Source organism: Lissotriton vulgaris, chromosome 12 (assembly GCF_964263255.1).
Source record: "Lissotriton vulgaris chromosome 12, aLisVul1.2, whole genome shotgun sequence".
In the NCBI taxonomy this organism is placed as follows: domain Eukaryota; kingdom Metazoa; phylum Chordata; class Amphibia; order Caudata; family Salamandridae; genus Lissotriton; species Lissotriton vulgaris.
In genome coordinates, this window is record NC_141700.1 from 277,967,330 (window position 1) to 278,039,418 (window position 72,089).

General features: G+C 44.4%; 1 protein-coding gene across 1 annotated transcript; it reads right to left on the bottom strand.

The window, feature by feature from the left end:
• Positions 1 to 4,117: 4,117 nt before the first annotated feature.
• Positions 4,118 to 47,292, bottom strand: MPZ (myelin protein zero). The gene is made up of 6 exons (XM_086945042.1): positions 47,117 to 47,292; positions 33,018 to 33,184; positions 27,050 to 27,263; positions 26,303 to 26,438; positions 25,308 to 25,365; positions 4,118 to 11,296 (listed from the first exon to the last, which is right to left on the bottom strand). Exons 1-6 carry the CDS (start codon positions 47,181 to 47,183, stop codon positions 11,192 to 11,194), a joined length of 747 nt encoding a protein of 248 aa, XP_086801168.1. The 5' UTR covers positions 47,184 to 47,292; the 3' UTR covers positions 4,118 to 11,191.
• Between the last annotated feature and the right edge of the window lie 24,797 nt (positions 47,293 to 72,089).

Sequence of the window (72,089 nt, forward strand, 5' to 3'; positions counted from 1 at the left end):
GATGAAAGGACATGCTAACCAGGGCTGAGTGGTGAATGCATTAGAGGACCAATTTATGATTGCAGTACAAAGGACTGGCGTTGTGGAAGCTGTGACTTACCATTCACTCATCTTTTTATTTCTAGACCTCTTTGTGGCAACCAAAAGAGGGTTAAAGAATGAGCTTGTAAGGTGCAACTGGGTTAATGAGTCAATTTATTTGTAGGATCTAGCCAGATATGGATGCTGTCAAAGGATGTGTCTTGTCCATAAATTGCCAATTAAACATTTTTAGTAATAGAAACCCTTCCATGGGATTCTATGGCTATTTTTGTGATTTCTTATTGCCACAGCATCTATGCCCTTGGTATTTTAATGAACCACATGCAGAATTTCATTGTAAAACTAGAAGGCTAGAAGGGCAAATGTACGAAAATCTGGTTGTAGAATACTGATGCCAAAATCCAACCAGTATTTGTGTGATTAGTACAGTTTTTTTTTAAAAACAACCTATGAACAAATAGGTTGGTTGTTAAAAAACTGAATCGTAATGGGTTGGAATCTGACCTACCTTATAACTATTAATAAGGTAGGTGGCAAATTGCAACTCGCTGCACTTGGATGCTTTGATAGGGATGATTGCCTGCTTGGGTCATAAATACCACCATGTCTGTGATTGCATTTCATTGCAGCCTGTAATCCGTAAAGTAAAATGGGCTGTGTTTAAAAAGAAAAGTTCACTCTTTTTAGTTTGTTTGAGAGTTTGCAGTGGTCCAGTGGACTTCTGCCTACTCCTGAACAATCTTTTGTTTAATTCCATTTCACAAATGGCTTACCACCGCAACTTGGGACTCTGTACCTTTACAATGGTTTATGAAGGCTATTTTGGGCCTAAACCATGGATACATATCGATAGGAATAGCTATTTGGAAAAGAAAACAAGAACATGCCCCTACCAAATATCAATTCCTCATTAATTTCTGAGGCCATTTTAGGAGTTGGCAATTACAAGCGCCAAATTAGAGTGTTTGCAACTGAAAAGCGGCTTTGTATATCTGGCAGTAGGTTAATATTATACTTTATAAAGGCATAAGAGTAAATTTTGAAGGAGTGCCTTTAGTGATGGAGTAAAGTTAATTGAGCTTGCTATTAATTTTCCATCTATACCCCTTATCATTTTCACCCTAGATCCCTTTTGGGCACACTACACTACCCTAAAGTTACCTTTGCTATCTTATTTCCCACCTCCCTCTAACACTTCCACTCTTTAATGGTTACATAATTGTTTGCATGTCTATCAACAACTATAACTGTCACCATAGAATAGGCCCCAAAGAGGTAAATAAACCAAATGTCCCCCCAGTTTTCGCCAACTGGGGGATCTAATAACTGAATGCCCTGTTGCAATTCCTTGGACTGATCATTATTTGGTGCACTTTAGCGTTTTGATACGTAATACCCCGATGCCAAAGTCGCTGGGTGCTGTGAAGCGGCATTAGAAGTGGGCTAGGTTCTCAACACCAAACTTCAATCGTGCACTCCAACAGGGCGGCCCTCCGGGTGGTAAAGACATGGAGGCAGCCTGTAGCTTATTAGATGAGCAAATTACAGAGGCACTAGACAGAATGGTCCCTTGGTCCTCTAGAGCGCCTGGGAGACAGTTAAAATCAGCCCGATGGTTTAATGTAAAACTCAGAGCTGCTAAGACTTCTTGCAAGAGGTTACAACAAGTATGGAGGAAAGACTTCTCACACTACAGGAAGGCTGCAAACAAAACCAGTCTTAAGCACTATCACTCCCTCATTAGAAAAACTTGTGCCTCCTACTACAGTGATAGAACAAGCTGAGAACTCTTCTAGATAATTTTTCACAATTCTCAAAGACATCTCGTCACTAGCTAGAACTACGGCCTCCAAAGGCGAATGGTTGAGTCGTGCAATCTGGTGGCAGACTTCTTTGCAGAGAAGGTAGCAAGGATTTAAACTACCTTACCGGATGAGGCACGTAATGGGAGTTCTGATAGCGAGGGGAGGGCAATCGTAGATGAGGCAGATTACCTCTCCAGATTTGAGCTCCCCTCCTGTGACGACCTCAAAGGCATTGCCTTAAGTATAAAATCCGGCTCACCTAGGGACCCCACTACTCCTAAACTTCTAAGTGAGAGCCTGGATATCTTAGTACCTCATATTAGGCACCTCCTTTGAGTCAGGAGTGATCCCAAAAAGATGGAAAGAAGTGATTGTCCGCCCCATAAAAAAAAGCCAAATGTGAGTGAAAGCCAACTGGAGAACCTACGACCAGTCTCACACCTGCCATACTTTGCAAAAATAGCAGAAAAAGTGGTCAGTATACAACTGACGTACCACATTAACTGGCACAGCCTATTGTACCCTACGCAATCGGGGTTTCGAGCAACTTACTTGACTGAATCAGCATTGCTCCTGTCAACTGAAATGATTCACCGAGGGCCAGACGGTTGTGCTAGTCCTCTTGGACCTCAGTGCCGCATTATTATTATTATTATTATATTCTTATATAGCGCCAGAATCGACCCCCGAAGGGGTATCTCCGCGCTTGCCTTGGGAACCCGTCCTGGTTTTTCCCTGTGAGATAGCCCCTACAGGGCATCCCCAAGGTGAAAGCCAGGCATCCCGCCGCGGGGGGCCGTTGTGGAGATTAAGCAAGCTTAATGCCCAGAGTTGCAGAGTGTGAACCCATGATTAGGTCAGGCACCGAAGCGAGAATTATCGAGTCCGTGGACATTTGAGCTCAACACCCTGCCGCGTCGGGAATTGAACCCTGGTCCCGGGTCTGACCTCTGCTTCAAGGTCTGCCTGCTCTAACCAGTGAGCCACACTTCTCAACACTGTAGCCCATCCACTACTCCTCAAGCGTCTCAGGGTAGGTGGGCTGGATAAACTAACCCTTGAATGGCTGAGGTCCTTTTTACAGGATCGTAGTTTTCAGATGGCTTAGCGATCTCACTATTCCAAGAGCATGGCGCTTGCTCAAGGGGTCCCACAGGGCTCTATACTAAGCCCCATCCTTTTTAATCTCTATATCGCCACATTGGCGGAGATTATTTCTAAACATGATATCAGTGCCGTGTCATATGCGCATGACATGCAACTGATGGTCTCTTTGTTACAATCCCATGAAGAGGCAGCCAACACGTTCTCTTCTTGCCTACAAGAGCTGACTACCTGGTTGAGGAATAACTGCTTAAAATTAAATGGAAGCAAAACCGTTCTGGTGGTGGGAAAGGCTCCCTCAATTTGGTCCTCATCCTGGTGGCCACAGACTAGGGGCCTGACTCCTTCCCCCAGTAATCAGGTTAAGAACCTGGGAATGTGTCTGGACTCCAAGCTCTCCTTTGATAATCACACCAGAATTGTGGCTGGGAAGTGTTTTGGAGTTATGAAAGGACTCTGGAAAACTTTTGACATGCTGCCTGTGGCAGCGAGGAAAACCCTAGTCCACGCACTGGTAACTTCCCACCTAGACTACAGGAATGTTCTATACCTGGTAGCAAGTAGTAAGTGTCTGAGGAGACTTCAATTTATTCAGAACGCAGCAGCCCACCTTGTTCTAATGCTCCCCAGGAGAACTTCCTCCAAGAATACCCTTGTTGCCCTTCACTGGCTCCCAGTGAGGGAGAGAGTACTCTTTAAAACCCTGTGTGTTAGTCACCGTATTCTGCAGGGGAAAGGGCCAAGCTACCTACACAATCGTCTGTCTCCCTATACTCCATCTCGTCATTTAAGATCATCAGGGACTGGACAGGTCGCAGCCCCGGCTATTAAAAGAGCAAGAATGGGGGCCTCTTCTTTCGCTACCTAGCTGCGAAACATTGGAACAATCTACCTCTTGCACTTCGGAAGGAACCGTCTAAAATGATCTTTCGTAAAAAATTGAAGACATGGCTCTTCCGCCGTTAGGCTCTCCTTTAGCTATGTTACTTACCGCCCGGGATGAGGTCTGGCCGCAGCACAGGGACACACTAGCTAGTGTAACCATGCGCTTTACAAACTTGGGTATTAATATTATTTAAAGGGTGAGGCTTTTAGCAGTTTCAAAATATTACTACAGAAAACATTTCAGCCATAGAAAAGGACAATAAAAAACATCAAATCATTCGTCTCCTGAAATGTAAGTTTTTATTAAATATTATATTGCCATTTTTATTTATGAATTGAAAATATACAACACTCAGAAAAAAATGACTTACATTATAGCTTAGCTTTTAAGAGGCAGTTTATGAACAGGACCCTCATATGACTACTACCTGGCTATATATGAACACTAGAGCACCCATGTAAATATAGTAAACCTGAAGGTTGTGACTGACAGATGTCACGGGTACATAGCTTTTGATGTGTTAGACAATCAACCACGGCTGTTGAACTCTGAAGACAGGGGCCAAATCTCTTCCTCAAATTCCTCCTACTATGTGCATTCCGGTGAGTATTGCTCTGGGTACATTTGATCTCATTTACACAATCCAGTTTCGCTGACTGTATTCTTGTGGGATGGAGCCCAGTTGATAATGTAGGTAACGTGTTTACTGTAATTATTGTGTTATTTTTAGAAATACTTTTCCTATAAGGAAAACAACTGGATGCATCTTACATGGCATGATCATGGATTGTAATGCCATGCATTTTTGTTGAATCGTATCGATTTTCTATAGGTGTGATTTGATTGGTACTGTTGAAGCTTCAGAATTATAACAAGCCATATAGATGTTCCATAGAAGACATTTGTTCTTATAAGATTTGGAGAGGTGTGGTGCAGTGGCCAGGGCAGCTGACTTCGGAGCCCCGGATTCACGGTTTGATCCCTGGCTCTGGTGGCTGCTCAGCTCAGCACCATGTGACTCTGGGCAATAGCTCACTTAATTTCCACAACGGCCCCCAGCTCCTTGAGACCCGTATGGGTGAGTAGTTCACGCTTTACAAATACGGATTTAAATTTTTTTACATTTATAATTTGCTATGCTAAATTTGTGCACAGAAACACATTTTCCTGAGTTACACACACAGATGACATATGAAGGGATTGCGCTGTGAGAATGTAGGTAAAAAGTAGGATATCGAAGAGTATTCCCTGAAACCAAGAACAATAGACATAAATGTGGAAGAATGATGATATACCTGCGCATGGAGATTGGTAGGAGAGAACTCCAAAACAAAATGGCCGACTTTGAATTACTACTCATATGTGCTTAAATGGCTTGACTAGTTTCTTTTTAGATGTATTACGGTCTGGCCAGAGCAAGGACTATTTTCTCTTGTAATTAACAGTGGAAAAGCATGAGAAATAGCACAGATTATCCAATTTTCTGTTTGAAAAAGGTTTTAACAATAGCAATCAGTAACAGCTCCTGGTGTCGCTCGTGGAGAGGTATGGAAATAACTTGTAGATGTGAATGTAGTGGGTGATAAGATTTTATTGGTAGACGGCGTAGTCTGGGATTTCTCATGTTTTGAGAATTTAGCTTGATCCTTTACCCTTGATCAAAAATGTAGCTTGTTGACTAGGGACGTACTTATCTTACGGGCTTGCGGACATGTTAGGGATGCGACAATAGATTGTTAGTATCTTATTGGCCTTAAAACTAGATTAAGGATCTTTTATCGGTCGTGAATATAGTTTGATGAACTCTTATCTGTCATGAGAGCAGTTTAAAGATCTACCATTGGTTGACCATGTAATATGGTGAATTCCTATTGGTCATGAATGTAGTTTGATAATCCGTCCTTGGCAGTGAATGTAATTTTAGAACCAATGATTGGTAGCAGATTCATTTTTAATATTCCTAGTAAATATGGAAACAAACTAAGGCTCGTGCTTGAAGACGTGATCTATCAATGCCTGAAGGAGCAGTGTTCGTAAGTATATGATATGTTCCATTTATCTTACTCTTTGGTGTTGTGAGTGGAGTTGCACATTTTCAAGCTTTCTGAAGAAGTTAGTCCTCCTTAATGGAGAAACCAGGCCAACACATTCCAGAATGCACCACAGAAGAACAGAGTTTAAAGGGTTGTAATGTACACGATTTTTCCAAGCAACTTTATTTTAAATACATGAAAAGAACAACAAGGAAAAGAGACTTCTGATCTTTTTAGTCCTAACCACACAACGTCATTGGTCCTCAATCACACGGTCAAGGAGAAAAAGAAACAGAAGCCACCAAAGAAAACAAGACAAGGAGGTTTCGGGTAAAATGATTGTTACACACGTTTAGTTTGACATCAATGTAAAATCACCATGATTATACCTCTTAAGTAGTCTGCTTTTACAAGACAAGAAAGACATATGTACATTTAAAAGTTGATATAAAAGGTGCAACTGCGCTCTTGTCAAAACTGTTAGTTTTTGGTCGGAGCGAAATTAGGAAATCTTTCCGAAAGTCAGTGTTTCTGAATGAGTTCCCTAGATATATGGGTTTGTTTGAACAGCCTTTGGGGGGCACCGACTTGTCAGAAAAACTCCTGGCTTCCCTGCCGACCAGTATGTTTGTTAGGAGTATTTACATCTTTTCCAGGTTCTTAAGAATAATGAAGTAAAGCTGTCCAGAGGATTTTCAACCTAATGGCTTGTAGGTTTCCCTTTCTCGTGGTGCAGGAGACAATATTACCACCTTCCCTGATCCAAGCATACCACTTAACTAGATACTTTGTTTAGACATTTCAAAACTCCATGCTTCCCTTTCAGCTTCATGTAGCCTTCTCACAGAGATGCTGTCCAGAAAACTTCTGAAACCAGCCACCACCACTTACTATCCGATGCTGAAGAGTCAGTGTATACTCCCTCACACATGACTCCAGGTAGGGTGCACTGTATGTATTATGTCAATGGTCATCACACGCGAGCCACAAAACACGCTACAATCAGTGGTGCAGCAAGTCGTTCATTACAAACTTGGTTTAATTTCTCTAGGACCGTCAAAGGATCAAAGTTTTATTGCAAGAAAACAAGCTCCTGACTTGTAAGCTGGATTCTCATTGGTCAGCTGTTTGCCTCCAAAGATAGGTATTTTAAACAAAACCTTTTTATAGCTGGTAAATATTTGTTTAAAAATTTAGAATAGTAAATGGAAATTAGTAATACCCTCCCCAAAATGGTTTGTAGGTGCAATGGGGACTACTAAAGATATTGAACTTCTTTGTCAGTCTATACTGGACTGATAGAGAACACAGACAAGGGGCATAATAGATAGTCCCAGCGGTTCTCATCTGCCATAAATATGTATATCTTTGTTTTAAAATATTTAAATATAAGCAAAGAAAACATGAATGCAGTCTATTATATTTATTCTTTTCAGACTGGTGTGAGGTCGATCTGAGAAATGCAGACACATTTATTTTTGAGACGTCCTCCTCTAAAGAGATACCAGAAGCACAATCTACTGAGGCAGCAGACATATGAAACTAGCCTGGATTACACGCCTCTCTTTTTTGTACTTGAGGATTCCAAGACTTACACGTGACACTTGGTTTCTACACCACAATAGAAATAAAAAATATTTTAATGTGTTTTAGTGCATGTCCAGGTCAAAGGGAAAATAAAGTAAAACAATGTAAATTTTGTGCAATTTTATACTATAGCAAATCTTACTTTTTATTGCAATTGTAGTTTTTTAAATTTGTTTGTAGTTTTTTCAACTGTTCTATAAAACAAGTAAATTAACTTAGACTTAGAAAATTTGAGGAAAAATAGCAGAGAGCTCGATTAGAACGCATGTATTAACATCGCTGCAAGAGGCAAATGACAAGTCAGCCTGTGAATTTTCTATTAAATATATTTCATTGACTTATTTCTGCTCTGTATTCACTATGTCCTTTTTAACTCTCTCTGTTAAATTTCGTCAAGCACCTGTGACTGGAAATAATATGCACTCGAATATATGCATGCCAGGGCTTTCAGATAACTTTTGGGACAGAAAGTCATAAAGCTGCATGCTTAACATTTTGCAACGTATTCCACTGTTTAGGATGCCAACCTAAATACGTCAGTACCTAAGACTGGGAGTAAAAGTCTGCAAATACAGAAACTTAAATCCAATTGTTAGATGACTTGGATGGCAGATGAGCCAATGGGAATTGTAAGAGAGTCGATCTGAGCAAAGGGAAGGGATTGTGAGGCCCAAGAAAATATGGAAGAGAAAAGGCTAGGAAGCCAGAAACAATACTTAAAACAAAGTAATTCATACAAATTGCTGACTTCGGAGGGTTTGGCTTTTTGTCTGGAAATTAAAGCGTCCAAAAAAGTTTTTTCTGACCCAATTGTGTATGCCTTGCTAGAGGAGTGGTTGTATCTTGCTATCTGGCACATCTCAGTTTCATGGAAAGACAAAGCCTACCAAAGGAACCATACTGTCAACCTACTTATTAAAACCACACAAAATAGTTGTAGGAGGGTATGCCTCGTACTTTGAATGCTTTCTATACAAATATAGCAAAGGTGGGTTTACAAAAAATAACAAGACAGCTCGACTGTGGCATTAACCAAGATTGTGAGTAACTAGAAGAGTTTATCTGAGACAACATCAGGTGTGAAAGGCATACTGCAACCTTTTCCTGTTCACATATACTCTTGCCAATATATTCTGGTATGTACAGTTATGGCGAGGCAAACCAAAATTGTCTTGATGGATTACAACTTGAAGAGAAAGAGACTCTCTAGCATTTGAACTATTATTTGAATATTTCTTGCTTGTCCCCAATTGCCAATTTGAGATATGGCAGAGCGCACAAACTACTTGCCATCTGTTTGGTGGAGGCCGTAAGAAGTACTGTAAACTTGTGAAAAAGACCAGAATTACTTTGGTTGGTTCAGGCATTTCTTGTGAAAAGGTTTACTAATGACAATGCTTTAATCTGTCAGGGACTGATGGGGTGCATGCCAACCTTGATATGGAAAGGAATTATATTCTTACAGATGATGCAATGCAGAGGATCAAAGATGATGTTATGAAGGTGATTCTCCCTTTATAATAAGTTTTACAATTTACCAAATACATTATCCAAACATTAACAGATTATCATTATCTTTACCCAGCCCTGCTAACAGCAACACCAGGATGCATTGTAAGAGCACTGAGTTCTGCTGCCTGACCTGGGCGAATATCAACCTGGCTGTAATACACAAACAATGAAGGCACAGATAGTTACACAGTCACCATAATATTTGCCTATGTTGAATGCTACATGTCCCTGCAGAGGAAGGTACATAAGGGATTATGTATTGAGCCTTTTTGTGATAATGGGGTCGGGACAGGGCAGAATTCTAGACATGGTCCTGGTTCAAAATGAATAGGTTTAAAGGCAGGTCTCTGTGTTTACAAGTCGTACTTTGCTAAAATGGCATGCTTACGTGTTTTCGGATGATGAATTAAAAGGAAAACATCTGCAGTCCTAAAATGTGATTCATTCTATTTCCTTTGTGGGAAAACAAAAATACATATTAGAGGCTCCAAGAGATGTGCTAAGCAGCACATTTTCTCTTCTTTTGATGCTGAAGGGCTTTTTGAAACTATAGCAAATTACTGCAACTATCTAAAAAGGAAAGATGTACCCTGGAAAGAAATCTCATCTTTCAAAGTGGCATTGAAAAAATAGTGCATTGAGAATTCTACTCTTTAATTTGATCTGATGATGATATTTGACATGCATGTCTGCTTTTACCAACTGGGCACAGTCCCCATTACCCACATGGAAATTATATATAATGTGTAGCTTTAAACAGGCAAAGATGTGACTGAAGTGGTCACTAGATTTGCTCCGAAACTATTTTGAGATCGTTTGTGCGTTTGAAAGGTTTATGATGCCGCTTATGAAGTGCTCTTTTTACTAATTTGTGATCCATTTCAGGTTTTAATGGTGCAACTGTTAGAGTTTCCATAGGCCTTGATTAATCTTTGATCACTTCAAAAACCACTGACCATCTCAGATTGTTCATATATTTGAGAGATGCATAGCACTCATCATGGTAGCTAATCTTAAAGTGTCTTTGTCTACCTTGGAGTGACACAATATTTCCTAGAGAACTGTTGTGCATTCCAAACAGTAAAGATCGGTGAATATTAATGGTTGGTAGGTTTACCTGAGTCAATTTCTGTCTTAGAAATTCATGGTACTCCTATGAGAATCCCCATACATGTCAAATGTTTATTGTTAATCTGTGAGAATCCCCTTACATTTTAGAACATTGTGCTGTACCTTCAAGTATCTAAGCATCTGACAGTTTTGTGGTACACCTCTGAAGAGACCCCTGAATCTTATTGATCCGTGGTGTTTCTTAGCGAGCTACTTCTATCTTATGCATGGTGCATTTAAGAAAGATGGTGAGATTCACACTACATCTTGAAGATTAGTGATTAATGTTCTGGAAGAACCCTGGCATTTGGGATATTCATGGAGCTTTGCATCTTTGGGGTTCATTTTGGCTCTCCAAATGTCCCTGTGCATTGTTGGTAATCATGGCGCATATCGTAGTGACACTGCCCACCATAAAGATTGGCAATGTACCTTGAGTAGTATCCATTTTAGAGGCTCAGAGTGCACCATGGAGGATTACTGTGAATTATGAAAGGCCCAGTAGAAGCTCTAAAATGCATTTTGGCTAATACAATTTGTCCAGGAGGTTTGGACTTTCAGTGTCTTCACAGCATTGATTGAGTAAATCCTTGTAAATTTGACTTTAAGTAAGTGTTTTCCAATTCCTACAATAAACCATGCCTACATCAGACTATGCTATGGAAGGTTAAAAAGAAAATTATAGATAATATATCACTGTTTGTATTTCTTGGGGTTTAGAGGATATTAATACTTATAAACACACAGAACATCCATTCATCCTTTGAACACATTCAATATAGACATAGACCTTGGGTAAGACACAATATTTTCTATATCCAATGATATTACTTGGAAACAAGAGAGAAGAAACACCCTTTGCCCTCCCACATCACTTTCTTATTTCCAGAATAATTGTTCTATATTAATTCATGTCACTTTTCTGAGTCAATTTGCATTAGGTTCTTTAAGGCGTTTTTGAGGCTGTTCTTGCTGGGAGATTTTACTGCAGTTCTGAGGGGCTCTTCTGTGGGACTCTGCCGCTTCAGTTCCATTTCTATGGTCATAACAACTTTGGAACTGCGTGGAGAATCCTCGTCAGACCCCTTTGTACCTTCTCTGCCGGCTAACTGCTATTTCTTATCCCTTCTGGAGTCCCCGAGTCCTCCCTTGGCCTTTTTCTCACTGGCAGACTTTAAACTCTTGCTGTGGTCTAGCATGGCGTACAAGATGGGAGCCTGAAATGAAAAAAGGTAATAACATATAAAACAAAGCTATTTCAAAATAGTTTATTTAAATTATTTTGGCTGCTTGGCTAAAAAAGCACAAAAAGTACAGTTTACATAAAAATATTTAAACATAGAAAAATTAAAACATGAAAAAAGTTATTATGTAAACACAATTGCTAGAGCATGAGCAGCAAATCACAAAAATGAATGATAACTTTGACAAGGATTTGAGGATAGACTGAGGAAGTGTGAAATACCAATTATAAATATGTGACATTCCATTCATGTCCGTCAAGAACAAAATTTAGAGGCTGTCTGACAATGAGTACTAGCATAAGGTATGGGGATTTGGGGTGAATGAGCCCTCCTCTATTCCCTGGTCCAGTCCGGTAGTACTGGCACCCAAGGCTACCCCACCAGGTTCCACCTCAGAACACAGTTTCTGTGTAGATTAGATGGGCCTCAATTAAGTCAACAAAACAGATGTTCGCCCTATAACATAACAGGTGTATTTGTAAAGCGCACGATTACCCAAAGGTGTCCTGGCGCTGAATAACATATGTTTATTGTTACCCAACTCAATGGTACTCATTTTATCGACCTCAATTGGATGAAAGGCTGAGTGGACCTGCCAGGATTTGAACCTGTGACCATGAGGCCGAACACAAGGCCCCTGCAGTGGCTGCTTTAGTCCACTGAGCCACCAGACCTTATCCACATAGCTGAGGAACTCTTCACTCAGTAGGAGGCTGCCAAATTCCTCAGTACCTTTGACTTGACGTATGGGTATTGACAGATCGCCCTGACTGCAGGGCAGGGGAGAGTCAGCATTATCCACCCCAAAGAGTGACTTTCAGTTTAAAGTGATGCCCTTTGGACTAAAGAATGGCAGTTAGAATTGGGCTTGTAGTTGTCAGAGTAAACACCCGGTATAAGTAAGATCCACCACTCTAGTCAGGGTAAGCTAGATGCACACTAAAAGATAACCTGTACTCACCCTCTTGTAGCTTAGCACAGAGCAATCAGGCTGATCTAAAGAGGCAAAGTTAAAGTATTTGTGCAACACACACAGTAACCCAATGAAAACACCATAAAAATACTCCACACAGGCTTAGAACAATAAATTATATTTTTATGAGTAAAACAGTATCAAAACAACAGAAATCCAATAAGTAGAATAGGAGTTATGAATTTTTAAAGATTAAATCAAAATGTAGTGCTTAGACGCTCAGCTTAGAGGTTGCGCTTGACTGTGGTAAATCTAAAGTTCAGGCCAACCGCGATGGAGGGTAGGCTGGCTACGGGACTCACGCAGGTCCCACTGGAAAAAGTACCTCAGATGGAGGAAGCATATATGTCGAAGACTCAATGTATTCGTTCCCATCCGCGGAGGCTATGAAGTCTTCGTCAGCGAACCCCTTTATGATGCAGGCGATGCGTCGTCGTTGAACCACGCAGTTTGTCTAAGTGATGTCAGCGATTGGCTCCTGCGTCGGCGTCAAAGGGCAAAGCATTGGTTCCATTCGGCGCAGAGTCGTTACTGCAATGTTGATGGTTTTGCACAGCAAAAGCTAAGGTCCAAGGACTGGATTGGCACCACTTGCAGGGCAGGACTCACAGATGGCAGACTCAAGGTGATGTTGCAGGGTTAAAGGAAGTCTTTGATGACCCTGAGACTTCAGAACAGGGGGCCAGACAGCAATCCTTTGGCGTCACTCTGGGTTCAAGTGAGATGGGCCCAGTCCATGTCCTCAGCAGGGCAGAGATCAGCAGGCAGCAGGGCAGCAGAGCAAAGCAGAAAAGCAGTTCTTCCAGAGTAGCAGTCAAGCAGAGTGGCAATCCTTGTGGCACAGCAGTCTTTACTCCTGAATGAGTTCTTTACAGTCCAGTAGTTGGCTGTCTTGGTAGTGTCAAAGGCCCAGGAATTATATCCAGGTGTGCCTTTGAAGTGGGGGTGACGTCAGACAGGCCCTTGAAGTGCGCAGGTCCCCCTTTCTACCCAGTCCTGACTCTAGACAATTAGGGGGTAATCAGCCCATTGTGTGAGAAACCGGGCACTGCCTATTCAGGTATAAGTGTCAGCTCTTCCTGCCCAGAAACAGCTATCACATTGCAAATGACTAAAGATGAGTTCTCTATCACACCCACCCTTTCGGTTTTGGTGGCTGTGAGAGGGAATGAGCAAAGTATAGCTGTCACCCACCCAGACATGTTTTGAAGACAGCCTGCAAGGCACACAGAGCTGTAAGAGCAGTGAATGTCCACTTTCTAAAAGTGACATTTTTAAAATAGTAATGTTAAATCCAACTTTACCAGTAAAGAGGATTTATCATTACTTATTTCAAAGATATGAAACATGATGCAGCACTCCTTTCTAATCAGGAATTACAACGTAAAAGTGTATTGAGAATTTTCCAGTGCTAGCCAATGAGAGAAATTGAAAAACAGAACAAAATAGCTGATCAGGATTGTTTCAAGAGAATTCAAGGTCCACACAGCCAGACCGTACTGCGTGGCCAATGGTTGTATATTCCAAACAAATTTATTGTCATTTAGAATCAATTTGCATTGGTTCATCAGAAACATCACATCAAAGGGGCTTTCTATCAAAACAGTCAGTTCAAAACATGCAAGAATATGTACAATATATACAAATATACAGACATTTAAGGTGAATACTCAGGATTAGGTGACACCAACATAAACACTTGAAACAAATTACATTGCAAAATATTTACAACATGAACAACCTTTACAGAAAAAGCACTGTTTATAAGCGGAGAGAACCAGTCCTTTGACTAGAAAACCAGTGGACAGGCGGATTTATAATGGGTTTGCCTGCCTGTCTCACAGCACCTGTGGTAGGATATTTTTTAGATTGACAGCAAGGGCCCACACAAGTGGTATTAGTTAATCCCTAGCTGCACCCTTCTTTCTTGACACAGGCTGGGGGTTGAATTCTCTTGAAACAATCCTGATCAGCTATTTTGTTCTGTTTTTCAATTGTTGAGATCCAGGCTGATTAGTAGTAGGATCCAATACCTTCATTTGTACACAGCCAATGAGAGAAGTCAGCCTCACAGTATTGAAAAACAAATGTTACTGTTTGTCACTACCAGGAAATGTGAAACGTATAAGTACATGTCCTACCTTTTACTTGCACAGTACCCTGCCATAGGGGCTACCTAAGGCTTACCTTAGGGGTACTTATGAGTAATAAAAGAGGAGTTTAAGGGTGGCAAGTGATTTTCAGTGCCAAGTTGACGTGGCAGTGAACTGCACACACGGGCCTTGCAATGGCAGCCCTGAGACAGATTCGAAAGGCTACTTTTGTGGGTGGCACAATCAGTGCTGCTTGCCCACTGGTAGCATTTAGGTTACAGGCCCTGGGTATATGATATACCATTTTACAAGAGACATATAAGTAAACTAAATATGTCAATTGGGTACACATCAATGTCACCATTTTTAGGTGAGAAGACCATGCACTTAAGCACTGGCCAGTAGTGATAAAGTGATCACAGCCCTAAGGCCAACAAAAAGATACATCAAAAATATGTGGTAATCAGGCAAAGTGTTTTGGGGAGAGACCACCCTAAGGATGAAAGGTCATAGCTGAATGATGAGGGCTGGACCAACCTGTGGTCTTTGTTAGCAGGAGGCTACTGCTCAGGGAAGAGAGTCGGAATGCAATTGAAAGGGAAACATTTCCGGTGGTCTGTGCACTGAAGAAGCTGAGACCATTGCTTTTTGGGACTCACTTCTATGTTCAGACACACTGCAGCCCCCTCACTTGGCTGATGAACATGCTAGGTGAGAATTCGCAAATATTGAGGGGGTCCATCTCTCTACATGGAATTGATTTTATGGTGCAAAATCACCCTGGGACTGACCACGCCAATGCTGACCAAGTTATTCTGCCTTTTTAATGAGAATTCACATGAGGGTGGGTAGCTCTCCCTGCTTTCTGCTGGGGGGCACATGTAGGAAATGACCATCGTTTGCATGGTATTCCACCAGATGTTTTGCCTTCTTTAACTGAATCTGTTTTTGTTGGCCATAGGACTCTGCACACTTTACTCCTGCTAACCAGTGGTAAACTGCTTGTGCTCTCCCTCTTCAACATGGTTCAAATTACACACTCCTAATTAGCACATGAAATTTACTTATGAGTTTCCACTACATGGTACTACATGTACCTAGGGTCTGTAAATTAAATGCTACAAGTGGGCTCCTGCACTCATTGTGCCAATCACTAAAGAAGCACTATAAAACACGTCTCTACGCCTGCCCTTGCAGCGTGTGTGTGCAGTTCAAAATTGTCAATTTGACCCGGCAATACATTTATCCAGTCATAAACCTTCCTTTTTTGTACTTATAAGTCAGCCCTAAGGGAGGTCCTAAATGCCCACAGACGGGGGTACGTGGTATTTGTAAAGTAGGGCATGCATATTTAATGTTTTAAATGCCCTGGCAGTGAAAGCCTACAAATTCGTTTTTCACTGTGGCAAGGCTGGCCCTCTCCATTGAAAAACACTGGGTTACATTATAACAATTTGTAATGCCTAACTTCAGTTTCAGAGCAACTTGAACCATGTTTGAAGTACTCATTTTAATAGGAATATAAAATCCAATTTAAACGTCAAGTCAGATTTTATATCACTATTTTTTAAATGACACTTTTAGAAGTTGTCATTTCTCTGCCTAAAACTAATCTGCCTTTCTGCTAGTGTCACCTGACTGTTAATGGCTCTTCTGTGGTGTTATGTGTATTGCTCCCAGACAGTGGACAAAAGTGGTCAGGGTATTCCCAAACATGGGTCCTGTGCTTACCGTGCCTCTCCATAAAGTGAAGCAAGACCCAACTGAAGAGCCCCAAAAAGGGTGAAACCGATCCTGGGTTGGTTGTGTTATTCTTCAGGGAGGATCTTGCCTAGTAGTTCGGTCTGGACTATATCTATTGGAGCAGAATCAAGACTAATTTTCACATAGCTGGGTCCAAACTGAGGTGGCATGTTGGGCAAAAGAACAATGCGATGGAATGCTGCTCCTCCAATCACCTTTTGTGTGTTTGCTTCTCTTAAATACTACAGCATGTACCACCTTCATCCAACCAAACCAAATAAGATCACCCAAAAAGCCCTCTAAGAAACTCGAAACTTGATGCCAGGAAGTTGAGAACGAAATCCAAATTTTTTAGAAAACATCATTATTGAGCCGTCAAGAAGCACTTGGAACTCTTTAGGTGCATTGGTTTAAAAACTAGACGAAACACATGCTTCTGTATCAATTTTAGTTGAGTGACTTTTATAGCACAATTCAACACTTACCAATGCAGAGAGCACACAATACGACAGACCAGATGGTTACTTCGCAATGCATGGTAATTAGACACCTAACCAAAGAATACTGGCAGATCTTTGTGGCCCAGGCCCTAAAGAAAAAACTGTTTCCAACTCATTATGGTTCGGCCTACTGTTTGGTCTTCATGGGGGCACCAGCAACTTTATGAAGATTGTTGAATTCCTTGCTGCAGGCACACACAGGCTGTGCTGCTGCTTATTTAGACATTATCAGTTATATAACAGACTGGCCATCTCATCAAGACCTTGTAACAACCTTCTTGAATACACTCAGGGAACTTGGTTGCATACTGATCATAGAAACAGCCTTCCTGCAGCTACGGAAGCTAGATGTATAGGTTACGTGCTAGGAGACGATCAAACCATAAGTAGGTAAATACTAGCAATCAAATTAATTCCCTTTTTCCCAATGAAGGAGTTAAGAGCCTTTTTGAGTATGGTGGAATACTATCAATTGTTCATTCGTCAATTTGCTATTATACGTGGTCCCCTGATAGAGTAGCCTCAAAAAGTTGTTCCCATTATGCCTACCGTACCCTTGTCTCAACATGTCACAGCTTCACAAACCCTCAAAGACTGTCTCTATACTTTTTAAACTTTTCATCCAAAAACAGAAGCCTTTATATCCTACTCTAGGGATCAGGTATTTCTAAAGCTTCTGTTTTTCAAGGGGTAACACTGTTATTTACCCATCTCCGGCCCAGCAAACAATTGTGACAAGATTAACATGCCGGACACAACTCTCCTTGAATTTAGTTTTTTGTGTTCCCTGACTAATTTGTGTGTTCCACCAATAAACTACTTCAGGAAACTAAGGTAATATAGTTTTAAATTATTACACTAAAAACATTTTATTTTTGTTTTAAAAATGCCTTAATATTAAGAATAAATATACCGCCTGCTCAATGCTACACTAGATTTGCCCGATTTTGAACTACAAATTTGGCAAGGTTTTTGTGTGCACAATTTTTTACATATCTAGAGGAAAATTTGCAGTCTCAACAGCACTCAAAGTGGATTGCCATATGATGATATCAGCTGGAAAGACCAATACTGCAAGTTAATTCCTCTGTGTGTAGGGAAAAACTTAGATTTGAGTGCAAAAAACTCAGAGGAAATAGGGTGGCTTTTGCACTCTATTTTTACCATGGTTTTGAATAAGGTCAATAGCATTTGACAGGCTTGTGCCATCATTTGCCAAATCCAAAGATTAGACGAGACAATATTTCATGATGTGTCTGCTTCCTTCGTATAAATTATTTATATAATGGCACGCTTGATTTAATATTTGCCAGCGATAATAATTATGTTATTTTCCAGCACTAATTCCTATCATTCGTAAATGTAACTTACTTTCTATTTTTTTGGGGCACAAGATCATTGAGAGCTAAAATTTCTAATGAACACACTGTGACCTAGTGTGCACAGTAGCAAAATTATATTTTACGCTTTATTCCACATTTACAGATTGATTGGTTAATCAAAAAGGAGGTACAGTGAGTTTTTTCAATAGGTCCTGCACAATGCTCTTAAAAGGTAAGTCAGTGAAGTTGGTGTGCAGTTCCTAAGGGGGGGAGGGGAGAGGGGCGTGCCAGGTCTCTTATGGATTTCCCTCACACACCCTGAAGGATGTCATGCTTCATCATTGGGCTGTGCTCCTCGTCGGGGCGGCGCTGCAATGCCCGACTGGCACCCGCAAAGGGGCTCTTTGCTGGAGATCTTTTAAGAGACAGCTGTTGGGTGCGGAAGGGTATGTGGTCAAGGTAGTGAATTGAGAGTGCAAAGTGAGTTAAAATAGGTTCAGTACTGCCCTGTATGGAACACATTTTATTCTGGGGGTGTACTAACCTAACTAAAATGCGTGAGCCTTTTCTGGAGCCAATGATCCTACAGGGTCTAGCTAGTGTAAGTGGTCGACATGTTTCTCGCCTTCTGCCCCTAACGGGTCAATTGGCAATTCTTCAGGACTGGTGTATTTAAAAAAAAAAAAGGAATAAAGTTTTCCTAACTCTAACACTACTGCAAAGCCGGTGCTGAGTACCGTCTTGTCACCAGCGTTGCTCTTGGTGTTTCAGGGCTGAAGGCCTGAATAGTTGAGACCTGAAAAGGTAATAATAAAACTATTATAGTTTCCATACTTCCAGAGTCGAGAATGGATAGCAACATAGTCACCAAGTGCAGTGCTTCCATGCATTAACTTGTTGCAATCAGTGGCAAATAGTGGAAGTTAAAGTGAAGATTTGGTTATTTAAAAACAAATCTTGACTCATTGCACATCACAGAGTGCTATGTCGCCAGTGAATCAGTTAAAACACGTATCTCCTGCATGGAGAGATATGCGAAATAGTGTAACCCCATGTGGCAGTGTGGTCGTATGGGAAGGTGTGTTCCTGTCACTGGGACATGATTAGTGTCCTAAGGTAAGTGACAGGAGTACTGATAACCCAGGGCTCATGATGTCTTTAGTCCTGACGTGGGGAAAAGCTGTGCATGTTTAATCATGCAACTGTGTTCGGAGTGCAATTCTGCATAGTAAGGGGGGGGTGCATCAAGATAGATTAGTGTCGTACTAGTAGCCTAGTCAGGGTGGTACACTTCACATGACGTGAAACACATCGCGGTGGTTGTGTGGTACACATCGCGAGACACTCAAGACTGACATCACTCGAACCCGACTCAACCCTGGTAATGAGGTCAGGTGCTGACGGGTCTGCCAAACGAGCACTTCGTTGCTCGATTCTGTCAAAATAAAATCAACAACAGGCAGGTAGCCGCACACATATAAACCTAAGCACAAGTCATACAGTCTTACTGGCCTCTTGTTGAACCCTTCAATTTTAGACGAAAAAGGTCAGTACTTACTAAAGGGTGGCGCGCAAATAGCAGACATCCTACCCCTGCTCTGGCTCCTGTGGCTATGCCTACTTGGTGTTGCGTATTAATGCAATTTCCAAATCGCGTTGTTATGTGAAACGCTAGAATTCGGAGGAGGGTGCCCATCTTGGGAGTGTCAATTGAACTTTATTGAGAGGACTGTGCATCTAGCAGTGCTACAATGAAAGTAAATGTGTCAAACTCCTCCTCTGATATAAAGATGATGTATAATGTTCCCACATTGTCGCCAAGGATCAAGTGGAGCGCCGAGGAAGGCATCCAATTAGATTAGAGTATATTGGAAGGTACCTTTATACCCAGTGTTAAGTGTTCATTTGTGATAGTAACCAGGACATGGCTAGCAACAAGGTGGCTGAGGGGACCAGCCTGATAGGTGGTAATATGTACCCTAGTGGGTCATTAAGGCTGGCATCCAATTTGGATAAAGTTCATTGTAAGGTAATCTAGTACCCATCATATGCAATTCGTAATTAATTGTTAGCGGTGCATAGCTGGTCCCAACGTGGCTCAGGGGACCGACCTGAATGGTGGGAAGATACCCAGGTCATTGATGATGTATGGAGCCTGTTAAGGGAGTAAGGGCGACAGGGGAGATGTTATTCCCACAGATAAAACCATTGGTATTTCTAGGTAGGCGTGCAGGGGTAGCACCCATCGAAAAATGTATTAATTGAGGGAGTTAGGTGTTATTCAATTCCACCCATGGGATGTCATCATTGAGACCCCCAATATGACTTGATATTCTGAATATCCATTGCTGTTCTTTTCTGAAAAGAAGAAAAAGAAGAGGAGGCAACAACCTGCGCAAGCAGGTGCAATGGCAGGATCAACCACATCAACTACAGATGTAACTCAGGAGTCAATCAGGCAAGAAAAACTAGTTGCTAATTTGCCTGACCGCACATTGAATGCGACAGAAGAAAAGGTCCTTCACAAAGGACTTGGGTATGCACCCACACCATACTTTTACATCCTACCAAAAAATCTTACAATGAACTTCATCCAAATTGGATGCCAGCCTCAATGCCCCACTAGGGTACATATTCCCACCTATCAGGCCGGTCCCCTCAGCCACCTTGATGCTAGTCATCGCCCGGTTACTATCAGAAATGAACACTTAACGCTGGGTACAAAGGTACCTTACAATATACTCTAATCTAATTGGATGCCTTCCTCAGCGCTCCACTTGGTCCTTGGCAACAATGTGGGAACATTATACATCATCTTTATATTAGAGAAGGCGTTTGAGACATTTACTTTCATTCCAGCACCGCTAGATGCACAGTCCTCTCAATAAAGTTCAATTGATACTCCCCAGATGGCCGCCCTCCGCCGCATTCTAGTGTTTCACGTAACATCACTATGACGAAATTGCATTAATACGGAACACTAAGTAGGCATAGCCACGGGAGCCAGAGCCGGGGTAGGATGTCCCCTAGTTGCGCGCCACCCTTTTGTAAGTACTGACCTTATTTGTCTAAAATTGAACGGTTCAGCAAGAGGCCGGTAAGACTGTATGACTTGTGCTTACGTTTATATGTGTGCGGCTGACCGCCTGTTGATTTTCTTTTGGCAGAATCGAGCAACGAAGTTCTCCGCCGTGATGTGTTTCACGTCATGTGAAGTGTACCACCCTGACTAAGCTACTATTACGACACTAATCTACCTTGGCGCACCCTCCCTTACTACGCAGAATGGGAAACATCCTCAACAACGACTCTGGAACAACGAGTTCCGGAGTCACGAAAGCTGAACAACGACTTGCACGAACAACGACTTAGCCTGAACCACGTGCAAGTCGTTGTTCAGAGGAGCTTCAAAACAGAAACAGGTAAAAGGGTTTCGTTTCTAGGGGTTTGGGGGGACATGTTAGTTAGTTAGTTTTTAGGGTTTGCATTTGTATAAAGAAATAAAATAAATGTTAGTGAGGGACTATGGACAGATGAGGGGCGCCGATCTGAATACAAAGTGAAGGTAAATAAAAATCTAACTGCTGCATTAAAACATAATTTCAGTGATCGCGTTAAACAAAATCAGTATTGCGTTCCTGTTAAAATATTTTTACAAGAAGTTTCGTCCCAGTAGATGTCTCACTGTCACACAAGGTTAAGCTGCGTAAGCAGAAATTTTCGGATGGTGCTGCTTTTCTCTCCCATTACTCTAAGCAGATTTACCGACCATACTTTTTAATTTAGTTTCTACGGGTTTTTAAGAAGAAACCAATTTCAGGAAAGCTTCGCATCCCACATGCTTATCTGCTTCTTGATCTTTAACGCATTAAATAATCTCCTAAGGCAAACTTTCACAGGGAGTATTACTGATCACAGGACACAGGTTATTTTTCATTTTTGAAGTGTTTGGTGTGGTTCGTAAAAGCGCTTGTTGACCAGTTTCACTCCGTAGCCAATGTACTAGCTCTATGCAAACATTTACTTTAAAAAAATAAAACTTTAAGGCAGGGACTTGTGACTGCATTTTTATTTTTTATAAATAAACTGTTTTAATGTGCTTCAATATTACTGACTACTGGAAGAACAAGTGGTTAGCTACTCGGCGCTTGCAGCGTGCTCTTCTTCTTTAACCGCATGCGCGCTAGCGGGTTTTCCCGCTGCACCCTGAAATATAAAAATCGACGGTTACGTGACAAAGCCAGCTCGTCATGCGCGCAGCGCAGGTAACGCCCATGATGAGCTGGCTTTGTCATCCGCATCGAAGGGGTTACGTTTATCTGCACGAGAGGCTGCGGAGTTTGCCTACACACATTGTTTTGGTGATTAAAGAAACTTCTTGCTTTGACCTGGCAAGGCTGCAGCAGCTTGGCAGGACACGCCTCTGGGAACTTTATCGAGGATACTGACATTATGATTAATGGATTATTTTCAGTGCTTTTGGTGTAGTGGTTAAACGTGGAGTTCGTGGTTCAGTAAGTCGTGGATAAATAGTTAGTGGTTTGGCACAGGTCGTTGTTTAGCCTTCGTGGTTCAGGCACTCGTGATTTAGTAGGTAGTTGTTTAGTCATGCAACCACGCAGAATTGCACTCCGAACAAAGTTGCATGATTAAACATGCACAGTTTTTCCCCCCGTCAAGACTAATGACATCATGAGCCCTGGGTTATCAGTACTTCTGTCACTTACCATAGGACACTAATCATGTCCCTATGATAGGGACACACCACCCCGTACGACCACCCTGCTAAATGGGGTTATAATATTTCGCATATCTCTCCATGCAGGGGATACGTGTTTTAACTGATCCACTGGTGACATAGCACTCTGTGATGTGCACTGAGTCAAGATTTATTTTTAAATAACCAAAAGTTCACTTTAACTTCCACTATTTGCCACTGGTTGCAACAAGTTAATGCATGGAAGCACTGCACTTGGTGACTACATTGCTATCCAGACTCGACTCTGGAAGTACGGGAACTATAATAGTTTTATTTATTACTTTTTCAGGTCTCAACTATCCAGGCCTTCAGCCCTGGAACACCAAGAGCAACGCTGGTGACAAGACGGTACTCAGCACCGGCTTTGCAGTAGTTATTAAAACTATATTCCTTTTTTCAAAAATACACCGGTCCTGAAGAATTGCCGATTGACCCGTTAGGGTCAGAAGGCGAGAAACATGTCTACCACTTACACGATCTAGACCCTGTAGGATCATTGCTCCAGACAGGGTTCACACATTTTAGTTAGGTTAGTACATCCTCAGAATAAAATTTGTTCCATACAGGGCAGTACTAAGCCAATTTTAACTCACTTTGCACTCTCAATTCACTACCTTGATCACACCCTCACGCACCCAACGGCTGTCTCTTAAAAGATCTCCGGCAAAGAGCCCCTTTGCGGGTGCCCGTTTTGCATTGCAGCATAGGCCCGACAAGGAGCACAGCCCAAAGATGAAGCATGACATCCTTCGGGGTGTGTGAGGGCAATCCATTAGAGACCTGTGCACTCCCCTCTGCCCCTTTTTTCTCCCCTTAGGAACTGCACACCCACTTCACTGACAGATTGATTTAATGCAATTGCTTTTGAATGAGTTTTCTATGATGTGTGCAAAGAAGTGTGTTTTTCTAGTGGATGTTAATTAGGCCACAATTCTGAATGAAATGGCATTTTGATTAAAATAGAAGTTATCTCTGCCCTTCATTCCGCCCCTCCGAAATGCAACCATCCTATCCCAGCAAGCTCTGCAGCCCAAGACAAACTGAAATATATATTAGGATATTTTGATTCTTATTGTCGTTCTGCTCACTGAATTTCCTCTACCTCTGTTGTAATTTCCAGCAATTTGCAATATCTTCCTTTTCTTCACTGAGACCTATTAATTCAAATGGTGTGAAACTTTTAATGTAACTTGCTTATTCGAATAGCTCTATGTGACTTTAGCATAGAGGTTGCTAAATAACTATTCATATAGTGGGTAAATGCTTAGGTTTTGAGGTAAGGTGATGATTATTTTTATTGCACTCGTATTTGTTGAAGAAATTATTAATTCACTCACACCACAATGATTTTGCAAAGGTTCTACTTTGTTATGCAAGAATAATAATTTGAGGGCGATCCAGAAAGTGTTTACAAAGACATCTGCATTACTAGTGAGGCTGTCCAAGTCTTTTCTGATTATGCTGCCCATTGAGACTTAGAGAATATTTTCTGATTTTTATGTACTCTGAGTAACTCTTAATTTGAGAGCCGTCGTCATATTTAATCTGTAAGTCTTATGTTTGAATTTTGTAATATAACCCTTTAACTTTTCAGTGAGCTAGAACCCAGCTATTGATTTTGGCCACTCAATTTCCATTCAATCTTAACTAATGAATTAACTGTATTTTGTTTGATTTTGGTGTTCTGTGTGGTGCCTTAACTCAGGGACATGTTGTGTCATGAAATTGAGGTTAACACAACCTCCAATCCAGTAAATTGGGGGAAATCAGATTGAGGTAAATGTTGGCGTGTCTCAATTTTTGGGTGCCCATTTGCTTCCACAACAATTTGAGCCAATTTGGGCTCCTGGCCTTTGCTATCAAGAGAGGCTGTCTTCTGAAAGCAGACTCTCATATATGTGCAGCGATATTTCATAACTTTCCATGCCCAGTCTCTAAGGCCATTTGCTAATAGTAGAGAGGAAACTAGGGGATGCTGCACACAATAAGAGTGGCTAAGGAGAAGTAGAGGTGCTGTGATAGAGAGAACGGAAGAGACAACAAGAGATCTAGAGTGTATGTGAGACAGATAGAGACACTCATAAAGACTGAGAAAGTTAGCTTCATAAGAGTGCATCTCTTTGCGAGTTCCACAACCCCTAGCTCTGCCTATTATAAATTTCATCACTTGCCACCTGTCCTTTACCTGAATTCACCCATTCCCAAGCCCTACCATTTCTAGCAATTGTAATACCGCTCACTTGCACAGCCTACCATGCCTAGGCTCTTCAGCTTCTCAGCTCTACCAGTTATGAGCTCTGCTTCTGCAAAGTTCTATACAGTAGGCTCCTCCTCTTCAATGGTTTTACCACTTGGAAGTATTCCCATTTCCAGGGTCCTCCACCGAGAGCCACTGCTTTCAAACTCAACCTTGTCTGAGCGCTGCAAGGTCAGAGCTATACCACTTCTGACATCCACCATTTAACACTTTTAATCACTTTTGAGCTCTACCATTCCTTACCTTTGCAACTTCTACACCTCTTTTCTCAAAACATATCATCTCATGTTCTCATTGGTTAGCGTCATGACTTCTTGTTAATTTTTGTGGTGCTTACCTGGCGGCTTCGCTTTGAGTCCTTGCCAGATTTATGAAGTTTCCCCCTTTCCAGTGCACTAATGGAAAAAGAAAAGAGAAGTCACATACGAATACAGATCCTTTTCTAAATAGTTCTCTAGATATCATACCAGCCAAATAGGTTAGGGCGCCTAAAGAGATCAGGGAAAAGACACATTGTTTGTGGTAAGAGCATGCACACTACACAGGATAACAATGGGTATCACACATTAATGCTTGTGAACTGAACATATTCCCTGGGGCCATTATCTGATGATATCCATTTCACAGATGCTCGCTAATTGGCCACTGTACATTCAAATTATAGATTAGCGCCTTCCCACATTTGGAGCTGGCTGGTGTAGAGCAATTGCATATTTAATCAAATATAGGAAATGTGTGGCCCTTTTTACCAATAGATTCTCTTTTCTGTTTTCAAAGCCAGTGATTTGCAAAATCACAGTATCTGCTACCACAAAGTCCAACGTCCTAATGAATCAAAGGCCCATTACGATTCACAATTGTCTTTGTGAGTCGCAATGTACTCTTTGCAAACAATTACAACTTGTATGGAAAAAGGATGTGGCATGCACACCTCCCGTCTTAATGATTCACAATGCAATGTAGTAAGGGTTTGCGATTGCAGGTATCAGATACTGGCCCTCAAACGTGGGTAGTGTCAATTGCAAAGTGTAGGCTGTCTGTGTTGTACAGCTCCCACTTTCTGAATGGCATTGGGTAAGTATGTATGCTCTCCCCAGTGGCTTCGTATTTTGCCATTTTTTGAAAACAGAGATCCGCTATCCCTCGTTTAATTCCCAAACCTTTCAGTAGGATTCACACAGAAATGTATTTCGGGTTTTTTCCCGTCACTATTGTTAAGCTTGATCTTGGCAAGTCTTTTAATAGGCAAATCTTTCAGAAGGATTTCGTAATAATTAGCAAATACTCATAATCTGATTGCAGTTGAAATCTCTGGATTCTTGATATCCTTACCTGAGATCTCTCCTCAGTCTTGCTTGCCTCTGCAACCAGCAATACCTTATAAGGTACACAATAACAGCGATGATGATCACCACACCGAGCACTCCTCCAACGATGGCGCCAACAAGAACCCCGGGTCGCAAGGGCACTAAGGAGAAAGGAATGAGAGGGGCTCAAGTACACACGATGCAATGGGCATTCAGAACAATACTCTATCTAGTCATGCCAATCAGGGTATTGGAAGTCTGTGTTTGTGCGAAGAGTCTGGGTTTAGGATCACATTTAGCATCACAAATCGTAAAATGTTCTGCATGGTCAGTTGAAAAGTATATCTCGGGTGCTCCCTATTGTTATGTAGTTCCTATTCTTTCATTAGTACCACTTCCCTGAAGCTATTAGAGATACTGCATCATCAGTAGGGTTCAAGAATTCATAAAATCACAGATCATGGGTCTTATGTACAAAGATAGGAAGGCTGAGTTTGCAAAAGCAAAATTCCAGTTTGCAATACACAATGATGCACTTGCCACTCCAAATAGTAATCCACACATTTCTAACTTTGAAGTCTCTCCCCTGGTCAATTGCAGGGTCATGCACAAATTCTTTGTGATCGCTCTGGTGGCTGCGAAACATGTAATGGTTACTGACTACCAACGATGGGCAGGAACCACTAATAAAGTGTACGGTGTCACTGCATGCTCTCCCCAATGTCTCTGTTTGCGTTATTGTGATCCAATAGCCCCTTTGACTTGCTCTTACCTTTCTGAAAGACTAAGAGATGAACAGAAGAGGTAGTCCCCACCACATCAGGCAGGTTCTTCACGTCGCAGGTAAAGGTGCCATTGTCGGTATGAGCTAGCTTGCGGATTATGATCGAGCCATCTTTCTTTCGTGGGTTACCCACAAACTCCAAGCGATCCTTAAATGTTCCAACTTCATCAATGTAGGACTTTCCTTTTGCATAGTGGACAATCTGGAAGAAGAGGGGAGTACAAGGAGCAAAAGAAATAACAAATAAGGATTGTGTGAACCTGTTCCTGTCTTTGCTCGAAGGGCCACAATAAACCTGTTTCCTCCTCTAGTTCGCTTTAGTTTTGGGGCCAAAAGCAGCATGAGGCAGTTCAACAAGGAGTTTGATGTGACCGAAAAAAATAAATATAAAATGCCCTATTCACAAAGGCACATTGGCTTGTAAGCATACATTTATGACTGAAATCAACTTTTTTATGCCTGCCAAAGGAATTCCTTGTGTGTGTACATGCAATTACTAGTGTGGATTTTTACACAGTAGTAAATCCCACTCAACCGGAATGGTATGGTTTGCTTGGAATGTTTGTGAGCACCCAGAAAGATATACATTTGTGGGCATTGTCAAACTCTTCTGCAACCCCCTTTCCAACTTGGAAAATGTCAGAGATTGACCCCTTCTAGGGTGGAAAAACGAACGAATCATCCCCAGATTTGCTGGGGGCATAGAGGAAGGGTTTTCTCTATGTGGGAAAAATGTTTTCCGTACGGAGAAAAAAATTGCATTTACAGAGGAGACTCCATTACCACTTTGTGGAGTTCTCTGATATTTTTAGCTTTACTTTTCTGAATAGACCCCATTGCTATAAAGTTTCTTTTTTTTCTTTTGACATATCTGTTTTATTAGTTTTACATCAGTACTTAACTGATCACACTTCACAAATTACAGAGGAAAGTATATCACATCTATCGCCTTGAGCCCTCCACCTTTTCAAGGCATTCAGCTTTCTGTTTACCAAAGTACACACTACATTCCACACTACATTCCACTTATGGAACCTGCAGTCCAGGTCCCCAGCATTTTACTATGTTTTCCGGGGCAGCCCCTAGCTTTACAGGCATGCCACTCTTCCTCGGCTCAGTAGTCCATTCTGCGTCTTTATCCGTTCAGCATAGGCGGTGTCTCTGCTCTCCAGTGTCATCCGGTGACATGAAATAGAGTCTTGCCTATAGTGTGCCAATAATTGAAAATGAAGAATCGTCACCACTCACAAGCCCTTGGCAGGCAGAAATGACGAGGAGTAGACCCAGAATGATATCTTGGAAATGCTTTTGGCTCCCATTGGGGTGACCATAATGTGAGCCTCAAGTGGGTTGTACTCAGGGACTACCCAAAGAGCCCCTCAATGCTGTTCTAGGGCGTGCCTGAGTTGTAAGTATTGATAAAATTGCAATCTGTGCATATTGTACACTTCGACATGGTGTTGGAATGCCCCACTCCCACATGTTGCCCAGTTTCGAGATACCAATGGTGTCCCAAGGTGGTCAGGTGTCAGAGCCAACTTCCGGCCCACACTGGGGTCTCCATGGCCAGGGTCCAATGTCAGCGAATACACCGCAAGGCCTGATGCCAGCATGGATGTGATGTTCAGGATGCTGGAGTGAGACAGACTTGCGGGGTGGGCCCAAAGAGTAAATCAAAGATTCCGTATCGCTTCAAGGTCCGGAGCCCTATAGCCATGGATAGGTCCACTCTGTCCCCTAATATCCAGTGGTTAATAGGTACATTGTGGATGGTCTAATGTTGGCTACTACAAGGCCACACTTAAAGGGTCTCAGCACATATTTGCTTTATGGGGTTTGTTCCCCCTTACAGAGAAACTTTGGGGGTGCTGTTTACAGGGTGCGGAAAAAGGCTGGCAGTATTTCATAGGGGTAATTTTGCAAGGTGTATAGCAACTTCAGTAAGTGGATCATTTTGAATAAGGGTCATCTCCCAGCTTGTAAGGGGGGGTGGCCTTCCATCCTTCCATGTCCCGTCAGGCCTGGGTAACCATGGGCTTAATGTTGTTCTCTCAAGTACTTTGTTTGGTGCCTGTGATATAGACCCCGAGGTACTTAAAGTGGTGTTTCCCATTGCAGGGTGGTGGCAGTGCAGATGTATTCGTGTGACCCCAATAGAGAAAAGTAAACAGCTCAACTGGCCCTGGCCACCATCCCACAGATCTGCAAGACCACGGCTGGATGAAGATCCTTCTCCTACCTCTCTGTAAAGACCTGGAACTCCCTGCTTCTGCACCTCAGGCAATCACCATCCCTGAGGCAATTCAGGAAGGACCTTAGGACCTGGCTCTTCAACTGAACCTCAGACCCACAGCCCCATCCAGCTCCTTGAGAAACTCATGTGTGACTAGTCACGCTTTTTAAGAACACTGATTGATTGACTTGGTCCAGTTGACCTGTAGAACCTATGTGATTATTGAAGGCTTCACATTTCAATTTGGACTGCTTTTTTATTTTGTTAGTTATTGTCGAAGAATATTTAGAATAGTATTTGAAGGAGTAATCCTGGCACGTTACAACAAGAATCACTGGGGTTACCATTAAGTAAAATTCATTGTTAGTAATTATTTTAAAGATATTTAATAAAGCATTCAAAAGTCAGGCCTCAGTTCTGCAGCAGTCTGCATGGCAAGGAGAAGGAAGGTGTCATGGGGTGTTTTGAGCCTTGAGGTGGTCTTTTTTGATTATCTTAGATAAAAATTCTCCAAGGAGTAGCTTGTTAGCTACTGGTAGCTCCCCCCCCCCACACACACACCTGTAAGCAGCTCTCCTGTGTGCATTCCAGCATACTAAATTAGAAGATTTTGCTTGGTTGAATTGATATATGTATACCAAAATTGAAAAATGTGTGTTTGAGACAAGTATGTGTGCATTTTCAGAGCTCATTACCTGATGTTTGGAGAAAAATGGTTGAATTTCAAAGATATTTTTAAAACTGATATTTGAGTGATAAATCATACAGCGCTGGGGAGAATCATTAATATTACTAACTTTATTCTGGGGAGTTGCATCTATGGTTGTTATGTATAAAACATGTAGACAAAGCATTTTTTCATTACTGCTGGCAAGCTTGCCTGATACACTGAGGTGACCGCTACTAGTAAACTTGCATATGGTGGCCACTAAAGTAATCTTGCCAAACACAGTCACTAATACACCACTAATAATATTCGTAGCTCAGGATGATTTTCATTGGCCATAAGTAGCTCTTAATATGTCATGTGTATGTATAGCGTGCTAATCACCCATGGGGGAATCCAGGCGCTTTGCAGGGGGGCAGGCAGCTGTCGTCTGGTAGGTTAATGAAAGAGACATGTCTTCAACTTCTAGTGGAACTCAAGAAGCATGGAGGAGGCTCTAATGTGGGGAGGGAGGTTGTTCCATTCTTCGGGGAATGGATATGAGTATGCGTGGCCTCCGGCTGTGGCGTTACGGATGCGGGATATGCATGCCAGTGAGAGTTCAGCTGAGCGGATGAGCATAGGATGTCTGTAGAACTGTATGCGGCTGTTGAGGTATGCAGCACCGGTGCTTTTGTATGTGCTTGTGAGCAGTTTAAATTTGTTGCTTTTGTGGATTAGGATCCAGTCTTTATTACAGACCGGTTTGGAGACCCCTTCTTAGATGTTGTGGAAAGGTGAGTTTTGGGTTGATGATTAGGAATCCAGTGATCCCTTGTTTTCATTTTTTCTCAGGTGACAATGTTTGCCTCTCCTACAGGATCAAAAACTATTCCTTATGAGAAAGACATGTTAATGAAGTAAGAAAGTGTGATGTTCCTCAGGGGTTTGTTTGAAAATATCTGAATTATCAGCAGTGTTGAGGAAGCTCGATGGATTTCAAAAATTCAATTGAAATACATTTTGAGCTTACCTGACAAAATGCTGATTGTGGCTGCTGTTGGAAGAGGGGGGTTTTGGTGGATGTGCCCAGATTACGTGCTGGACAATATGGATGTGCAACTGTTTACTACTTAATTGATAAAGGAACTTGAGAGGTAGTCTCGAAACTGTTGGAAGTTTACATTTGTAGGTAGTAGAGGTACTTAGTCCGGTGAATTAGTCTGAAAAGCCCTGTGGGTTGCTTATTCGCTCCCACTATTTTGATCGTAAAGTATTATTTTAGGAACTGTGCTATGCTACCTAACTGTATACATGGCGTTAGTCAAACTTACAGATATTGACTGATCTGTAAACACCTGCAGACATTTTTGCACTGATTCACAAAGTAGTACATCGACATGCATACATTTATGTCTACGTGTGTTTGCAAATTTTATGAAAGTTATAAAAATTCCTAGAAATACGCATTGGAAGCTGGTCAGGCAGAGGTTTCCTGGTGTACTTAACAGATTGCAAATCATGAAATTTGTTTTTTTATTTTTTCCTCTATAAAAAAACATGGATTTCATGTTGAAGAAAATCCTTCCCATACAGTCCACCAAATATGGAGGTTGTTCCCCTTCCCACCCTGGCCGAAGACTTATCCCAGCCTTTTGCTGTAGTAAATCGTTAATCAATTCCAGGTTAAAAAGGGGTTGAAGTGGAGTCTGGAAATGCCAATTTGGTTAGGGTAGATTGGCATTGCTTGCATATGTACATGTTTATGGGTGTTTCCAAACTTTCAAAGTAAACCACTCCTTGAATGCCCACATCATAGCCCTTGGATAGATTTACGAGTCCTGATTTATCTTTTCTCGTGGCACAGAAATCCGTCATCCTAAATGCATTTTTACTCCCACCTGAATCCTTCTGTGGATTTTTAGTAGGTATTTAAACAAGTAAATTTGTCTTAAACTGACATTAATGACCGAATTAACCTTTATGAAATGGAGCCTATGTGGTTGCATCCTATGGATACAATTTTAGTCATGCTTAGATGCAACATGACAGTCCTCCCTTTCTATTCTATTGTTTTCTACCAATGCTTGCATCCTAGTCCTTCATATTCCTACAGCTATGGTGTACTTACTCTGTATGCAAACGCTATAGATACCATGTTTTTTTTACAAACAGACACTGTGTTATTCTTTCATTAAGATATCTGGCAATTTCTTCCCTCAGAGAGTTTACTAATCCCAGTGGCTTAGCTAGACTTACTGCATCCGGGGCGGCCCCTAAATTTGCCTGGGGTGGGGGGGGGGGCTTCGGGGGGGGGGGGTATGAGGTAGTTGACATGCATGACTTGCTCACCTATGCAGCCCCAAAAAGAGTGCTGCCCCCTCCCCCCCCCCCCCGCTACGCCACTGACTAACCCACCCTAAATAAATCATGCTGGTTCTTCCTACAGTCACTGTGATGATCCTACTTGCATATATTATACTGTGATAATAGTGCTTAGCTAACAGAGATATGATACAACTTATAATGACTTCACTAGTTCTTCATAGACACTATGAGTCACCTACCTACAGTCACTACGCTCTTCACGCCAATATTTACTGACTACATACACTATTATATCCCTACTTTTGTGATATCCCAACAGGCAAATGACCTCTTCTATATACACTGCCTTTGTCCTTCCTACAGATATGTGCTAGTTATACCTGCAGACATGTTGCTAGTGCCCCCCACAGACACGATGCTTCTTTCTACCTGAAGACATATGTCTAGTTCGACAATCTGACGCTGTACCAGGCTTGCCTATGGTCTCTGTGGTTTCGAGAGTCACAACTCAAATATTCTAAATAAACATATTCTAAATTGGATCTTGGAGGTACATAGATTTTGTGGGTCCTTCATATCAGTAATAATAACATTGGCTATGGCTGACAGAACATCTGTTGAAGAATAAACTAAGTCACAGGGTCAAACTTCACCAACATTTAAGTATTACAAGCATGGAGGTCCAACTATAGTTTAATATTCACACGAATAACATCTGTACAAGAAAACACTGTGAGTAGCAGCCTTACGGATTGACTGGACCTGCTGCCATCGGGCCTGAAGTGCCAGGTCACAGAGATGTCATCTGAAATCCACTCGCTTGACCAGAATGTGCAGGAGAGGGTGACCTTTGATCCCACGGTCCCATGGACCTCACGAGCGGTGTATACGTCAATTCCCAAGGTAGGAAAGGGAGCTGCAGAAGAAAACAAAAGTAAAGGATCCTGTCATCGTTCTCAGACATTCCCCACTGCAGACAATGGCACAGACATGAACGCCAGGAGCTCTCGCCATATAGGGCACCAGATTTGTGAGGAGACAGACCTTCATGAAAACCAAAGGAGACATGTTACTTACAACTCTCAGTTACCTCAAGAAGGTTTAGAAACAAACCTGTATATATATGCTTCTAAGAGAATGCTTGAGAGCTGGCAACAATCTATCACACACCCTACAATGTCAAATGTCAGAAAGTAAAGGGATTTCCTCTTCTGCATCCCTGGGGTTGTTGCTAGAACCTCTCCTTCCTTCCCATGCTTGCTGCTTGAACGGTTGTCCTGAAATGACTCTCCTCCTATCTGTACACGTACAACTTCCTGGGTACATGACTTGTCACCCTGCATGACTTCCTTGTGTCCAAACCGCTCAGTTTGAACCCCTGCATGTACTTCTATTGACAACATTCTCGGATTTGTACTCTTTCTCAATCTTCTCGAGATAAAGAGAGTGCTAAGTTCTCTGCACTCAGTGACTGTAACGGCAAGTAGTGTGCATATTTTCCTACATCCATAATTTGGGCTTATGTAAACTGTATATGTCCAGTTACATCACTTCCTACTCCAAGGAACAGTGCATTTCTTAGTGTGCCTCTTGACATAATTTTCTAAGTCAATTTTTTGGGTTTCTCTAAACTGTATATATTTGGTGAAATCACTTCCTACACCAGGTTTCTGCTGCCAACACTTCAGCCTCTGTGTATATGCACAGGTTTCTGCAGGCATAAGTACCTTTCTAGTTTTCTGCAACATTTCCACCTCTGTGCACATGCGCAGGTTTCTGCAGGCATAAGTACCTTTCTAGTTTTCTGAAAGCATTATGCAGCACACATGGAAAGAGGAAAAAGCTTCTGAGGATGTTTTTGTGCAGGCAGGTGCCCCTTCCTGCCCAAAAACAATCCTGGCACACACGCACCCTAGCATCATGGTGCCTGCTTTAGTGATAGGCTGATGAAACTGCGTCATTGCTGGGGGACAGGACACCAACGCACTGTATTAGATAAATATAGTGCATTCCGGCCCTTTCACTATGACATAGGGCAGAGCAGCAGAATGACTTGCTGTGCTGCTCTGTGCCAAATCTCCATAAATGAGGCCCCAGGTACCCAAGAGCAGGTTTTTGGTGGACATCGCAAACGTCTGTGCGCGCATGCATCTGAGGACATCGTTTGCTTCTACACACGCCTGGGCGTGTTTCTGGGGATACAATATCCTCCAGTGTATACTTAGACAGGTTTCATATGTACTTTCTAGGTATGCAGGAACAGGTACAGGCTGACATCCCTTGAGTCGCTTCTGGGACATCCTTTGCTTCCATACACGCCTGGGCCTCTTCCTAGTGATGTGACATCGTCCTGTGTGCACCTGCACAGGTTCCTGGATACAGTAAGTACCTTCTAGGTATACAAGGACAGGAGTGTGATGACATACCTTCCACCTGCTTGAGCTGACAGATTTCCTTTGATATCACTTTCTGTTGTACTGGCCTTGGCAGATTTGCAGGGATGTGCGTTGTTACAACGCATGCTTTTACCTCGCATGCTGTAACAACGCAAGTTTTAAAACGCATTCCATTACAACGCATTACACTGGGGGGTGCTGGATAGTAAATATTTGTATTTACTATTCCAACACCAGTCCCCGTGGACACTAGGGAAGGTGTTTGATAGTAAATTAAAACTATTCCCTATCCTAGAGCGCCCCCCAGTGTAATGCGTTGTAATGGTTTTCGATTGAAAGTCTGCGTTGTAATAGCACTGCGTGCTAAAAGTTGCGTTATAAAGGTTGTTCTCCATTTGTAGAGATCACATCCTTTGTGTATCTGCACCTTCACGGATTTCTGGTGTGATTTATAATGGAGCCACCTCTTCCTGTTATGTTGAATGATGACCTCGGAACCTTTACAAGGCTTCGGTTTGGCTCTTTCCACTCAAACATGCATGCATTGTCCTACCACGAAGAGGCAGCAGTGGCCAGTCTGTATACGAATGTCCTGTCCTCAGCCCCCACTGCAAGTGTCGGAGACCCGTCCGTAGGAGGCTCTTATGAACGATTCCAGCCACGACTCGCTTCAAGGAATCCGCGTGACTTGGACCGGGTTCAAAATATGACTGAATAGCAACTCTGTGCCTCGGTCTAGCAATGGCGCTGAAGTGCCCCTTTATTCTTCCCACTTGACATACTTTCCAAATGCCCAGTCCTTGTGTGCTCTTGGTGTGCCATGTCTACCCTGTTCCTCACCCACAATCTTCTTTTCATGGCCTGAACATATCTCACACTTTTAATCTGTGTGGAACATTTTATTTCTAATGCCTTTCAATTGTAGAATATTTACAATACCATCGTTACATACATTGTAAGTGCTGCCTCAGAAAGCTGTTCTCCACATATTACAGCTAAATCATGAATGCTTAGTGCTGGCTCAGAGTGTTGGTCCCAATTTATCATGATAAAAACACTGGTGTTATCAGTGGCATTACAAGTACATTTACTTGCCGCTATCAGGAAGCTTCCTACTAGGGCTTGGTAGACCAGCAAAGGAGGTATCTGAACTCCAAGCTTTGGAATGAACATTATGGGCTATAATAAAAAATTCTGGTGTTAAAATTATTCTATAATAAATGATTTTGCATCGTATTAAAATAACACAAATTATTAAAACATTCTGTACATTAGCCTTGCTCATTACTAATATTATTTTGAGTATGGCTATTCTTGTTACGTTCCAGTCAGTTCATGTGAAGATTAGTCATTTTGCAGCGCAGAGAAAATGAGACCTTCTGAAGTCCCACTGACTGTGCACCGCATAGAGGTGGCGTATAGAGAGCGCCCCCACCAGGACACCACTTGCAAGGTGGCAAATGGGCTACCAGGGTGCTAACAGGTATCTTTGTGCATGGGGATGTGGTCACTCACTGCACCCGCCCGCAGGGGGATCTCTGTGAAAGGCATCCCAGCAGCTTCAGGAAGCCTGTCCACCGCTCACTAATGCACTGAGTTGTAGTAGTACAAAATCTAATGCATATGTCACAGTAATTACACTAAATAGTAAGTAGTTGTTCCACACTTGTCAAAGTGAGCTTTAAGAAACTGCATTTGTAAAACATACTTAAATATAATGACTTAACATTTTATAAGTTAAATCAAAAAATGTTGTTGATATAATAATGCACCCGATAGTTTTTAAATTAAAACAGTATTTAACTGCTTCAGAAATTAATCTTATACTAGTGCCCTTCCAAATGGTCCACTCCATAGGGGCAGAGGTTTCAGGCAAATGCGCAATAGGTGAGTAAGGGTTTCCTCTTTATAGCCTCAGAGACAACATGCCTTCTTTCCCCTGTAGAGTCTGCCGCCACGACCCCTCAAGTTTGATGAAAGGGATGTGTAGCAGTCTAAATCCTAAATACTTCCTTTGTATCGCACCTTTCAAGATGGAATTGATATAATCCTGCTGAGGCAGTAAATAGGATTTGTATACCAGATCCATATGCTTATATTTTTAAAACAAGATTATTTCTTTCTCGTTTTGAGTGAGTTAATGCCTTCCTTATTACACGCTTCTGTACAGATCAACTCAGTTTAGCAAAACTCTCAAAGGGCCAGATGTAGGTAGGCAAATACCGGTCGGTATGATTCGGTATTTAAGAATCGGTAATCTGGGATTACCTACATCGAGCCCAAAGTCTCCTAAATTGTGTGCTATTATCACCTTGTTTAAAGAAGAACTATTCAGTTCCATGACATTGTTTAAAATGTTCTTGAGTGCCAGATAAATCAGAGATTTTAGGGTGGTGGGATCTGTGTCTGATCAGTGAGACTATAATGAATGTCAGTAAAATTGAAGTACCCTTTGATAGTCTGGAATATGAAGAAATTCGGTATTAGAACAGCACTCCTGGACTTACGGCCAGATTCACCAAGCCGAAAACGGCTCGCAAAGGGCCAGATTCTGAGAATCTGGCCCTTTGCGAACGCTATTTTTGCATTTGGGATTCATCATCCCAAATGCAAAAATCGCAATTCTAGAAATCGCATATTTGCGAATAATTGCATTTAAGGAATCTCAATTAGAGATTCCTTACATGCAATTCAAGAAGCATTTAAAAATTGCGAAATCGCTATTTTTGGCCGCTATTTACCGCGAAGCCTGACTTCGTGGTAAATAGCGAAAACTGAGAAAAATGCACTTTTGTGCATTTTTTTCTGTTGTATGTTACACACACACATGTCCTTTGGACATGTGTGTGCGCAACATCAGTCTACATTTTCATTTCAGGGGTGCTACAGGGTGTCCTTTGGACACCCCTGGCACCCTTGAAATCACATCCTTATTTGCGATTAGCAAATTGCTAATCGCAAATAAGGAATAACTCCCCATTCATTCCTATGGGCCTTCAGGCCTATAGGAATGAATTGGGAGTTATTCCTTATTTGCGATTAGCAATTTGCTAATCGCAAATAAGGAATGTGTAGGAATCGCAATTTATTTAGCGATTCCTACATGAATCCCGTTTTGCAAGTCCTTAATAGCGATTCCTTAATAATCGCTATTAAGGACTCGCAAAACGGGACGATGATGAATCTAGCTGTAAATCTTTTGCAAGACCCAACGATTCTCTCAGCAAGATTCCAGGGATTCGAAAGATCCCAAGAGCCAGGTTGTGTAGGGTCAAAATATTATCAAATTAGATAAGATATTATTTGTACACAACTCTATCTAATTACATTCGAGGACATTCGAGGTGTTTCAACTACGAAATCTGTCTTGCCGACAAGGCATGGAAGATAAAATGTTTTTTATTGCGTGTAAACTTTGCATGGCATTTGTAAACATAGAACCGGATACAACTCGAACCACCAAAAGGTCTGAGGGCTATCCAGAACACGAATCCCCCCAAAAGGTGATCATTTTATGGCGTGTCCAATTTTGAAGAGTTCATCCAGAAGCCATTATTTGGCGTTGGAACATAGATGCCTTTGACACGTAATTGATTCTAATCTATGATGTAAACTATGTATTAGTTTTTTCCTTTGAAATAACCGAAGCACAAAAAAGCATTAGTAATGTCAGTCTAAAAACGGTTATTGCCACCTCTCTAAATTCGCCTCACTTTTGGAATTATTTACTGTTTAGTTATGCCACAAATATTTAAAATGCCAGATGAAAATAAAAAAAGCAACAGGTGGACCACTGGTTCAACCACTGGCAAATGTGTTGGCCCACACAGAAGGAGATATCATTCCTTTCTAGTGTGGGTCAGTGAGTAGCTGAATATTCTGTGCATGTGAAACAAGGAGGGCAGCAAATTATCAACCATATCTCTCTGTAAGCTGCATCAGTGGTCCTCACTAGGCTGCCGAGAGCTTGTTCAGTTTGATATTGTCTTTATATAAATATTGTTCCTTCGCATTCCATGATTCGTGAAAAAGTGGCTAACTAGAAAAAATAAATGGCTAACATCCTCAATGTCCTTTTTGGCTAATTTGAAAGGTAAATTAAAGTCCCTTGAAGTTATGTTCTCATGCAATATTTGCCACAAGAATTTCGTCCTGCCAGTGACATGGTACGTACAAGGTATGACTATCTTGCCCTTATAATTCAACATCAGCTAAGAGAAAGTTATGTATGCAGATGTGGGAAAAGAGAGGACAGGAAAGGAAAACAAGTAAAACATGTGGTAAGGATTTTGTATTGAGCACGTTATTAGAGGCTAATGGGTAAAGAGCCTAGCTTCCTTCCTAAACTGAGAACTTAATCAAGAGGACAGTTTCCGAAGAAGAAGATCGGCAATGGAAAGAATTAGAGCCACAATAAACATACTTAAGAATTTAAACCTTCATCTGTGCTTAGCAGGTGCAAAGATGAACGTGTAGGATTAACTTGGAAGTTTAAGGTTAGGATTTGCTATAGAGAAACCCTCGTTTTTTGTATTTCTTTTCATCGGATGTATGTATGTATGTATGTATGTATATATGTGATATCAAAAAACAATAGCGACAACGGCCCAACAGGGTAAACCCTGCTGGAAAATGATTATAGGACGCCCTGATTTCTCGAGTAAAGCTCTTGAAAGGAGACCCACTGTGACGGGAAACCCAATCATGGACAATCAGCTGTTTGGGGACTGGATGATTGAACTTAGCAAGGGGTCCCACAGCTCCTATAACTAGGGCACGCAACAAGAAAATGTCTGCACCTTGGTTTTCACTGCCTTTAAAAGAAAAGCAAGGGGAAGTAAGGGCTTTGGAACGTAGGTGGCGTCGAAACTATGAGAGTAAGGATCTTACCATTTATAAATCTGCACGGAGACAATATCATGCCCTGATCAAGACTGCTAAAATAAACTTTTACACGGAAGCCATAAAAAACAATGATAATAAACAGAAAGATTTTTAAGATAGTAAACTCCTTCAGGAATCCTAAAATCCTGCTGCAAGAAATTCCTACCTCTCAAAGTCTCTGTAACACCATAGCGGACTTCTTTGAAGAAAAAGTGCAGACCCTGATCAAAGAATTTCCTCCCCCGACTCCACCGAGCCGAGACGAGGGGGTCACGACAGGTACCGACACGGTCAGCATGAACACTTTCCTGCCCATTAACCTGGAGAAAACTCGCAAGGCTATATTGTCTATTAAGTCGGGGTCTCCTTTCGATCCTTGCCCCCCCATGGTACTTCAGGCCCTTGTGGACATTGCCAATCCCGTTATTAACAATATAATAAATTCCTCACTCTGACTGGCAATGATTCCTACAGAATGGAAACTTGCAGCGGTAAAGCCTCTCCAGAAGAAGCAATTGGCGGATCCTACAACCCTTTCAAACCTACGGCCTATTTCGCTTCTGCCTGTTTTATGCAAGTTAACTGAAAAATGTGTAAATAGGCAACTTACGACCTTCCTGGAGGACAACAATGTTTGGCTCCCCAATCAATCGGGTTTTAGAGCTCAACACTCCACAGAGTCAGCTCTTCTTTTTACTGCGGAAACCTTATGCTCTGCTATGGATCAAGGCAAAAAGGCTGTTCTGGTACTATTAGACCTGTCCGTGGCCTTTGATACGGTCTCACATGCCATTCTTATAGACCATCTAGCGACATCTGGCATAGCAGGAAACGTATTGGACTGGATTAAGTACTTTCTCAAGAATAGGCGGCAAGTAATTACGTTAGGGCAGTTCAGCTCAGAGGAAAAAGAGCTTACGTCAGGGGTCCCTCAGGGATCCAGATTAAGCCTGACGCTTTTTAATGTATATATGGCCCCCCTGATTAAATTAATATTGTCCTATAGGATTAATACCATCTCTTATGCGGACGATATGCAGCTCATCCTGGTGCTGGACAATGACATGACAGAGGCAGAAGAAAATCTTAAAAACTGCCTCTCAGCCACCTTTGAATGGATGAGTAACAACCACCTGAGGTGTAACTCTGGAAAAACAGAAATCTTGCCTTTTGGGCAACAAAATCATTTCAGTTCAAAACAGTGGTGGCCTGAAGATGCCAATGCGCCCCCGAACACAATCAGCGCAGCTAGGAATTTAGGTATCAAGTTTGATGCCACTCTGTCATTCAAGCAACAGGCCTTGGCCGTGGCGGGGATCTGTTTTAACATCATTAAAGGTCTGAGGAAATTCTTTGACCTATTACCACTCTCAGCAAGACAAATGGTGGCGGTTGCCTTTTTAACCTCTCGGCTGGACTACCGCACCAGTTTGTATGCGGGAACAAACAAAGCAGTTATGCATAAGCTGCAGATGGTCCAGCATGCAGCCGTCCGATTGGTGCTGAGATGGCCTAGGAAATCATCGGCCTCAGTGGCGTTGGACACCCTTCACTGGCTACCTATTCACAAGCGTGTGTTGTTTAAAGTCCTAGTTATCACTTTTATGGCCTTTCATTCACGAGGGCCCAAATACCTTCAAAAGAGCTTCATGCGATACCTTCCAGCCCGTACCTTGAGATCCTCCAACGCAAACCTGCTGACCATTCCCACCTTTAGATGGATCACAAAGGGAGGGAAATCTCTGGCAGTCATAGGACCTAAGGCTTGGAACCAACTTCCCCCCTATCTTCGTCAAACCACCTCCGAATCAGCCTTTAGGAAATTACTAAAGACTTGGATCTATAACCTTCCTGATATACGTTGTAAAGCTTTAATTTGAATGTCTGGCCCCACTGACATGAGCAGTTGACCAGCTTTTTCATCAGTCTGGTATTTTCTTAGCGCCAAGATGCTCCTTGGAGTGATAGCCGCGCTATACAAAAACAATTTTACATTACATTTGTAGAGAGAACCTCGCCAAAATGCAGATGAGTTTTGTACAGGTTGAAATGCAAGAATACATGATGAAAATGTGCTTTCTTCTCCTATTTCTTCTTTGAGGTGATACATTTTGACCTCTCTTGGGATGACCGAAGTCTTTTCTCTAGTTTTTCTTGTACATTCTTGTGTTTTTCAGTTGTAGGTCACAATGTTGTGGCTTTATATCTTACCCGTAGTACTGATTACCAAAATATCATCAAGGTATGTGTACCTACATAGGGAACTGTAGATGTAATTTGTTTGTCTCCACATCTTTTGTGGTACAATAAGATCACAACCAAAATATTGACCAACAGAAATATAGTGTCCTAAATACTGTTTACTGAACGATCAACCCATTGGGGTTAATAATAGAAAATATACTCCCACAGGGGCGATATTTTGGTAAATGATAGTTAGGGCACAACATTTCAGTTGTGAATTCTTTTCACTAATGATATTCAAATAAATAAACCCGCAGTCAGTATTCTTGACAATATTTTGCTAGCTTGATATCAAAACCACAATAATGTGGTATAACTCCACCTTCTTTGTTTCACGTATCTCAACTGAAGAAATGTATTATGTATGTGTACTAGTTGGCTAAAACCTAGCTATTTTCTCTTTGTTGTCTTCTTCTCATGAAGGAAGACCTTCACACATGAAATAGCGGGTGAACATGGCCATGTGTCTTGATGCTAAAACGCAACGTTTCTGTCCTATGCTTTCTCAAGGAGTTTGAACATCTTTCTCTGGACTATAATTGCTTCTCAGTCATCAGTGTTATTTGGAAGAGGTCTTTGGAAAGTATCTATGAACTAACTAAAAGCCTCTGTTATCTTTTAAATGGGTGTGTAGCTGTCACCTGGCCTTATGTAACCAGGGTGACTTTACCCAGTCCAAGTTTACTAGCCAACAGCGTTGTAGGACAGAGTTTATAATAAAAATGGCAATAGAAAGTCCCATATGCTTAGTGCTGGTGGTTTTCAAACTAAGGTCGGTTGCAGATCACACAAATGAAATGACACAGAGACCAGGCACTCACTGTACACCACACAGAGCTCAGCCAGAGGCTACCCACCACAAAGAGATGAGTCGGTCTCTGTACATCACACAGAGCTCAGCCAGAGCCTACCCTCCACAAAGAAATCAGTCAGTCTCTGTACAACACACAGAGCTCAGCCAGAGCCTGCCCTCCACAAAGAAATCAGTCAGTCTCTGTACAACACACAGAGCTCAGCCAGAGCCTACCCTCCACAAAGAAATCAGTCAGTCTCTGTACAACACACAGAGCTCAGCCAGAGCCTACCCTCCACAAAGAAATCAGTCAGTCTCTGTACAACACACAGAGCTCAGCCAGAGCCTACCCTCCACAAAGAAATCAGTCAGCGACTGACCTCCACTCAGAGATGAGTCGGTCTCTGTAAACCACACAGAGCTCAGCCAGAGGCTACCCGCCACAAAGAGATCAGTCAGTCTCTGTACACCACACAGAGCTCAGCCAGAGGCTACCCACCACAAAGAGATCAGTCGGTCTCTGTACACCACACAGAGCTCAGCCAGAGGCTACCCACCACAAAGAGATGAGTCGGTCTCTGTACATCACACAGAGCTCAGCCAGAGCCTACCCTCCACAAAGAAATCAGTCAGTCTCTGTACAACACACAGAGCTCAGCCAGAGCCTGCCCTCCACAAAGAAATCAGTCAGTCTCTGTACAACACACAGAGCTCAGCCAGAGCCTACCCTTCACAAAGAAATCAGTCAGTCTCTGTACAACACACAGAGCTCAGCCAGAGCCTACCCTCCACAAAGAAATCAGTCAGCGACTGACCTCCACTCAGAGATGAGTCGGTCTCTGTAAACCACACAGAGCTCAGCCAGAGGCTACCCGCCACAAAGAGATCAGTCAGTCTCTGTACACCACACAGAGCTCAGCCAGAGGATACCCTCCACAAAGAGATCAGTCGGTCTCTGTACACCACACAGAGCTCAGCCAGAGGCTACCCTCCACAAAGAGATCAGTCTGTCTCTGTACATCACACAGAGCTCAGCCAGAGGCTACCCTCCACAAAGAAATCAGTCAGCGACTGACCTCCACTCAGATATCAGTCAGTATCTGTACACCACACAGAGCTTAGCCAGAGGCTACCCACCACAGAGAGATCAGTCGGTCTCTCCACAAAGAAATCAGTCAGCGACTGACCTCCACTCAGAGATCAGTCAGTCTCTGTACACCCCACAGAGCTCAGCCAGAGGCTACCCACCACAAAGAGATGAGTCGCTCTCTGTACACCACACAGAGCTCAGCCAGAGGCTACCCACCACAAAGAGATCAGTCGGTCTCTGTACACCACACAGAGCTCAGCCAGAGGCTACCCTCCACAAAGAGATCAGTCAGTGAATGTCCTCCAATCAGAGATCAGCCAGTCTCTGTACATCACACAGAGCTCAGCCGGAGGCTACCCTCCACAAAGAGATCAGTCGGTCTTTGTACACCACACAGAGCTCAGCCAGAGGCTACCCTCCACAAAGAGATCAGTCAGTGAATGTCCTCCAATCAGAGATCAGCCAGTCTCTGTACATCACACAGAGCTCAGCCGGAGGCTACCCTCCACAAAGAGATCAGTCGGTCTTTGTACACCACACAGAGCTCAGCCAGAGGCTACCCTCCACAAAGAGATCAGTCAGTGAATGTCCTCCAATCAGAGATCAGCCAGTCTCTGTACATCACACAGAGCTCAGCCAGAGGCTACCCTCCACAAAGAGATCAGTCGGTCTCTGTACACCACACAGAGCTCAGCCAGAGGCTACCCACCACAAAGAGATCAGTCTGAATCTGTACACCACACAGAGCTCAGCCAGAGGCTACCCTCCACAAAGAGATCAGTCGGTCTCTGTACACCACAGAGAGCTCAGCCAGAGGCTACCCACCACAAAGAGATCAGTCGGTCTCTGTACACCACACAGAGCTCAGTCAGAGGGTACCATCCACAAAGAGATCCGTCAGTGACTGTTCTTCACTCAGAGATCAGTCGATCTCTGTACACCACACAGAGCTCAGCCAGAGGCTACCCTCCACTCAGAGAACAGTCGGTCTCTGTACACCACACAGAGCTCAGCCAGAGGCTACCCTCCACAAAGAGATCAGTTGGTCTCTGTACACCACATAGAGCTCAGCCAGAGGCTACCCTCCACAAAGAGATCAGTCGGTCTCTGTACACCACACAGACCTCAGCCAGAGGCTACCCTCCACAAAGAGATCAGTCAGTGAATGTCCTCCAATCAGAGATCAGCCAATCTCTGTACACCACACAGAGCTCAGCCAGAGGCTAGCCGCCACAAAGAGATGAGTCGGTCTCTGTACACCACAGAGAGCTCAGCCAGAGGCTACCCACCACAAAGAGACCAGTCAGCGACTGTCCTTCACTCAGCGATCAGCCAGAGGCTACCCTCCACTCAGAGATCAGTCAAATTGCTTCTTTGGCCTTTATTGCTGCTGTTTACATTTAAGACATGCCATCTTTCTGTGCCCCTGCTTAAGAGACATTGCCTGCTGCAGGAGTTTTTAAACATTGGCGATGCCCTCCGTGGATGGTTATCATCTGCATTTGCTTTTCTGCCACGTAATTTTAGATCTGGGCTGCATACTGAAGGAGAAAGACAATATACACCTGCCACAGTAGAGCAGAAAATTCAATATAAACAGGGTACTCCCCTACAAAAAGGCACTATAAATATACCACAGTAGAATAGACAATATAGACAGGATGCTGTAACCATAGCCCAAACACATGCTCTGTAGTCATGTCACTACAACTTTATGTTATGTTATTTTGAGATAAGGTATGATGCTACATTGTATGCAATGCCAACATTGAGAGAGTGCATTCTCAATGAAAATGTGTGTATTTTCAGAACTCAGAAGCTGATGTGTGGAGAAAAATGGCTACCTATTTAAAACATATTTAAAGCTGCATGTAAATGATAAATCGTGGTGTTAGTAGACTTATTACTAAAATCATTGTCTTGGTGCCAGGGGCATCGCAGCTATGTCTGTTCTGTATTACCCATATAGAGTCATTCACAATTGGCAAAGTATTTTTGTTATATTACTGCTGACAACTCTTTATGATGGTCTGAGGTGCTCAATACTAGGAAATCTTGCATGGCGGGGCCACTAATGTAATCTTGTCTGATGTGTGTCACTATTACATCACTAAAAATATTACTAGCTTGCGGTGATTTTCATTGAATATAAGTAGCTCTTGGTACAAAAAAGGTTGGAGAACCCCTGAGCACATGCTGAAAATGTATACAGCAGGGCTACACTGGCACCTCCTGTTAGAAGACCACAGCAGTGTCCAGATAAAAAAAGTCTGATAAAAGAAAGTCGTAGGGATAAACAGAACTTTTCCAAGATCTTAGATTAGTGGAGCAGCTCAAACTCAAATAAGTCACATTGTAACCCTGGGCCTCTAAGCACTGGGCATGTATATAATTGACATCATAAACATGATTCTGCATGGGAGAGCAGCATTGCCACATTGTCTCCCATTGACCAGTCTGTCTGTCCTTCATCTTCTACTTCTAGACATAGAGTATTCAGGTGGTCGCAATGAGGTGTAGATAAATCAATTGTAGGAACATGTCTAACATTGACTATTAGGACTAGTGAGGAGAAGAAACTTTATTCTCGTGTACACCTCGATTTTTAACCTCTTTCCTTTTCCTGGGTTTTCTTCCAATGAAGTTTAAGCCATGGCTTAGTTGCTCCCTTCACAATCATAATATTTTCTTGCATTTGTTTGTTGGCTCTAAAAATGGATGTGGCCTTTTCCTGAGCATTAACTTTAACAAACAATGTCCTCATAACTTTGAAGCATGATAAATACGTAAAATCTATTTTTCCCAAACAAATCTTACATGGTGGGAAGAAATCCAGATTTTAGCATGCAACCTCACATGCAGAAAATGTTATGAATCACAGGCAGTAAGCGTAGCATTCGCGAAAATTATGAGATGTTTCTACAAAAAACAACTTTGAGATAAGGACATCAAACCGTGTCACTTCAGGCCTGGGCACAGAGCACGTCTAAAGTCTACGACGGCAAATATTCTGAGCGGACCCACCTTGTGCACTGGCATAACCATGTGAATACCCCATCCTTCCACATTCGTTTTACAGTATTATATATCGCTAACTTGGCCCGACGGTATTAGAGCGCTTTACATGAGCCCCAGTTACATTATACAATGTCACATTATATTTTTTAGACACAGGAAGATTAAGTGATTTGCCCAGAATGATGGGCTGATGCCGAGACTTAAACTTGTGACCCTAGTTTCAAAGTCGGCAGCTCTGACTTTAACGCCACACCCTTTCATGTTGGCTCTGTTCCTCAAATGTGGCGCTGGTGAGAATACATGAATTTACTGGAAGGAGATTATTCTGAGCACCACACGTTGAGCTCGCGCCACACCACCGTTGAAACGTCGCCCCCACTCCCCACTCACCCCTGAAAGACACTTCGAATAAGGTAGACTTACCCAATACCGACAAAAATACAGCTGCGAGAAGCACACTTTCTGTACCAAGGCTGTTCCTGGAAACCATGCCTGCTGCTGAGGAAAGCAAATCCCTAAATTAAAGAAGAAAGGGGTAAGGACGGGAGGAGGAAAGGATGGAACCCCAGACCCCTCAGTGCAGGACTCAGGGTGGGCCCAGCAGCACAAGGCTTAAAAGAGGGCAGCGCCGAAGGCATGTAGGGTCGAGGCAACCCAGAGCCAATCCGTGCCTGGCATTACACGGGTGGGAGCCCGGGCTGAAAAAAACCTAGAGATATTTAGAAAGAGGCATTCTGTTTTCTGGTCCAAAATGTGTGGTAAACATTTTGTGGTTTAATATTTAGAGACACGGCGAGCTTTGTCTGCTTGGCATTCTCAACAGAGATGTGGGGGATGCAGCAGCCCCCGGTGGAATGCTGCTGAGCACAGAAAAGAAAGAGCGATGAAAGAAGCGAGAGAGAGAGACAGGAAAGAGAAAAGAGAGCTAAAGGAAAGACAAAAGGAAGAGAGCGAGTGGAAAGACGAAGGGGTTCAGAAGGACAGCAGAATTAAGGGCAAAAGAAAGGAGAAATAATCTTGAAGAAGAAGGACGAAGAGAAAAGGTCACAGGGGAACAGCAAAATGAGAGAGAGGGAAAGAAGAGCTTAGATGTACAGAAGCAGAGGGATAGGATGGGAGGAGAAGCGACAACTGAGAAGGAAAAGACAGCAGAGAAAAGTAGTGAAGGAGTAAGGAATGAAGTACGAGGGAAGGAAAGATGATGACGAGAGGTGAAAAAAGAAGAAAGGGAGCAGTTGTCTGAAGGGGAAAAAGAATCGGATATATGAAAGGAGGAACATGCAAAAAGTAAAGGTGGAAGGAGTGTACAGTACTTGTGGAAAAACAAACACCATAGGAATTCGAGAATGATGGTGCAGGTGAAAAGTAGGCGTGAAAAAAAGAATGTTAAGGTAAAAACGAAAGAAAAGGAGCAGAAAACACCGAGAGAAAGAGAGAGATGGACAGCGGAGAGAGTGTGAGCAATGCCACCATGTAAAACTTTAACATTGGCGGGCCTTAAATCCCAAAACAAAATTTTGAGGAAAGAATATGAGTTTTGCAAAGCTCAACCAGCGCCAGGGATAGGAAAAGAATTGGACCATGGGCTTTACAGGCAGTTCAAGTAATGCCAGTCCGCCCTACTATGGCTCTGAATCTGCAAAAAAACCTTTTTACAATTGACTCTCAGGACTGCGAGGATGAGCAGTCACAGACTCTCAGGGGGGTAGTGGCGGGGGCAAGAACTCAACGGGCAAGCAGCAGAAAAAAAGAATGAATTATTCAGTCCAGTGCTTGCCCATTAAAAGAAAAAGAAACACATGTTATTGGTTTAAATAAAGATGAAGCAACACAATAAAAATAAATACTGCATCCAAATCAGGCCCAACCCACCTCCAAAATCAATAAGTTACATGGGTAAACCACCATTCCCATGTTCCGCTTCCATCACAGAGGAAATCCATAGTACTCCCACCACTTGCCACAGAGTTTCTAAAATTTCTGGAGGCAACCCCTGCCAATATGGACTGGTTCTTCTTGCTTGGCACACCAGTCCATGTCGGGTCCCCCTAACTTCAGACTAGTGGCCTTGGCAACTTCCAGGTACTTGCAATATCTCTTTTTCCCACCAGGGTCGCCAGCTCAACCATTGTCCTATCACCCCTACCACCACCAAACTCATCCATGAGACCTGAAAGGGCCATCTTCGCGGTCAATGCAACAGAATCGCAGAGAGGGTGACAGCTATACGGGTCCAGTAACGGGGCAATCTCTGTACACTACCAGACCCGTTAACTGGGCACGGTATTGACCCGGCGCATGTTGCAGCTGTAGGTATTTGTGGAATTGGGTATGGGAAAGTGTGAATTGAATCTGCAGATCGGTAAACGTATACATGAAGGACCTGTACTACACATTGCCCAGCATTGTGACCCCAATGAGTTCCCAATATCAAAAGCCTTCCAACCGCGCAGTGTTGTCCAGCCAATGTCCCTTCCAAAGCCGGGTCTGCTGGGTCAGTGGCCTGTCCTAGCCGGTAAATCTGTGGGCTGCCCTCCACATCAGGCACATCACCCTGGTAAGTTCTGGAAGGTTGAGGGGGATCAGTTGGTCGTATAGATAGTGCATCACCCGGTTGAGACCAATTCAAGTGGGTATATGGAGTCACTCCACCCACCAGTCAGCCAATCATTGACGACAAGAAGGTGAGATCGCCAGTACAGCAGACGTACTTCCTCTGCACCCAGGCCCCCGTCATATACTGAGCGCCGACATTTTCTTCCATGATGCACAAGGGTTAGCCCTCCAAAGGATCGGAGTATCGCTGCCACCTCGGTGGACCAAGCGTTGGGAATCTGTCGTGAAATCTTTTGTAAGACGTAAAGAAATCGGGGGAGTATCATCTTGATACGAGAGAAAGTGCTTATCTTTGTTATAAAAGAAAGTATGTTAATCTCACAGCATGACTAAATACTACACAAAAGTAATACAGGGTTATCATGTAAGTTGTGTTTATTAGTGAGGAAATACACTCCCCTCTTCCAGCAGTTCTCTCCCGACTAGGGTGAGGATCCTATGTGTACACTCCCCAACTCTCTGTGGCTTAGGCGTCGATAGAGCACAGGTGAAGGCAGTGTAAAGTACTCCTCCTTGTTCAAATGTGCAACTCAGTTCAATCTCCTTTACCCCCTTCAAAAGCCTTAAGCGTGTGCTTTCGTTTCTATGGTCCCAGGTGTAGCCTATGCCCCACATTTCCAAACTAGTTAGCCATTCACAACCAGTAGCAACTCTAAGGACATTTTTGCTATTGTTCAGAGCTTCACGATCCCTCTCGCCCAAGCTAGTGTGTCGTCATCTTCACCTACCTAGTGTAACACTCTCTCTTGCTGCTCTAAGGATAAGATCTGGCCTCTCCAAGCTGCATTTGCTCCCTGTGACATCAGAATTGAGGCATCTTTTGAGTGTCTATCTGATGTTCCAGCTCATTCTTTGTCAGTATTTAGGCCAGTCGACCCATTGGAATGTCTCAAAATTCTCAAGGGTCTAAAGTCTGTCTCGCCCTCGGACCCCTGTCCTGCTAGGACACCTGCAGCAGTTGCAGGGGTCGCAAATACACAAGTGAATACCATCATTTTTTTTTAAAACACTTTATTGAGGCTGGTGAATCAATCCACAGTAACAGAAGACGAATAAATGACATGTACGTATGAGTATCAGGTAGTACAATCAGCATGTAAAGCGGTACAGGTAAGCGTGAAATAGGATTGAACAACAGTGCGTCGTGTATGATGCAGTACTAACATTTTCTGATAAGGCAACTCATATGAAAAGCAAATAAACAAATAATACGAAGGGTAGAAAGTAAGATAAAGGAGACTGAAATCATCAATGTTAAATTGCAAGACTAGTATAGAAATTCAGCTAATGCGATGACAAGCATTTCTGTTGACAGCAACCACCAAATAGCAAAACAGATAATTCTCTTGTGGCCCATCAGGGGTATGAACGATGAGTAGGAGCCCATGTATAATAATGATGACGGAAAAAGGACCAAGGAATGAATCGTACGGTGCACGAGACCCATGCAAGGACAAGGGGGTGTCTCCCGTGCCAGGAGCACCAACGTTCAACAACTATCCGAAAACCCGATCCCAGCATCCACGGGGAGGAGATTTGCCCCAGTAGAACTTGCGCCATTGCGGGAGTAGGAGTGGACGTCTCATGGTCTAACCCACCCCAGTCGGTGTGTGAGGGTGCAGGGACTGAGAGGTGAATACCATCATTAACATGTCTCTCAAGAAAGCGGTGGTATCACAGTCTTGGAAACAGGCTAAGATCCTGCCACTCCTAAAAAAGCCGTCATTGGACCCCCTCTGTCCAGGGAATTACTGGCCTATCTCCCTCCTTCCTGCTTTGGCAAAGGTGTGTGAGAGGTGGTTAATAAACAGCTCATGGATTTTGTGGAAGGGGAGGCACTCCTGCATCCGGCCCAATCAGGGTTCCGGCCGTCCCCCAGTACAGAAACAGTGCTGGTTGAGGTGGTGGAGGCCATCTGGGAGTGTTTGGACGCTGGCGGGAGAGATGCATTAATTTTGCTTGACCTCTTGGCGACGTTCGATACGGTCCCGCACTCACTTCTCCTGTCACGTCTGGCCAAGATTGGTCTGTCGGGTGCCGTGTGGGACTGGCTCCGGTCCTCCCTGGAGGGGCAGGTTGAGCAGATTTGGATCCCACTGTCCTCCTCCTCCCCTCAGCCAGTAACTACAAGAGTCCCCACAGGGATCCTCCCTTAGCCCCCTTCTTTTCAATATCTATGTCACTACTCTGATCTATTTGGCGGAAGAGCTGGGGGCCATAGTGATGGCTTACGCTGACGACACCCAACTGCTTTTTACCTGGGACGAAAAGATGAGGACTCTGTACTATTCGGTCAACATTGCCTATCTTCCACCTTCAAATGGCTGGTGGAGGCGCAGCTTAAGTGCAATGAAGAAAAGTCAGAGATCCTGCTATTTGGTAAATTCCCCCCTAATTTTAGGGAGCAGCTCTGGCCTCCTGAGTTTCCATTACCTACCTCATCAGGGAAGCCAGCTAAAAATCTGGGGGTATGGTTTGATGAATGTCTTTCTTTCTCGGCACACATCAAGAATCTGTCTGGCTGCTGTTTCGGCCTGCTTAAAACTCTCAGTAGATTCTTTCCCCTCTTACCTCAGGCGGCGAAAAAACAGGTCACCTGTGCGCTGATTTTGTCACGGCTGGACTATGCCAATGCCCTTTATGCTGGTATCCCTGGTTACCTGCTGAAGAAGTTGCAGGTGGTTCAAAATACGGCAGCCAGACTCTTACTGGGCATTTCTGCTAGGAACAGTGTTCGTCATCAGCTGCGTTCTCTCCACTGGCTCCCCATGGGGGATAGAGTTAAATTTAAATTACTAGCTTTGGCCCACCGTGCTCTCTACGGATGTGGTCCTTTTTTCCTGCAGAGGCGTCTCGCCTTCTATGTTCCGGCGCGCTCCCTGCGATCCTCGTCCTTAAGTTTTGCTCAGGTCCTTCATTTCAAGTTTCAGAGGATAGGGGCAGCTCATTTGCGGGGAAGGCGGTGGTTGCTTGGAATGCCCTTCCTCTTGCTTTGCATACCATCCAGGACCCAGTCGCGTTTAGGAGGAAACTGAAAACACATCTATTTTCTTGAAGCTCACTGTTCACACCCTGCTAGGCACCTCGCTGGGACACTCATGAGTACCTGTGCGCGTTAAAGATTCATATAACATAACATTCATCTGTATCTGTGTGGCTGATGAGGTTCAGGCTCCCTCCATTAGGGCAGCAGCTCCTCTCTTGTGGGGTGCGCGGTGGCAGTGGCAACTACCCCTCGGGACAGTATTCAAGGGTGGAGACTGTTGAGGCAGATCTGGGAGGAAACCCTCATCTTCGGGAGTGGAGGCGTTCTTAGCTGGATGCAGACTAGGGTTCAGACTTGGCAAATGCAGCCTCCAGGCCGTGTCACCCGTGGTGGTGGCCCTCCAGCAGTTGTGGCCTTTGGAGTAATCAGGGTTTCCTGCACAGTGATGAAGGGGCTTCTCTCTGTAGCTGCGTCGGCAGCAGAAGCACAGACCTTTTGAATCCTCAGCAGACTGACCGGCATGACAGTGATATCTTATCCTTGTCAGTCTTAACGTGGCTCACCCAGGAACCATATTGAAAGACTAGGTGGGGCTCAGTCAAGGCCCAGGTGTCACTAGATTCTCTCTCTGGGATAGTCAGCTTTCTCTGAGTGCCCGATATGCCGGTATCATGCTTGGCTTCTTCTCGGGACCATCTATTCTTCTGCAGGGCCAGGTGCACTCCTTCCTTCTTTAAGCAGTCAGGCTTCTAGGCCCCTCAGGCAGACCCTCAGCACCCCCAGAAGAAGTTGCAGACTTCAGGAGATGTCCTCCCACCTCTGGGAGGCTGGCTGGCAGGCAGACACCAGTCCTAGCTACACAGCAGCTCTCTTAGTGCTCTGAGGAGAACTCTCTTTCTTGGTCAATAACGTGGGACTGGAACATAGTGGGGTGGTTTGTATTCTACTTATAAACACATTTTCCAGACAGGGGATGTGGCTCCATTGCTTCAGGCTTCGGAACTGATTTGTGTCAATTGTCTTTCAATTATCACTTCCAGGCTCAAGGAAAAAGCAGAAACCTGCAAGAGTAAGGTGAAGGGTCAAGGAGTGTCTGGTAGTGAATTAAAAAGGTACATGAGGTGGTTTGAGACTATCAGCCTTGGTATTCACGTGCTGACGTTTAATTGTACCAGCTGCGGTCTTCAGAGCAGAGCTTTCGTTACCGGCACTGACTCTTTTACAAAGTAAACACTGACCACCACCTTTTAATGTGATACACTCAGAGTGTGGACAGCAGTTCAATGCCCACTATGAGGGTGTGTTTTGTTGCAGCTTCCAGGTAATAGAGCAAGTTCTGAACCTAGCAAGACCACGGACAGGCTTAGGCCTCTGCATGCACTATAGGTTAGAGTGGTATCAGGGCCAATATAAAATTCAAGATACCAGTTTCACATGCAGTTGTGCAGGGGGTACACCAGTTTACCATTGTGGGGGAAATTCCATTCCCAACACGCTCATTTTCAATATATATAAAACACCTCTGCACTATTGTTTTTATTTATTTTAAGGTTTTATAGAGCGCGAACTTGACCCGTGAGGGTATCAGAGCGCTTTACAGATTCATAGAGAATACAAAAGGCAGGTCATCACAGGAGACCTGTACATCAGAGAGCTTAGAAAACTATACATTAGGGCATTTTACAAAGATAAGAGTCATACAATAGGCAGGATATCACACGAGTACTGTACAAGGTCGCAGGATAAGGCAATAGTCTCTCAGGTGGCTGTGGAACGGGTTTAGTCAAGGAATTTACACATGAGGACGGATTTATCCTCTTTTTTGAAGCGTGCCAGGGAGGGGATTCTTCTGATGTCGGGATGGAGGGAGTTCCATATTCTTGGTGCAGTCCCAGCGAAAGCTCGATTGTAGGTTTTTATTTGCCGGAGTAGGAGGGCATTGGCCGATCGTGAGTTTCTGCTTCCTCCGGACATCACAAACTTCTGTGCAAGATACGCAGGGGAGTTAGAGTGTAAGGCCTTGTGCGTGATGCATACCAGCTTGAGGTGGATCCTAGCCTCGAAGAGAAGCCAGTTCAACGCTTTCAAATGAGGAGTGATGTGATCGAATTTTCTAGAGCCTGTAAGTAGTCTGGCGGTTGCTTTGAGGCAGGCTTTTAAGGGTGCCAGCGAAATCTTGGGTAAGCCGGAGAGGGTGGAGCAACCATATTCCAGCCGAGAGATAACTAAGATCACTGCCCTACATTGTACATTGTCCTGGCTCCTATAGTGACTGAATTAGTGTGCATTTAGTGGCTTCTTGAACCTTGCACTTTAGCAGCTACAGTGGAGAGGGAGCTGTCGCTATGCCTGATGGGTTGGTAAGCTGGGTTCTTTTTATGGACCTCTTAGGGTAGGGCTAAGGGTGCAGTGCAAGGGCTGCTGAATGACCAAAGATCAGAGTAGGAGGCAGATAAATAGAAATGAGGATACATGGATAATGGACAGAGACAGTCAAATAAGGTGAGCAGGAGAAAGGTAAAAAAGAAAAAATATGTTAATGTTAATGTTAGCCAAACTTTTAGAGCGCACGGCTACCCCAAGGGGTGTCCCGGCGCTTTAGCAAAGAGGCCCCTAGAAACAGAAAAACCACAGGTAAACATACTACAGTTAACGCAGGTTACTAGGTGAAGAGCAGAGTCTTCAGCTCCTTCCTGAAAGCCAAGAGGTTATTTGCTTTCCGAAGGGAAAGTGGGAGCTCGTTCCACAGGCAAGCTGTTACGTGTTGGAAGGAGCGACCTCCCATCCGCACACGTTTGACCACAGGCACCTCCATTTTGGCCAGATCCGCCGACCGCAGAGACCTCCGTGGCACATAGAAAGCAGTACGCTTCCTCAGGTAGAAAGGGCCAGTCGCATGGAGAGCTTTAAACGCCAATGTGAGGAGTTTAAATTTAATTCTCCCAGCGATTGGTAGCCAGTGCAGCCTGGCTAAGAGCGCTGAGGCTCTTGCTCTCCTGGGCAGGCCATAGATGGCTCTGGCCGCCGAATTCTGTACGATCTGCAGCCTGGATAGCAGATATTTAGGTAGGCCCGCGAAGAGCGCATTTGCATAGTCCAGGCGTGATCCCACCAACGCCTGGACTACATTCCTGCGGTACTGCAGAGAAAGCAGGGGCAAAAATTTTCTAAGCATCTTGAGGATGCTGAAACATTTCCCTGCTAATCCCAGGATGTGGGGACGGAAAGAAAGGTCATCGTCAAACACCACTCCGAGATTTTTTACCTGAGCAGATGGTGTCTCAGGGGGGAACATGTCCTGGGGCCACCACGACTTCCAGCCCGGGTCTGGGGCACAGCCAAAGAAAAGCAGCTCAGACTTGTCTGAGTTGCATTTCAAGCTGTGCCGCTGAAACCACGCAAAGACTGCGCTCAGACAGTCCTTGATTCTGCCGCCGTTGAAGACCTCTCCCTTTCTGCAGGTGAACAGAAGCTGGGTGTCATCAGCGTATGAGATGACCCGGGCCCCGAACGCCTCCGCTACCTCCGCTAGAGGGGCCATGTATATGTTGAAAATGGTGGGGCTCAAGATAGATCCTTGAGGCACCCCCACCTCCAGCGCAGGCATTTCGGCCGAGAACGGCGGAGCCCAGATCACCTGTCGGCGGTCGGCAAGAAAGGATTGAAACCAGTCCAGCACCGTCCCACGCAGACCAATCTCCCTGAGTCTTGAGAGAAGGCCTGCGTGTGGGACAGTGTCGAACGCCGCCGACAGGTCCAACATGACCAACATCGCCCGTCCCCCATGATCGAGTGTCTCCCTGATGGTGTCCGTGACTTCTACCAGAGCGGTCTCCGTGCTGTAGTTTGCACGAAAGCCGGACTGGGAGTCATGCAGCAGATTGTTGTTTTCAATAAAGGTGGAGAGAGTAAGCTGAACATGTTTTTCCAACACCTTCGCCAGAGCAGGGAGGAGGGAGATCGGACGGTAGTTAGCCCATTGCAGGGGGTCTAGCAGAGGCTTCTTGATCAACGGCAGAATGAGTGCATGTTTCCACTGTCGTGGGACAACCCCCGAGCTCAAGGAAAGATTCAGCAGGGGGTTCAGCAAGCTGTTCAACGCTGAGGCCACCCTGCCCAGGCATTTCGCCGGACAGGCATCCAGTGGCGAGCCAGATTTCAGCCGAGAAAACAGTTCCAGCGAAGTTTCGCAGGACAGCTGAGGAAAGACAGATAATGTGGGCCCAGAGTCAGCCCGAGAGGGATCTAAAAAGGTCGGCCTACCCCCTAACGCGGCGTCAGCCATGCGGGAGTCCACAGATGGAAAGGTGGCCTGTATCTTTAGAATTTTGGTCACAAAAAAGTCGGCCAACTGTTTAATCCATTCCTCCGTGTGTGAATGGACGGGGGTAGCTGCAACTGGGTTCACAAACTCCTTCACAATTCTAAAGAGTTCCCGGCTGGTGTTATCGGCTTTGTCTATTCTCTGTTCAAGATAACTCTTTTTTGCTGAGGCAATCTGTTTGTAGTACGCCTTTATCGCGTCTCTGTATTTCGTTTTCTCCACAGAATCGTAATTGCGCCGCCAGCGCCTTTCCAGCTTCTTACAGTCTTGACGCATTATGCGTAGAGTGGGGGAGAACCAAGGGGCAGAGTTAAGGTCAGGGGCTGTTCTAGCAGCCTTCAAAGGGGCCAGCTCCTCGAATCTTGCCTGCATCCAATTCTGGACCAGGATTAAATCGGCTTCCAGAACCCCGGTCAGTTGACACGGGTATTGGCCAAGAGCATCGGAGAGCATTTCAGCTGTCACAAGATGGAAAGCTCTGGACTGCCGGGACCCAACCTTAAGAGCCCTTTGGCTAGATTTAGAGTCAAGCCTTAAGGCAAAGTTTATCAGATAATGATCTGACCAAAGGACCGGGAGTGGAGGGGACGCCTCAATAGGCATAGAGGAAAATATAACATCCAGCGTGTGGCCTTTCACGTGAGTGGGGCTGTGGATGAAAGGGACTAGCCCTAACATCGCCGTGATATCACGGAGTTTGTCAGCTTCAGCGTCAGTAAGACAGTCCATATGAAGGTTTAAGTCGCCTAATAGCATGCAATGCGCAGAACGCATGCATGGTACTGATAGGGCCAACTGTAGATCCTCAAAAAAGGACCCAATGGGACCAGGAGGTCTGTAGAGGAGAATGCCTGTACAGGTCTGGGACGCCGATAGGTGGAGCGTAAAACCTAAGGCTTCACAGCCGGCAATGTTGTCCACCGCAAAGGAGGAACAAACAAAAGCCTTGTCCACTATCAGAGCCACCCCGCCACCTCTTCCCTCCGTTCTATCCCTCCTTAAGATGGTATAGTTTGGCGGAACGGCACAGGCAATGTCGGGTTCCGAACCCACTCCTAGCCAAGTCTCAGTTAAAAATAAACAAGAGATCTTGGACTGCGTGAGAAGATCCCAAATATCTGAGGTGTGACGAGGAAGGGACCTGGTGTTAAGCAACGCGCAGTGGCAATATTGGGGAGGGGTAGGGGTAGATGGAGCACAGGTAGATGGTCCTATGGAGTGCCAGTTACACACGGGGCAACCCTTGCCTAAGCGGCGACCGCCAGGGAAAAGAACCAGACAGTCAGAGCAAGAGGGGCGCAAGGCATACAAGGTAGCAGCACTGTACACCAACATCCCCAAGCTGCAAGGAGTCAGTCTCTAGGCAAGCAAGCAACAAGCGCCGAAGGCCAGAGTCCAGCCTCGGCCGCCTCCGAGACGCGGACGAGCGCAGACGGGCAGGACTCTGGCACGACTCAGGCGCAGGGAAGGCGCTCCGCTGCGCGTTACCGCTGCGCGCTACCAACGAGCATTAAATAGCGTCGTCTCGGCGTCCCAGGTGACCTGGACGCTCAAAGATGGCGCTCGCGCTTCCTCCCAACGCAAGATGGCGCTCAAACCCACCGCCTCCCGGAAACCCGGACCCGCCAAACAGCGGTGGTGATTCCTGAATTAAGGTGCAAGGTAGGGGCCAGAAAGCGCGTTAAAAACAGGGGAGAAGGCACTAAAATTAACACAAAATGGAAAAAACGGGAAATGTTTTAAAAATAGGCAAGCAAAGAAGGCGCGCGACCAGCGCTCACAGCAGCAGGGCACCAGTAGTATTTTCGCCCTAAGGGGCACTAAGCAGGCTCACCTTCCGGTCAGCTCGCCCTAAATAGCGTCGTCTCGGCGTCCCAGGTGACCTGGACGCTCAAAGATGGCGCTAGCGCTTCCTCCCAACGCAAGATGGCGCTCAAACCCACCGCCTCCCGGAAACCCGGACCCGCCAAACAGCGGTGGTGATTCCTGAATTAAGGTGCAAGGTAGGGGCCAGAAAGCGCGTTAAAAACAGGGGAGAAGGCACTAAAATTAACACAAAATGGAAAAAACGGGAAATGTTTTAAAAATAGGCAAGCAAAGAAGGCGCGCGACCAGCGCTCACAGCAGCAAGGCACCAGTAGTATTTTCGCCCTAAGGGGCACTAAGCAGGCTCACCTTCCGGTCAGCTCGCCCTAAATAGCGTCGTCTCGGCGTCCCAGGTGACCTGGACGCTCAAAGATGGCGCTCGCGCTTCCTCCCAACGCAAGATGGCGCTCAAACCCACCGCCTCCCGGAAACCCGGACCCGCCAAACAGCGGTGGTGATTCCTGAATTAAGGTGCAAGGTAGGGGCCAGAAAGCGCGTTAAAAACAGGGGAGAAGGCACTAAAATTAACACAAAATGGAAAAAACGGGAAATGTTTTAAAAATAGGCAAGCAAAGAAGGCGCGCGACCAGCGCTCACAGCAGCAGGGCACCAGTAGTATTTTCGCCCTAAGGGGCACTAAGCAGGCTCACCTTCCAAATAGGGAGGGATGAAAAGAAAGACTGATGGTAGATATAATGGTGCAGGGAAAAAGGGTACACAGAAGGAGACACAATAGGAAGGAAAGCAAAAAGAAGGGTGAAAGAGAGGGAGAATGGAAGGAAGGATGAAAGAAAGCAGGAAAGAAAGAAAGAAGAAAAGGAAGAAAGAAAGATGAATGAAAAGAGCAAAGTGATTAAAAGGTGCAAGGATGGAAGGAACGGTGATTAACGGAAGGCGAAAAGGATGACTTTGACTGGAGAAATGATAGATAGATGCAAGGGGAAAAGGATGAATTGCCTGTTCAAAGGATAGATGGAATGTTATGGTGAAAAAACATTGGTGGATGGATGCCTTACCTGTTGTCTAGAGGAAAGGTAAATTGATGATGGAATGGTGAGAGAATGAATAGATGGATAAAACGACGAATTATGGAAGGGGGAAAGTATGGAAATGTTAAAGGAGGTGGCTGGATGGGTGAAAGGATTGATCGAAGGATGGATTAGTGGGTAAAAGATGGATGAAGGAATGGATGTGGGAATGGATCAGGGGATGAAACTATCAATGTATGAAATGGTGAGCAAACGGTGGGATGAAATGAAGGATGAGTGGAAAGGTGAAAAGACTGATTGAAATGTAAAAATTGGATGGGTTGATGCAAGTGTGAAAAGGATCTTGGATAGACCGATTGGTAAATGAATAGCCCCCTTGGAGGTTTGGTTTAAGGCGGAGGCTATTTTAACTTCTTGGTTGGATTTGCAGGCTTCAGGGCACTCAGGAAAATAGGACTCTCTGCCATGCTGTCCTCAGACTAATTGTGTCCCTTCAAGGCACAGGTGGCCTAAGGGATGGGGAAAGAAACAAAACAAATAGTGCATTCAGGGGAGTGTGTAAAGGGTTGAAATTATAAGCATGAAGAGATTGTGTTTCTCTGCTAAAGATAATCTTAGTAAGAGTGATCGACTAACTGAGTTAGAAAACACCGGAAACGGAAGATGACAAGCGACACAGTACACATCTCTAGAACACACAAATCTAACAGACAAGTCAAAAAGAACAAACAACATCAACCAATCTAGTGTTGGATTTAGCCCTTTCTGGAAGGTCATCCCAATACTTTTTTCCATACTTCTCCATTTTTTGCAGATCTATTTTTGCTAGCCTTAGGACCCTGTGCACTTTACCACTGCTAACCAATGCTAAAGTGCTTGTGCTCTCTACTCATTTGAACATGGTAGAATTGGCTTACTCCCAATTGGCATATTTAATTTACTTGTAAATCCCTAGTAAAGTGGTACTATATGTGCCCAGGGCCTGTAAATAAATGTTACTAAATGTCCTGCAGCAGTGATTGTTGTAGAGTCTTTCCCAGCCCTGGAGCATGTAAATAAAATACACCACACAGGAGATGCAGCCAAATACTTAGTTCCTCAGCATACACTCACACACTGCGCATTATCCCATACTCAACATTAACCACATCCTACCACCTCCCGCGTGTGATGTAGTTCCTGTTCAGAGTCCACCCCAGAACCACGATCGTCCTAGCGCGTATACCATCAATATGCTACAATTGTGCCACCTACTCAGGAAGTCCTTTAAACATGTCTCAGACTGGCCATTGCAGCTTGTTTGTGCAGTTTTAAATTGCCATTTCAACCTGGCAACATATACCTTGTTCCAGGCCTTTTTATACCTTTTTAATACATGTAATTCACCCTTAGGATAGACCCTGGACAGCCTAGAGGGCAGGGTGTAGTGTATTAAAATTTGGACATGTACTTTTAAGTTTTATATATATAAGTAGTGAAAAACTCGAACATTTGTTTCTCAATTCTGTAAAGCCTACCTCTTCCGTAGGATAACATTGGGTTACATTATTACATGTAATAAGTGATAACTTTCAATTGGCAGCAGGTAGACAGGTTGAGTGTGGTGCCTATATAATTGTAATTAAAAGCCCCCTTTAATGGGCAAGTCAGATTTTTAATCACATTTCGGACAATGCCACTTTTAGAAAGTTGGCAATTTCTTTTCCCAACCATGTCTGCTGCCTGTATCCTAGGTCAAATGACTAGGTGCAGTTGGTAGTTGGTCTTTGTGTATTGCTCTAAGATAGTGAGAGAAAGGGAAAATAGGTACTGGCATGATGTGCTACTCTGAGTTAATGAGGGTGAGGAGCTGTCACCTACCACACTTGTACACCATAAAGGCTCTGCCTGATCCTACTCACAATGGGCTTTTACACTTGTCTATTGTGATCCAGGACAATTTGGGGCCAAGGTAGGGAGGCAAGAAATTGCAATGAATTCAGGGGGATATAAAAGACTAGAAGTGTCTCCTACTTCAAAGTGGGCACCAGGTATAAATAGTGGACCTTAAACCTCAACTCTTCTTATCACTACTGGAGCTGTGGACTCTCCCAGGCAGAAGGAGTGCCCAGCTGTGAAATCTGGCCTGCAAACCTGCTCTGCTGCCCAAAGACCGCTGTTGCTACAGCAGGACTTTTCTGCTGTGTGCTGCCCTGCTGAAAACAAGTTTAGTAGCAATGGGGTAACCCAGTATCCCTCAGAACCTGGGCAATTGTATATAGAAAAAACAATAGTTCTGTCGGGTATCACATATTCCTTTAGCAATCGAAAAATCAATGAGTTATTCAATGTTTACTTTGAATCAAAGGAACACACACGAAGACCATAGAGGGTATTGGGTCACTTTTTTATAAATTACATAATTTATAAATACCCAAACATTCTTTGTAAGGCTGTCAACACACAAAGTGAAATATATTGTGATGTGTGACAAAAGTGACATTGAGTGCTCAGTGATACAGTAACAGTGCACAATATATCCAAGGTGATTAAAATATGTACAAGAAAATTGGTGGCCAGGAAACAAGTATTGGAAATTAATGATTCTGCTAATTAAATTAATAAGTCTTTTTCGCAGAGCCTTAGGGCTGATCCAAGGGATATTGTCGATGTTTCAAACCAGGGTCTGCTCTACCAGTGAGTCAGTGCGGGTCTTCATCAGGACATAGGCGGGGATGATGACAGCCTAATGCTGCTCCGTGGTGCAGAAGAAGCGCCTAGGCAATGGCGCAGCCTTTTCGTTGCAACCGGTCAGGAGGGGCATTTACCTCTGACCTGTAAATACTCTGGAGCGTAGAAACTCGCGTCTCGGGGCTTCCTTGATGTCTGCAGATTCAGAAAATCACTCCAGAGCGCGTAAACTCACGTCTCGGGATTTCCTCGCTGCCAGTGGGTTCTTCTGTAGTTAGGCAGAAAGGAATCCGGTCGTCTTGGACATCACCAGGCGTCAGTCCTGGCATGCCGGTTTCAATCAACAACCCTTCCTAACTTGTCTTTATTCATGTACCATTAATTGCATGGGTATCTTGGAATGTGAAACAAATTTTAACTTCCTTACCTTTGTTGCGCCCACCACAATCGCTGTATATACCACATCAGGTGTCACTTGCGCCATCACTAAAACTTCACGAGCACTTGTGCACAGTATTTTATTGTTTACATGTCATTTAATGAAACGCAGTGCTACCGCCTCATGTGGTCGTACATATGAAGTTTATTACTTCCAACATGCTCAGCAATTGAAATACAATTTATCTCTTGTCTCCCTGGCTTTCTCTCCTTTTCATTTAATCTATGGTAATTAACTGTGCCCGGTATACTTGTACAAAAAATAATACCCTTGTTTGAGACACTTTTGTTTGTTACATACTACTGCCCTAGTCTCCATATGGTTTAAGGGGTACCTCTTGTAGTTCGATACTGCTTTCACCCGAAATGTAGGCAGCCCATTGGCTATCTTTGTGGTTGTCTGTGTGCCTGTTTGTGTGTGTGTTAGTTTTTGTTTGTGTGTGTCGGTATTTCAGTAGTTGAACGTGTGTATCCTATGTGTAAGTGTGTTTGTGCCCATTTGTGCATTTATGTTTGTGTGCCTATCGTTGCGCACGGTTGTGTGTCTATTTGTGTGTCTGCCTTTGAGTAGTTGAATGTGTGTCTTGGTATCTGTGTGTTTACCCAGTGCTTCCGCTTTCTTGTGCCCTCAAACACACAGAGCCCAGCATTTTGTTGTGTTGTTTGCAGGTGGCTGGCCAATGCCTCGGCGGTGCCTAGGATGGGGCAGCAGGGCAGTTCTCACCCCACGCTTTCCCAGAGCAGGCAGTCTCTGTTCACTGCCCTCCCTGCTCCTGCCGGCCTGAGTGGTTTGCCTTGGAGCGGGGTACATGCCCCCCTGGGAGTGCGCATAAAGGGGTGTGTGTAAGGCCGGCCCGGCCAGCGGGGGTTGCATTTGTTCCAGGCTTGCCCTGTGCTGAGCCCCCGAAGGGGAGGGGTTGATTGACGCCCCTGACACCGACCCTGGCCAGGGATTAATATCCCACCCTTGTGAGGCTGTGAGGGCCTGAATGGCGAGGGCGGGACCCCCGGACCCACTGCTGCGCGGCCAGGATCTACACATGCTCGTTTATGTCTTTTTAAATGAGATTACATAGGTATGACTTCCAGCCCCCCACATGCACCACAAAATACAAATGTACGCATACTAACAATCGACTATTTATTTATTTATTTATTTATTTAATTTTAAGTTTTAATAAAGCGCTAGTTAGAACCGGGGGTATCAGAGCGCTTTACATACAGATTGGAAACAAGTTGCATTACTCAGCAGGATATAAGGATGCATAAAGATAGAAGCAAACGTAATTAGGCATTTGTTACATAGCATCACATAAGAAAGCATACGAACTATAAGCAACACATTATAACTAGGCACTATATTATGATTAAAAAGTAATACTTATAATACAAATCTACTATTGATAAAAATTCAAATACATTTCAAAAACAAATATTGTGTGTTAAATACAACGTTTAATAACAGCCCCGGTACCTGTTTTATTTAAACATCAGCCCTGATAAAGCAAATCTAACGAGCGCTATGAAACCACCTAACACGCGAGCAAACACTGCTATTAGTAAGCAACCCACAAATGTCTTCGCAAGTCTGTGTTTTTGGAGGTACCGCTGTGTATCTTGTTATGGGAATACATTAATTGATGCAGTGTACTACTACGTGGCAGAGCCATTCATGTTATTAAGACTTCTCTTTATTAACTCTGCCACAAGGTGTTGCAGCATTGTATTGTAAGACATTGCCTATGTGATAGGTACACTACTACACCATATACAATTTAGTTTCTGTAACATTTCAGGTTGATCTTCAAAGGTAGTAAACCAAGCATTTACAATGCGAGCTATTGGCATTGTAAATGGCATTGCCTTTTATAAAAAACTTAAACAACATTGTCATTTACAATACCAAAAGCAACACCTATTGCATTGCAGAGTGCGGTGTCCGTGAAGCAGGAGTCGCGATCATTAAAGCTGCCGCATAATCTGACCCCACCCTGTGAGAAGTTGGCCTGATATGTGATGTCCACTATTCTAGTGATTCAGAAAAGGGGGTGGTGATGGACAGAGTATCTGAATTAAGCAGAACACTCGTACCCAGTCAACAGATCAGGGCTTGATCCATCACCGGTTTTTAGCTCACTGCACCATCCCAGCTCAGAACCTGGCTACATGCAAATTAGTCTGTCCCTGGCCCAGTGCATCATGGGAACAGGGCAGACCAAACTACCAAGCCAATTCTTTTACTGGAAAGGAAACAAGCTTCCGGGGACCGGTTTCTGGCATTACAGCCGTCTTCTGAATTAAGCAGAACACTCGTACCCAGTCAACAGATCAGGACTTGATCCAAGATGGCTGTAATGCCAGAAACCGGTCCCCGGAAGCTTGTTTCCTTTCCAGTAAAAGAATTGGTTTGGTAGTTTGGTCTGCCCTGTTTCCATGATGCACTGGGCCAGGGACAGACTCATTTGCATGCAGCCAGGTTCTGAGCTGGGATGGTGCAGTGAGCTAAAAAACGGTGATGGATCAAGCCCTGATCTGTTGACTGGGTACGAGTGTTCTACCTAATTCAGATACTCTGTCCATCACCACCCCCTTTTCTGAATCATTTTGTCCACCATAAGCGTGGAAGGGTATGCTCAGACATGAGTCCCTTGCTCACTGCACCATCAGGATTCAAGCAAGCCGGGCCGAAGACGGCTGTAATGCCAAAAACCGGTCCCCGGAAGCTTGTTTGCTTTCCAGTAATAGAATTGGCTTGGTAGTTTGGTCTGCCCTGTTCCCATGATGCACTGGGCCAGGGACAGACTAATTTGCATGTAGCCAGGTTCTGAGCTGGGATGGTGCAGTGAGCTAAAAACCGGTGATGGATCAAGCCCTGATCTGTTGACTGGGTACAAGTGTTCTGCTTAATTCAGATACTCTGTCCATCACCACCCCCTTTTCTGAATCGTTTTGTCCACCATAAGCGTGGAAGGGTATGCTCAGACATGAGTCCCTTGCTCACTGCACCATCAGGATTCAAGCAAGCCGGGCCGAAGACGGCTGTAATGCCAGAAACCGGTCCCCGGAAGCTTGTTTCCTTTCCAGTAAAAGAATTGGCTTGGTAGTTTGGTCTGCCCTATTCCCATGATGCACTGGGCCAGGGAGGGACTAATTTGCATGTAGCCAGGTTCTGAGCTGGGATGGTGCAGTGAGCGAAAAAACGGTGATGGATCAAGCCCTGATCTGTTGACTGGGTACGAGTGTTCTGCCTAATTCAGATACTCTGTCCATCACCACCCCCTTTTCTGAATCGTTTTGTCCACCATAAGCGTGGAAGGGTATGCTCAGACATGAGTCCCTTGCTCACTGCACCATCAGGATTCAAGCAAGCCGGGCCGAAGACGGCTGTAATGCCAGAAACCGGTCCCCGGAAGCTTGTTTCCTTTCCAGTAAAAGAATTGGCTTGGTAGTTTGGTCTGCCCTGTTCCCATGATGCACTGGGCAAGGGACAGACTAATTTGCATGTAGCCAGGTTCTGAGCTGGGATGGTGCAGTGAGCTAAAAAACGGTGATGGATCAAGCCCTGATCTGTTGACTAAGTACGAGTGTTATGCCTAATTCAAATACTCTGTCCATCACCACCCCCTTTTCTGAATCACTATTCCAGTGGGCACCCTGTATCATTCCAAACAACCCTTATGGTGATGGTTATAAAGTCAACCTTATAGACCAGCTATCCTAGTGGTAGCATGGACAAAGCAGTCTTAGGCTAAACTCAAGAGGGCATGTGAAGCCAGCTGTTTTACCATATGTAACCCCTTTAATACCAAATGAAAGGACACCACACAGGTTATATATAAAATGTGTATGTATTTATTTCTAACACAACCCCTCTGAACTCTTTATGAGGTCAGAGGCACAAGCACATAACAAGATACTCAATTATCACACAATAAGTTGCACAATATACAGTAGAGCCCTAGGGGCACTTAAACCATATACTAAAATAGTGGTATAAGAACCACGTCACAAACAAAGGATAGGTCTAGGGCCTAGGGAATCGCTGGGGCTACGCTGTACTACCAAAGGATAGGAAGCAGGAGGCCCACGGGAGGCGTGTGCAGTGTCTTTACACACACGCGAGTTACCATAGAGTTATAATGGGTACAAAAGAAATGAAAACGAGTTCTTTTAGGGCACTTCCGGATGGACTAGGAGAAAGCTACTGAAAACTAGGACACTAGGATAGTCAATACCCACAGGAGCACTGGAGTACTCGCGTTACCTCACCCACAGCAAGCGGGTGCATAGGTGTCAAAGCTTGCCGGGTTTCGTCGCTGAATCCTATGGAGCCTTGAAGAAAGATGCTGCAGGCAACCAGGAGAGAAGTGTCCGGTTGGATCCAAGGGCGGATAGAGGATGAAGAGTACCTGAAAGCAGCAGGGACAGAGTCTGGGTCACTAGCCAGTGGCCAGGAAGGAACCAGGCGATGTCGTGAAGCAATCAGGTGATGTTGTGAAGCTTGTCTCTGCAACCACGCAGACCAGGAGGTTTCGACGATGACCAGCAGTTTGGCACGGACTGTCCCAAAAAGGATCTGGCTGTCAGAAGTGTCGGCTTCCGGATTGGAGTCAACAAGCCTTGGCAAAGGCAACCCACGCAGGAATCAAAGATGGCTACTGGATCAGACCAGCAAGGTCTGATGGGCTTCTCCTTTTCAGGGAAGCAAGGGCCAGCCTGGAGCAACCAGGCCAGCAGTGAAAATGTGTAGGTTCATCGTCACAGAGGCCACTAACCAAGGGGCAAGTGGCCAGACAGACGCGTTAAGTACAAAAACACTAGCAGGCCCCACGCGGCACTCGTGGAGTGTGGGGGGCTGTGCGTCAGTGCAGAAGGTGCTCGGGCTAGGTCTTCTCAATCCCCAATGCACAACTTCGAGGGTGCCTCAGGAGCTGCACAGGTAGCAAAGTGCAGTTTTTCCAAGATGGCCAGTCCCATGTCTCTCGTCGTGTCCATGGGTCTCAGCTTTGCTGTGGCTGTGGATCGGGCTCAGGGAAGTCTGGAAGTCTGGTTCTTGTCACGCTCTGTCGTGTCGATAAAGCAAACCACAGATCGCTGGATGGTGCCTGTTTGCACAGAGGGGTCACTCCTTGACCACAAGGGAGATTCTTCAGTCTTCTATCTTCAGAAGAACGTCAAAGGTGCAGAGTTTCGTTTCAAGTTTCAGTTCAGGATAAATCTAAAGTCTCTTGACCCAGCTCCTACCTATATACTAATCTGAGGGGCTGGATTACCTGCTAGGTCCCTCCTATGGGTGGGACCAGGGAAGGGGGTGTTTACACCCCTTTCCCTTTGTCCAGTTTCGCGCCAGAGCTGGGGCTGGAGTGCCCCAGCAACTGGTTTCAACCGGACTATGCATGGGACACCTTGTGTGCCCCAGGCAGTGTCTCATTTCATTCAGCCCTCCCTGCCCCAATACACTATGGCCTGTCTGGGTGGTGCTAGCACCTCCCAAGACAGGAAACCTATTGTCCAAGCCTCCCTCGCTGGAAGGACACCCAGCAGCAGGAGGTCAGACTTGTGTCTGTGGCAGCAGCATCCATTTTGTGATGCTGAGGCTCTGGTTAACTTTAATCGGGTTTACTAGGAACAACATGTCTTCTCCCTCTAAAAGGGTGGAATGCTACCCCCGTCGCCAGAACTGGCGAGGGGGTAGTATTCCAAAGCGTATGACACCTTACACGACATGTTTTGATAAAGCCAAACCAAAGTTAGAATTCAACTGCGAGGATGATAAAGCACTTAAGAGTATATGGTATGACTATATGAGAGAACAGCTATAAGGACATGGGTCCGAAAGTTGCAGACAGGCTCAGCTCATGCTAGAGCCTCATCTCACATAAAACCAAGTACTCTGCCTCCAGGATTGTTAAGGCCTGCCATAGGAGTGACTTATAGGCGCATATATGTCTATATATAATATTAGATATAGGAATACTATATCTAAGCAAGGGGTGATTACACAACCTTGCCCCAGCTGAGTGATCAGTCAGTTGTGTCAATTTGGATGGCCAGCCAGGGATGGCATAATACATGCTGCAGCCCCTGGTAGGCCTTGTATGCACCTATACCCTGGGTACCTATAGTACACTGTACAGGGGCTCATAAGGTGACCCAATTCCCAATTGGAGATGTACCTAAAGTACATGGAGTCCATTTTACAGTGAGAGCAGATAGCCTGGGGCCTTGATTAGCAGGATCCCAGGCCAACTAAGTCAAAAACCAGCTAAACACTAGGCAAAAAATCTGGAGTAACCATAGTCAAGGATCCACCTTCCTACACAACCCCCCGCCCCCCCCCAAACGAAAGGAGATAAGGCTATCCTTGACCAGGTAAGCCTATATTGCCTAAGTGGCCATATAAGGAAGTACCTGCACTAGCATGGTTAGCCCTGTCTCATGGTCTACCCTAAGGGTATCATAGGGTCTCCACCATAGGGAATCTCTACCTGTGGTGTGTTTTGGCAAAGAAAAAGGCTGGTGTTGAGATGGAGTACTGAAGTGAGGCTCCTCTAATTTAGGGCTCAGCTTCCTCCAATCATCTTCCACCATGTGTGCTTTTCTTTCCAGGACTGAGTTGCACTGTGCTCTCAGGGTCAACCTCTGGCTGCCTACAGCTGGAGGCTGGGTCCCTTTGGTTGGCTTACTGGAGGGACAGTTCAGGTTAGGGGCCTTGGGTCCCGGGTTTGGCTGTGCCCAACAGAGTCCATCTGGGGGAGGTTCTTAACTTAGTGCAGGGGAGATCCCTCAGGAGTTTTTGAAATTTTCACCTTGCTAGGGCTGCTAGCTTTGGTGCCCCTAATCTGCTGATGGGGTGGTTCTTGTGGACAGGGGGCCCTTTGGGGTCCACTGGCCTCTCTGACCTCTACAGCCCTGGGGTGACTGAGGCAGGGTGGAGAGGGGCAGGTTACCTGCTCCAGACTGGGTCCCACCTAGGAAGAGTACACTGACATCAGGGGCTCTGCCAGGCTAGGCCTGACTACCTCTGGGGCAGTTCCTTCACAAGGGGTAGGGTCAGTTCCCTGAGGAGTCTGACTCTCGCCTAATGTCTGGTGGGAGGGAGACTTTTCTTCCTCCCCAATACTCTCTGTCTGATTGGAGTGATCCATATTTTCAGGCTTCACAACACTAAAATCTGCTTGTGTTTGGGCTGTGACCATCACAGCCCTACCAACCTTTTCAGGAAGGAACTCTGTTTGTGTGTGGGCTGTGACCGACACAGCCCTGCCAACCTTTTCAGGGAAGTCTGCTTGAGCTTGGGCTGTGGCCATCACAGCCCTTCCAACCTCTTTAGGAAAGAATTCTGCTTGAGCTGGGGCTGTGGCGATCACAGCCCCACTAACCTTTTCTGGAAGGCCTACCATTTTGGAATGGGTTTCTTGTTCTACCCCAGCCCAGGCTGAGATCTCTAGATCATTTCTCAGTAGACAATCTACAGGCAAGTTTGTAGACACTGCCACTCTCTTGGGGCCATAGACACCTCCCCAGCTGAGATTAACTACTGCCATGGGATGATCTTTCTGCACTCCATCAATGTTGGTCACCTGATAGGTGAACCCAGGTAAAAGTTGTCCTGAGGGGACTAGACTATCAGTCACCATAGTGATGCTAGCCCCCGTGTCTCTATAGGCTTCAAATTTCTGGCCATTGATGTGGGGTTCCTGTCTGTACTTGCCCACAGTGTTGGGACAAGCAGTGAGGTTGGCAAACCCCATGCCATATTCACAGACAAGAGTAGCTATGGTAGGGGACCTGGTTAGGCCAGAGTCCACATGAGTTCCCAAAGTAAACCCAGCCAAATTCTTGGGGGCACTCCCACCACCTGCGGGATTACTACTAATAATAACAGGAGGTCTGGGAGTATTACTTGGGGGAATGTTTTCCTTATTGTTGGCCCTTGGGCAACTGCTGTCAGTCTTCCAGTGGCCAGGCTGTTTACAGACATGGCAATAAGGTTTCCTTTCGTTAGAGGAAGTGTTTTGGGACCTACCCCCACCATTGGAGTTTTGAGGCCCTGTGGAGGACTTGTATTTTGATTTATCCCCACCTTTCTCTTGAGGCTTGGTAGAATATTTCTTCTGGTCACCACCCTGATTTGTAGGCCTAATCCTGGTTCTGACCCGTTTGTCTGCCCTCTTACCCAATTCTTGTGGAGAGGTCAGATCTGAGTCCACCAGGTGCTGGTGTAGAAGCTGGTTTTGACAATTACTAAGGATCTGCTACCTCATAATCAAATTATACAATCCTGTATAGTCATGTACTTTGCTGCCCAATAGCCAGCCCTCCAGAGCCTTAGTAGCACAATCTACAAAATCAGTCCAGTCCTGAGTCTGTGTCTTTTGGTTATCCCTGAACAACAACCTATATTGCTCAGTGGTTAAGCCAAACCCATCAATTAGAGCACTCTTCAGGGCTGAGTAGTTTTTAGCATCCTCATCACTAACTCTACCTTTTTCTGAAAAGGAGAGCCACAAGATTGCTGCCCACTGACTTTGGGGTACCTGCTGTACTTTGCAAGCCCTCTCCAAAGCAGGTATCCATTTGTGGATGGCATCCCCATCTTTGTAGGGGGGCACAATCTTACTTAGGTTTCTATTGTCATAGGGCCTATCTTTATCCTTAGGGATAGTGTTGCCACCAGTGGACTCTAGTCCTCTTAACTTTTGCTCTCTCGCAAGAGCAAGTTTCCATTTGGCTAGAGCAAGTTCCTCTCTCTCAATCCTGAGATTGACTTCCCTCATCCTAGCCTGGTGTTCTCTTCTCTGAGGGGAAGTCATTTCCCCCTGAGAACCTCTTGAAGCATTGGAGTGGAAAGATTCCCCTGAGTGGGATCTTTCGCTCCTATACCTCTGGTTAAGTCTACTGATAGGTCTGTAGAGGGCTGCCCCCTCTCCAGCCCCATGTAGGCTTAGGTTAGCCGGGCTAAGTCTCCTAACTTGGACCTGGCTGTCTACCTCTTCTCCAGAATCTTCTGCCCCCACATCTTCCTCATCATCTATGATGGTAGGATCAGTGGCATCTTCTGCTGAGGGTAGGACCTCATCTGCATTACCCGAGGGGCCTGGGTTAGAGGCCTTTTGAACATCATATTCCTCTAGGAGTCCTATCAGGTGCTGAAGGGTAGGGTTGAAACCCTGTTTCAACCTCCTAGTGGTACACAAGTGACTCAGCTCATGGAAGTTGAGTGCTTCATATCTAGAGGGTGCCCTTGGAGGGTCACCTCCCACAGGGAGAGTCACAGTAGGCTCTGCTGTGGTAGACATGATCTAGTGAGATGTGGTGTGTGCACCTACCTACACTAAGTGTTTCCTACTAAACCTCTCTAGGAGTTGTAGTCAGGGTGTGCTAGGCCCTTTGGTCTACAACAACTAAGTTCAGCAGAACTTAAGTATTATAAGTCTTGTTATGTGTACCTATAGGTACCTAATGTGATCTTTCAAATGATATCTCAAAGATTACAATTGGCAA

Bases quoted from the DNA above. Each gene is read 5' to 3' on its own strand.
- MPZ (XM_086945042.1), bottom strand. From the start codon at position 47,183: ATGGTTTCCAGGAACAGCCTTGGTACAGAAAGTGTGCTTCTCGCAGCT. The intron at 26,439-27,049 runs GTAAGAGCAAGT...CTTTCTCCTTAG, and splicing joins TCTCTTAGTCTTTCAGAAAG to TGCCCTTGCGACCCGGGGTT. The intron at 11,297-25,307 runs GTAAGCACCACA...TTTTCATTTCAG, and splicing joins ACTCAAAGCGAAGCCGCCAG to GCTCCCATCTTGTACGCCAT.